The sequence below is a fragment of the Mya arenaria genome, chromosome 14 (genome assembly GCF_026914265.1).
Source record: "Mya arenaria isolate MELC-2E11 chromosome 14, ASM2691426v1".
Taxonomy (NCBI): domain Eukaryota; kingdom Metazoa; phylum Mollusca; class Bivalvia; order Myida; family Myidae; genus Mya; species Mya arenaria.
The window spans coordinates 7,417,971-7,490,059 of NC_069135.1; the positions used below are offsets into that span (position 1 = coordinate 7,417,971).

The 72,089-nt window shown below is 36.0% G+C and overlaps 1 protein-coding gene and 1 pseudogene across 1 annotated transcript; one reads left to right on the forward strand and one right to left on the reverse strand.

Moving 5' to 3' along the window:
* Positions 1-5,973: 5,973 nt before the first annotated feature.
* On the reverse strand, positions 5,974-21,393 carry LOC128217786 (adiponectin receptor protein-like). Its single transcript, XM_052925169.1, has 7 exons — positions 21,294-21,393; positions 16,534-16,764; positions 15,198-15,519; positions 14,795-14,975; positions 14,272-14,459; positions 12,820-13,013; positions 5,974-9,517 (listed from the first exon to the last, which is right to left on the reverse strand). The coding sequence occupies exons 2-7, from the start codon at positions 16,732-16,734 to the stop codon at positions 9,392-9,394; spliced, it is 1,212 nt and encodes a 403-aa protein (XP_052781129.1). The 5' UTR covers positions 16,735-16,764; positions 21,294-21,393; the 3' UTR covers positions 5,974-9,391.
* Positions 21,394-24,266: 2,873 nt separating this feature from the next.
* Positions 24,267-34,797, forward strand: LOC128217562 (uncharacterized; annotated as a pseudogene).
* Positions 34,798-72,089: the final 37,292 nt, after the last annotated feature.

The following is a 72,089-nucleotide window of genomic DNA, read 5'->3' on the forward strand; positions in this document are numbered from 1 at the left end:
CTTTGAAACAACAATAAGAATATTTGATATGTTCATTTAAAATATTATCTTCACCACACGCTTTATTGTTCTTTAATTGTTTAATCGCTTTTTCAATTTCATCATATGTAATTGGTATATTTAACTCATTTCCGTCAATATCAATATTTCCATATTATCGTCGTTCAGGTCAATATTATCAGAATTAGCGTTGGAGTTAATATTTTTGAAATGATTATACATATCTTCTAAAGATGCATTGACATTACTAGACTGTTTAGATTTTAAAACTTTCCAAACTTCTTTTGGCTTAGCCTTACTCATTTGCTTCAGTCTAATAACCTTGCCTATAAATGTTAAAATTGCTATTCAAAACTTTCTTATAATGTTTACCTTGTACATTCAAATTTTCTTTATTTGCATCATTTTTCTTCAATTTAAACATAAACCTAGCTGTATGAAAGTTTCGTCTTGCAGTTTTACATTCAGCATTAAACCAACAACGTGATTTATTATTTGTCTTTTTATCAGAGTTATTTAATCGTGATTCACATCCGTTTGTTTTTATTGCAGAATCTAGAAAAACTTGACCAATACTCGAAACAACATGGTTCAATGCATCTATACTTGTATCGTTTTCATTTTCAAGACTAGTTAACTCTCTAAGTATATCCTCAATCTTATTTGAATTGATATTATTAATAAAATCATCTTTATTGCTAGCATTCCACAGTTTTGCAGCAACTTTATCATCACAGGAATGTTTAAAACTAGATTTACACTGAAATTTTAACAACATATGTACAGGATTATGAACATCTGAAAAAATGTTAGAAAATTCATCTATGCTTAATTGGATAACATTAGCAAAAATATTAGGCGTACAAATAAAATAATGAACCGTGCTCTGTTATAGAAGTTTGACGCTTAAGTTTACACCATAAAGATAAAGCAGACAAATTATCCCGCTTCAAATCTAATGTGAACGCCAACATATGCCCTATTCAACCAATAAATAAGGCACATAAAACGTCGATCAATATGGAATTTAAAAGTCTAATATTTGGAACATTACTGCCTTTCCGTTCATTAAAACATAATACAATCATTATATTACTGATTAATGTTGTTTGTTTGTTTGTTTTTGTATTTCATTTTGAGAGATATGCTAGTAGTTGGAGATACATAGAACTTTTAAAAAAAACAGTGCTCTGTTCATCCCCAGCAAGCAAGGCTAAATGGGTCCCATATGGGCTGAATCTGGGCAAAAAGCCCATATGGGGCCCATATAGGACCCATATGGTTGAGAATGCCCAGATGGGACCCATATAGCTGCTCATCTATATTAATTGGATACACAAAGGGAAACGAAGATCATTGTTATATGAAAATATATAAACATCGATACTATGTGAAAAAAGTTCATTATTTCATGAATCGGCTTCACATCTTTTGCCATGATATGCATGCCCCAGATAGGTCCCATATGGGTCCCATATACTCGGCATTATCATTATATATAGTAGGGCAGTGTTAGATGGTAAGGCACGATGTTGTGGCGATGATACATAAATACACAAGGAACAGATATGTTTCCGTATTTTCATTTTTTAATTTCTTCTTAAATATAAACCTTTAGTCTGGTTCCCTGCTTACTGATATTTCATACCGATAACGATAGTGTTAGGGGAAGGTGCCAATTAACTTGAAACTGTTATTTCATTTCTGGTTTGAAACGCTGCTTTATGTCTAAGCAATATTGTTATACTTGAATGTGTAGATGCACTCCATGCTCTGTTTATTAGAATTGTGCGTCTTTCGATTAGTGTATTTTTTTTAAACACATTCTTTAAAGCATTCGAAGCTCCTCGGCCATTTTTATCGAAAACAACCTCAGATGTATGCTGGTACATCAGTTGAAGTAGTTTGTAAATTTCTTAATTATATCATTAATTAAATGTAGGGTTTTGGAGTTGTATTTATTGATCTAAGTTTTAATTGATTACCAGTTAAGTGTATTATTGCAAACATAATTAAGATTCCCAAGAGTTAAGTCACAAAGTTTAACTGCTAAAAAATTTACTAAACGATCTACTTGCAGCAGACTTAAACGTACCACTTTTTAAGTATGTAAACCGTCCAAATACATCCGAGGTTGTTTTTGATAAAATGGCCGAGGAGCTCCGTATGTCGTTAAAGCCTTTAAAAAGTGTGTGTTTTTACATGTAATTTTTGACACGCTTTTTTCAGTTTGACAGCTTTACTTGACAGATACAATCAATAAAACAGTTTTCACTTATTATTAAGTTATTAATCAAATTATCATATAAATGTACTTGATTACTAGATCTCTTTAGCTTGGTATTGTCAAACCAAACTGAATAAAATGTGTCATAATTTCAGTCACATTTTTCTTGTGTGCCACTTTTATATTGCCAGTATTACGCAAAATCTTAACATTGTCAGTATGTAATTTTTGTTGACTTTTTTAGTGTACATCTTGTTTTAAATTTCTAATGTTTTCATGTTAATAAACTTAATAAGATTATTGCTATCTTTGTTGTGTAATGAAATATTATGTTGACATTATGATTATGTCATTTGTACTTCTCAACATAGCTGTTTGTCTAGATAAACAATGAAAGGATAGTAATGCAATAGGTGAACACTCAAGATAAAATATTTTAGGTAATTGGAATCAATAAATCATAACATGTAATAACAAAAGTAACGGTTTACCCCAAATTAATTGCTTAGGTAGGGCATATAGAGCCCACAAATACCATGTGGGACCCATATGGGTCCCATATCAAGCCCTGTTCAAAAACCCATATGGGTCCTAAATAGAGCCCAGTTCCAAAACCCATGTGGGGCCCAGATGGGTAGCCCACATGGGACCCATATGGTAACCCATGTGGGACCCATATGGGTCCCATATGTTTTGCTGGCTGGGTCGGTAATTTAGCATGTGAACAATATTTACGATGATATGCATAATTTCCTTTTTTGGTTCCAAACCACTAGTACACATAATTTCATATACTTGTGAAATCATTAATGTTCGTGGGACATTAATGTTCGTGGTTTTCGTGGGTGGGGTGATCCACGAATTTAAGATCCCACGAAATATAGTCCTTTTATTCACCTTTCCAATTGCCTTGTTATTTATACTATGTAATGTACGCACATAATATATTCTTTACAGAGGTCGCAGTATATATCGTAAATACCGAACTCACTCTATATCTTACTATTATTGTTTTGGTAGTATATTATATTTGCCTTTAACAAATAACAAACTAAATCAATTCATTATTTCTTTAAAGAAATATTTAATCGATTACATTGATTGTTTACTCAAATATACGCACTTCTTCGGTGTTTTCACAGTTTACAAAATTCTTAATTGGTATTCAATGGCTTCGCTGATTAGGGTGCATCTTCTTTTATGACCTTAATTTCCAATAAAATGGGTATACGCACTAATTCATGTAATTGGCATGTTGTACCACTATTGCGAGTCATAAACCGTATGACGTAGAAAAGGGGAAATCATGTGCCCAGCGCGTGGAGATAATGCAGACGATTTAGGACGATCGCTGATTAGGATTTTTTTTGCAGAAATGGAAAACCATGAATTCAAGTATCCACGAAAATGTAAAATTTCGACAAACCACGAAATTTCATGCCAACGAATATAAATGACTTCACAGTACTTAAATTATTCTTGAGTCATCGCAGGTTCCAGTCAAAAAGAGAGAGATTTTAACTGTTTTATTGTCCATATCAAAGATCTGACAAATAAAATGAGTCTGTGGAAAGGAGTGCCATTTAAACATTAGACTTCCTTAAATAGCATACTTACTTCCATGAATGTAGCTTGTATATATACTTGAAGTTATGTCAGGAAGTGATATTTTCACTTTTTGTGTTGCCAAGTAACCAATTTCTATGCGACGAAAAAACGCGTGCATAATTGTTCTAAAAACTTTCTTTGGACATAATAAGTTTAATGAAATTAGCTTTAAGTAATTTGAGTCATACCATAATCCGGTCAAACACTGCATGGTATTTTCACGTTGACAAAGTACCTACTTCTTTGTCCAAAATAACAACTATGACATGACTTTTCTCCTTATGATCCTCTATCCACATACCAAGCTGTATTAAGATAGATTTTTTTTTTAATAATTGCAACGTCCGGCCTTTCCAGACGGACGTACAGACAAGCGGAGTGTAGACCTAGAGTCCCCTTCGGTAAAGCCGGTATTGGTCTCTTTATTTCACGCTTTCCAATCATGCTCATGTTTCTAAATATTTTCAAATATGTTTCTTTTAGTCCTTACTCAAATATGTGTACGTAATATGCCATCTCATGAACGTTTCTGCTGAAATGATTATACGAGATAAATCTCCTATCTTGAAGTTGGAACGAATCCTTAAGTGTTCAATCAAGCATTCGGTAAATGACTCTTTTATACTTTAGAATTTTTCCCACGACTGGTTTGATTACCTCAGGAACGCTATCAACTGAAAAAGAGTATGATCAACCGCCATAAGCACGTTTAATGACTTTGATTTATTACAAAATAGCATTTGTTATTATCTACTCATAATCAAGAAAACCATCAAACACTCGTCAAATAACCCGTGAATGTACCATTATATTTCATATTCTCCAGGTACCGTAGATATTTAACAACTGTTCAAACCTAATGGATCCTGAAATTCAGAGTTGTTTAAACTCTTTTTTGAGCATACAACACGAGCATAAGTTTTAATGCGTATAGTAACAGAGCTGTCGAAGGACAGCGCGCTCGACTTCACACCGCTTTGTCTTAGAAATGAATACAAAAATGATTTAATATTTCGTGTCAAAACCAATAAAAAAAAAACAAGAACGCCGCAATGCGACTAAACCAAAGATTATCAGAAGAACTCCAGCAATTGGCATGAGATTCAGTTTGAACTGGTTTTTTTTAACTATTTCTATTAATAGTGAACTTGACCCTTGGTGCTCCAAATGCAACCCCATGGAAGACATAAACACTTTTCCCATACCAAGTTAGGTAACAATACGCAAACACTAAGGTTCTTCAGTACCAAATGGTTATCTATTTAAGTAAGAATGACCTTGACATTGACTCTAGAGGCCCCAAACACAATCCCATGAAAGGTCTTTATAAAGGTTCCTATATACCAAGTTTTGTTGCATTATCTCAACCCTAACTTAAGAAACAGTGACCTTGACCCTAGGTGCCCAAAAAAACATTCCCATCAAAGGCCTCCATTAACTCTTTGTTTTCAATTTGGTTACCATTTGTCAAACGTAAAATTATTCTTTACCAATAATGGCATACATCATTTATCTAACCAGGTTTGACTTTGGTTAAAAATGTGCCTATCAGAAGCAATACAAAATATAAAGAAGGGCGATCAAGGACCATAATTTGTGTGTAGTGTCAATATGGGGTTGCAAGTATGTAACCTAATTGTGTGACGGCCGTTAACAAATGTGTTATGTAATAAATCACTTGAATGAAAGGTATAGAAGTAATTAGTGAAAGTCTCAACTTGACCGTCATACTATAACCAGACACAATATGCCCTGAAACTTAAACGGAAGTTCCCAAGTCAATTAGGGGTCATAATTTGTATTAAGGATGAAATGGTGTTGTGTAACCTTCTTGTGTGAAGTATTAAGTCAATTCAATAAAGGGTATAGAAGGTATTAGTAACAATCAGAACTTGCCCTTTAACTTTAACCTGACACAATGTACCCTAAAACTTTGTACTAAGGATTATATGGAGTTATGTTACCTCATTGCCAGATGTACACAACTGTGTGAAGTATTGAGTAAATTGAAAAAAGGGTATTGGAGAAAGAAGTGAAAATGCCAACTTGCCCTAAAACTTAAACCTAACGCAGACACTGGGGCTGTAGTAAAGCCTCCTTATTCTTCGAATAGTAGAGCTAAAACATAACAGTTCAAGGTGAGTTGTTGATTTATTTGTAACTGGAGTACAACAAGTTCAAAATCAATCCATAAATAACACACAAAATAGACTCTATAGTACAAACGCACTTCCTAACTGCATAATAAATTTCAATTACAGTCATAACCATTAATTAAAATAACAAAATTTGCTTTGAATGACAATCTTATTAGTTCGAAATTAAAACCTACTCAATTTATCCCTACGTAAAGAGTTTCTACAATTAAATAATTCTTTCCATAATACAACACATGTAGTCTTATGTCCAACAGTTTTATACTTTTGATTTTCTGAACAGCAGGACAGGTGCAGCATTCTGCCAACAAATCCTTTAAGAAGAACAAAAATAAACTTTCTGTGCATGCGGCAGCTTCTAAATATCTCACTTAATAAAACCTATTGATATAAAATTCGAGCTACTGAAATTTATGTGTCTGATCAATGACTCTTGTTTCCATAGTAATGGAAATTTGGCTTGGGAAAACCAGACTATCATAATTCTGGGCTTCAATTATTGTTATACATAGGTAAACACTACAAAATGAGAGGAAATACATTCAGTTTTGGACCACAATTACATTTTAAAGATGATGAACCTGTCACAATAAACAAATTTCATTAAATATACAAAAAAAATAATTACTGTATTTTCTAATGTAAATCTTCATATTGGTCTCTAAAAAAAAGCTGTATGTCAATAACAAATCTGCTTACCCAGCTACATATAAATTATACCCAGTAAAATACATAGTAAAATAACAAGTGATTTTTATGAGAAACCTTTTTGTGAAACAACTTTAATTCCAAAGAAGAGGGAAAGTGCTATAAATGATTCTTAACTATATGTGTTGTAATGTGACTTTCGACACAGCACATACCCACTAAAAAGTTGTAACTATTCAGTGAAAATACCGTGGAAATGTGCGAGTTTCAAGAAAATGTGTAACATGAAAATCTTCTTCTACAGTATCTGATGTACGATTATATTAACTGTAGATGCGTGGTGGCCCTTTATTTATTTTGGTAACATTTGGATTTTATGAAAGGAAAAAGAATAAAAAAATACACACAAAAAAAAATAAAAAACACATTTTTGGCCTGTAATAGTGCAAAAAAGGTCATTCCAAGTCCGATTTCAGTTCAAGTGGGATACAAATACATGAACTGTCATAACCTCATCTTTTATGTAATAAATAAGCTAAACCCATGATACGGGTACCTGGGCATGACAATTTAACATCTGGGCATGACAATTTAACATCTGGGCATGACAATTTAACATCTGGGCATGACAATTTAACATCGGGGCATGACAATTAAACATCACAAATGGCTCAATAAAATGACAAGCTTATTTGTCCATCGGACACCATATCTCAAAAAACCATGAGGTATGGATCCAATGAAAGTGAAAGACATAAATCATAGCCGTTATTCATAAAACGTCTGGAGTCGTTTCCTAACTTCAGAAATTTCCTCACTTGACATATAAAATGATTACTTTGTCTAAAATACTTTATGTTTATTAATTTAATGCAATAAACACAATTAAAGGTTAAATCTGCCTATGAAAATCTTCAGAAATCGACTAAAGCTAAGAATTGACTTGAGGTGTTTTATGAAGGCTGGGCAATATCTATAAATAACTCTTTCAAGAACATTTTCTTGAAAGGACATACATGCATGTATACAACATATCTGTACGTTCTTGTGTAGCTTCAAAATTCAAATTAGTTTGTTAATTCATAAAATTGATATAACACTACATGGGGGGTTGGGGGTTAATGATTAACATATATTCCATTTGAAAGGTTCACACATATGTATTAAAATGGTGACAAACAAACATTATCCACAATTAATGAGAATTGGTACAAACAACAAAGAATATAATACAGTTGGCAGATTGCAATGCTGTCACTTTTCTAGAATTGTTCTCATGTGTCAAGTTATTTATTTCTTACTTTTAAGAAAAATCTTAATGTAAACAAAACAAAAGGTCATTCCAGGGCTGAGTTCTTGAAGAATATGAAGCCTGAGATAAAAGCTGTCAGAACTAAATTATACTAAACTGAATTATCTCACTTTGAAGCAAAATTACAGAGAAGTAATTTGATACTTTTTATGTTCTGTGAACATGTTAAAGTCAGGGTTTAAGAACAATAATTTCAAAAGTTTAAGTTTTAACCTTATAAACTCTAGTTTTTTCCCGAACTATTAATATTCTAATTCATGTCACTCAGCATCAATATCAATGCAAATGTTTTTCATCAATTAATGTCAAACTTCTTCAATTTTTTTTGGAAACTAGCAGTTTTGCACAAACATAATTATATGCTCAATTCAAAACATTACACTATTTTACAAGATAAAAGTGTCACTTTTAAAATTTACATACATAATTATGAACAATTTCATCAATTATGATTTATGTAGTGCACAACAAATTTAAAATAACAACAATTTCGAATGAAAGAATATATACAACATGAACAAGTAATGCGCTGGTGTGTGAGTTGGGAGTTATCCACAACAGCTTTAATCACAATATTCTAACTATAATACGGTAATTCATAATTTGTCATTTGCAAGTTCTCCTTCATGCTTTTATCATCAAACATATACCATACATAATCATACATGTAGGCCTTTCCTGAAAGGATATTCTGAACTCTCCTTTATCTGACTATAGCCGTAAGACAGCTTACGAGATGGCTGTAAGACAGCTTACGGGTTGGCTGTAAGTCTGCTTACGGGTTGGCTGTAAGGCTGCTTACGGGTTGGCTGTAAGATGCTTACTGGTTGGCTGTAAGTCTGCTTACAGGTTGGCTGTAAGGCTGCTTACGGCTTGAACACTTTAAGGAGTTCTGTTTATATTCATTGTCTCCCTCCAAAACTGGAGGAAATGAGATAATACCAGTAGTATACCATATAACACCTGACTGCTGCTGGCATTAGTATAAAGATATATTGATTGTAATTATTGGATAATTGACCAATTAATCAAATGATTTGACGTACCAAAAGTTACCCAGTTCTACACAATTGATTGCAGATGGGTAACATACAACATTGGTCCTACACTTTTTGTATGATGCCTTTAATCAAAGAGAGATCATTTTTCAGATCTGTGCACCATGAAATAAGCTCTTTGTATCCATCTTGAGAGAAATATATAGCAAAATAAGAATGAAGCTTGCAACACTGTAAATAGTGTACATAGCTATAGAATATTTGTCAATAAAATGTGTCATGATTCCAAGGGATATGTGAATTATATATTTAGAATGAGTCGTGTGCAATAAATACTGTCTCAAAAACTGCAGTGTATTTATTTATTAATAGCGTGCATCATTTTATATATGTAATAATTAAATATGTCTATTTGTTCCACATAAACTCTATTCCATTTTCCCTAGAAATACTCATTAGTAAGACAATCCCCATTGCTGAGTCGGTAGTTGGCGATCTCTGTGATACCGTGGTAATGGACGAAGGCAGCGGCCAGCACAAACATGTGAAAGATCTGGTGACTCTGAAACTGAAATAAACACACAACATTCAGCTAGTTACAATTCAGTAATTAAATTTGAAAGGAAGGTGCACACATGGTATTTCTACATTACTAGATGATAGTTGATCACTGTAAATCTTTAAGGACCCACCAGTCCTTTAATATTTGTAAGTTTTCAGCTACAGTTTAAATACATGGTTACAATCTTGTTATCAGTAATTAATATTTTTCAGAAATGCATTATTTAGTATGTTGTTAAAGGTTTATCACTCAAAGTTTATGTTTGTTAAACATGTATTTTAAATAAGAGTGTCACTTAAGATGCTCTTGCATGTATCACAATATTATGTAGTGTATTGTAAGCATAAATAAACAAAATATAGTCTATATATCATTAGTTATTACTTGAATCAATTCAGGATTTTGATACCTTCAAAAAATACAATATGTGTTTAAATATATTTACAGTGTTTTTCTACAGCGCTACTTTAGCATTGACGCAGTTGCTTCATAGTTAGATAGCACAATAAAGTAGAGAATTATTCTGTTTTTGTATAATATGTACATGTCAAATGTTGTTATTTTTTGTATTTGTAACCTTTTCAATTGTGACATCTCATTCTATTGTTCATGGCCAATGGCTTATGTATTGCCGATATTTTCAATAAAACTTGAAACTTTTCATTAGTCTAACAGTTTCAGTGTGAGTTTTTTAACCAAATTGTATCCATTCAAATGTTTAAAACATATACCTCTTTCCCAGACGTAAAAATAAAATTCCCAGTTTTATGTTATAAAACAGGACAAAAATGGATCCCGAAACTGTTTTCGTATGCAAATAAATAAATTGATAATATACATACATGTGTGATTTTGTTATCTCATGGACATGACTAGCATACTCAATCCCATATCTTAGTACATTTATGTCCTGGCCACGATTTGGAGGTAGCTTAAAGGTGGGATTAAGAAAAAAAGTCATTGCCACAACATATATACTTAGTTGTGAAAAACAAATAAGTCAATCATGGCCGCAAGATAACAAAGTCTTGTCAACAAGACTTTAAGTCATGGTCACAACATACTGAGTCATAGGAACTACAACATACTAAGTCATACTGGGACAAGTCAGTAGGTCAATGCCATGAGATTACATGGTTTTCCCCACATGTCACCTCTATACTACCATAGACAAGGAGTGTTACTAGGGTATTACCCTTTGCCAGTATTCTTAATGGATCTTATCCTTTTCCTTAGACATGCCTCGGTGATTCCATTCAGCCTATTGGTCAGCTAAATATACAGGCCAATCAAATCACCTAGTTTCTAATCTTAAATTTAACTTCAATCTAAGTTGCTTATTGAATGTGGCCCCTGTTAAATGCCTTCAAACTAAACCTAATACATGTCGATCAAATTCAGAATTTGTATTTTGTTATATATATTCTTAAGTATCCTAAATGAAATAACAGAAACTAAATCAATATTTAGTTTCTTATTCATATAAGCTTATTTCACATTCAAATCATGCATTTTTGGGGTATTTTTTTATCAGCTTTAAATGAAATGTCTGGAGAGAAAATGCCCCATGGTGTGATCAAGGAAGCCTCGCAAATTAATAAGTAATTCACTTCACAGATTTCCAAGACACAAGTACACATTTTCTCTTCCAAAATACAGACAACAATTATGCAGTTATTCAACTAGATTTACAGACTAAATGGCCCCATCAGCTCAAGTTTGGAAAAAAGTACAAACTGTCTGGAGAAAAAGTTTTACATGTCTGAGAGAAAGATGTGATCAGGCAAAATTGCTATGTACAGTTTTGGCAGCCAGATTCATGGTTTTACTAACATAATTGGATTTGGATCGCCAGACATTGCACAGCAATGTGAAAAAACAGGAAAGTTGTTCTCTATTCCTGATATCAACCATATCTAGTGGTAGAAATGCTCGCTGAAACAGTTTTCCACACAGTGTCATGAAATGGGAAACATTAAGCTCAAATGTCCAACTTGTGTGATCAACTGCTCACAATTGCTCTAGTAAGAGAAAAACTTGTGAATTTGGTCAATAATTCACAATTCAAACAAATAAATATGACAAAACAGATACTTTAGGTTTTCAATTTTTTTTTCATAAACATTGATACTAATACAATTCCAGTTTCTGGCAGTGAAAGGGACACAACATAAGAATGGCTATTGCAATCTAGCTTGTGATTTGTCATGCCCCTATATTTCAATAGAAAGGAGTTTGTGAGTGGACAACTTCATGAATGAGGCCAGCGCAGCTGTCCAGCTGGGATGATTTCGTAACAAGTATCATCGAACGATATTGGATTCTATTACCGCCTACTTTAAAGGCAAACAGTCAGCTTATAAATATTCAATCATTAATTTTTGCCTATTTTAAAAGCCACAGTATGACTATATCATTAACTAGACCATGAACTCATGATCAAGTTGCTGGATGCAGTCTTGTTTGTCAATGAACATATAACCAACCATTTCTGAATACCATAAAAGCCTAATCCATAGCACTGACTGGGGTAGCCAGCCCATTTGAATCCTTTCTCAAATCAAGTCAGAAACTGGAATTGTATCGACAATGTACATCCCTTAATAATATGCTCTCCGCTGGTCTACACAACCAATTTTACTCTATCAATATGCATATATTCTATGCATCATTCCATATTGATTAATTTTTAAGTGTGACCTTGAACTTTCAAGTCGGAACACAAATTATTTTAAAATCCGTCTGTGCATAACAAAATTACAGCCTGAACACAACCACCTACACTTTATGTGCATATGTTTAGCATTCCATGACATTTAACCTCTAAACATGACCTTGAATTTTGAGGTAGGATGTGTGTCTTGTACCTGACACCACGTCTTGTACCAAACACATGTGCTATGACCCTCCCTGTATGACAAAGAAACAGCGCGGACACAGAAACCCAAATCATAATGATAAATCTGTATGTGTGACCTTGACCTTCGGGATAGGAACTTGGGTTTTGCATGCAAGGCGTCCTCTGTATGTACCAAACACATGTGGCAAGTTCTTTTAAAATCACTCCCTGCATGCCAAACTTACAACCACGATACGGAAAAGCAGACAGAAAAACAATGTTGTTTTAATATGCTGATCTTCAGGGACATAAAAATCAATTTCACCTTGTGAACACCAAAAGTAGACATTGCACTCATGGCCACATCACTCATTAATAAATCTTAAGGTGCTTACTTAGTGAAATGCATTGTGACCTTACTCTGAAACAATCCTCTATTTCATGACATTTTGTTGACAGAAATACCTACCCAAATATCAAATTTGCCAGGAAATAACCTCTCTGGAATTCTGATGGCATATATGAGAGCCCCAACAATGTAGAGTAAACCCATCAGGGAAAGCCAGCCGAGAGAATGCTTGTTAACGGCCTCCCAGAACCCGTCTGTTATCACAATATGGAGGGCTGGTATCACACCACTCAGGCCAAATGCGATAAAAACACCTGCAATACATATACAATGTTCATCAGAGTTGGAGCAGTTCATTTATACAAATGTATATTAACCAGGGCTGTCTCTCACCTCTAGCAAAATAGGGTCAGGTCCTCATGATGATTTTGATAGAAAAAGGGATTTTTAAAGATGCACTCTTATTCCCAAATTAGATAAACCATAATTAATGATATTATTTTGATATTTCAAAATGGATGACCAAATGTCAAATACAATGGTTCTTATGAAGGATACCGAGTTAAATTTGAAATAAATAAGAATAAAACATTGTATTTCTACCTTATGAGACTATAGTAAACCACAGTAAATCTTTTAGCATTCACCAATCATTTAATATTTTTGCGCTTTAAGCTATTTTATACACGGTTACAATATTGTTATCAATAATTAATATTTTCCATAAATGCATTATTTAGTAAGTAGTTAAAGTTTTATCACTCAAAATGCATGTGTGTTATTTATGTTTGCATTGATTTTGAATTAGATTGTCACTTTCAATTGACACAAATACATCTTATTATTATTATTAAAAAATAAAATTAAGTGTAAAAAAGCATTTTGTTTTATAGGCGATATCATTAACATTTAATAGAAATAACTGAATTCCAGTGACAGCATATTGCACACCAATAAAAAAGAATATATAATGGCCATTTTGTGTCTGGTGTATGATCCCCTTCTTTTCTTCAAAGTACAAACAATCACAAAATTGTAGAGAAATATTTATTTTAAAGGTGGGGTTTGGAATTGAATAATAGCCAGAGAATAAGAAAGACAGCCCTGTCAATTTGTTTTGATGAAATTTAGTAACAAATTGTAATCCAGTGATATTTTTCAAATTTTGCCTTTGTTAAGCATTTAATATTTTTTATGGTAACATCCATGCCTATACTAATTTTCTATAACAAATTGTGTTGTGAAACATACATGTAGCAATGCCAAATTCTGTATTGATTGATATTATAAAAGTCTCACAATTGATCATAACATAGGCTTCTAGCACCATTTTCTTTCCAGCTTTTGTGAATTTGCAGACTTAAAATGAACCTTCATGAACCGAACCATTCAGTTTTTAATTTACATTTTGTATCTCCAATTCTTATAATATCACGAACACAACTAAAATAATAAAAACTATTCTCACATGTACTTTCCAACATGAAGATATTTAATAGCAAAAAAAATGTTGGCGTCTGAGAGGTACCTATACATTAATACTATATTACAAAGGTACTGGATTATACATACCTGCCCGTAAAGGTCTGAACCTAGGCTCACTGAATTTACTCCAGAGAGACACAATGATACACAGAGTTCCGAGGCCGAAAGTGAGAGCCATGTAGATTATCTTCACCCCCAGCTTGCAGTAGAAACCATAATGAAGCCACGGGACAAAAGACCCCATTGTCAGTATTGCTATTCCACAGTAGTCTAACCTGGACAAAAAAAGGTGTCAGATTAAGTATGTGAACCTTGCTAGTTGCTTCTAATATTATACAGTATAATAAAAAAATAACTAATATTCATTAAACTTAGACCAATTTATCTTAAGCAAATAATTCCCATAAAACTATATGCAATGTGTAGCTAGGCAAATAACTCTGGTTTTAATAATTATCAAGAAAGCCATGAAGAAAAACTGACACTCTTTGGCTTCACATGTGCCGTAGGGGACATACAGGAAAATTAGTTTATATTGTTTTCAAAATATAAAAATGAAAAATGTGGCGAAGCTTATTAAAAGAATAATGTAATTGGGTTATAATCATACTTATTAAACAGTTTTCCAACTCCTTGCGAATGGTTGAAGACTGTATGGAACACCCATGAGAAGCCCAGACAGACAATTGCTCCCACAAAGAAGGCAGAAAACACAGCTTTCTCCTGCCACTGGATCTCAAACGAGGGTCGAGTAACAAAATAACTGGTAATGCCTATAAAGGCTATCATGCCTGAAAAAACAAAGGAACAGTAAGGGTGAAATTCTGCCACAAACTACATGTTCATCCTACAACCAAGTAAGCTTTAATGCCTGCATGACTGAACTGAATATCATATAATCTCTTTTTCAATCAATAGTTTTTATTTAAATTTATTAGCAAGTATTGTCAACATAAAAGCTCAAGAAACCTACAAGTTTGATTGTTTTCTGAATAGTTTAAGGGTAACCATACCCAACAGATGTGTCCAAATATTGCCTGTCTCCGTGTGCACTCTGAATATGGACTTGAAGCAGGCCAGAAATGAGTTTGTAGGTAAACGGTGTCCCTTGTGCAGGAAGTCATTATCTCGGAGCCAGTTGGGCAAGGAATTATGATGGACAACCCTCCAGCCAGCCTCCCAGACTTTTTTTACAAACTCCTCGGCCTGCTCAGCAGCCCTGCAGGGGGCCGTGAAAAAGTCCCCAACCCTTGAGTGAATCTCGGAGTCATCATCATCATCTCTTTCATTGTCTTCTTCCTCTACTTCTTCTATTACATTACTGTCATTTTGGCCCTGTACGAAAAAAGGCAGTTAAGATATCGTGAAATACAATCAAGTGAAAGTTTGAGATCTGGTGACTAGGGTTCCCACTGGCCATCACCATTGTCACCATGAATTTGTGACAAAATCATGAAAGTGGATGCAATTTTTAAAATATTGTGTTTTTTTATGGCCCAATATTATTTGTATCATATGTAGGAGTTTAATGTGTAGAGGAAGAACATAAAAAATATATATTCTACTGATAAAAATAATGCAAACACACTTTGACCTTAAAATAAATTGATAAATCAGTCCTTTCACTTCCGACATCAGATGAAATAAGAAAAAAACTGCCATAACTTTATCTATAACATATTTTGGGTCATAAATGTTACATATTAGTAATCAGTTAGTAACACACTTTAAAACGATGCCCAAGTTATATGGGGTGACCAGCCACGAAAAATTAACATTACTAGTTACGAATGGCACGATGAAACGACAAATATATTTCTAACAAACATATTTCTATATTGGATACCTCAAGAAATGATAACAGAGAAACTTTGAACAGATTGTTAATAACTTTGTAAATCAACAGCCTTGTAAATGGTGTCATAGTAAACTTTTAAAGGTGAAAAATAATATGACATGCTCATATATTTAAATAAGCAGTACTGCAGATCACAAGCTTCATTAAAGACTTGAAAGTTAACAATGACGACATAAAATTGTTAACTTTAACAATATTCTGAACAGTCGCCCCACTACAGGCTAAATTTAACTAGCACTTCAATGCCAAATGAAAGTTACAATAAATATACTTCCTTACAATCCCATAAACATGATTATGAGAATCAAAATTTAAAAGCATGGGAAATATGTAATCAAGTACAACGTATTAACTGTCTAGTAAGACTAGTATTATTCAACTTTTCCAAACAATTTTGAGCGTTTTGAAAATATATTAGCAATATGTTTATGTTGAAATCTTAAAATGCTCAAAGCCCACACACTGAAGCAATTATTGTAGTACATGCTGACCTTTCCAATTCTGCCATGACCGTAATGGCTCCTTCCTCGATCCTTTGTCCATCTACCTGCAGACCCTAGGCTGATAGCATCTTCGTCATACTCCAGGTCTTCATAGAGATCACGAATATCATCTGTTGAAACAGGAACCGGAGCCCATTGAGGTTGTATCATTATGGGTGCCTGATCGATGATTATTTCACGACCAGACATCACTGCAGTTTGACCTTTTTCAACCAGTACCTGAATTCAATGATCCTATTATAAAAATATATATCATATAAACGAGCCATTTAAAATGGCAAACAACAATTACAGTCAACAAAATTAAGACAAAGTGGAATACAGTATGTTCATAATATGTAAGAGATTGTACCCCACATGTCAGAATACAGACTTTTTATTTTATTTTATCAAAGCCAATTTTGACTGCAATTAAAATGACAAATATAAAAACAGATTTATTGGGTTGGTTATTTCAACACAACTACTACTAATACAAAGATACTTAAGTTTGGGAACCAATTCTGTCCCATTTCACTGTGCCTTGTCTCATAAGGCCTTAGAGCTGACTTTCTTTTAGGACCCTGGTTCTTAAATATTTAAAAAAAAAAAAAAGAACTAACCAATGCTGGGATTCGGTGCCAGAGGAGGGTTACCTCATTCTGGGTAGTGAAGTTTATTTAGGCATTGAAACTGTTATCTAAACACATCAAAATGTCGTAAATTTTCAGAATTTTAACTTTGTTTTTTAAGTGCACTTCAAATAAAGCCATAATAGGTCTTAATAAATTTCTCCACCCATGTCTCCGATAAACTTTCATCTTTGCTTACAATTACAGTTTTTAGTAGGGATGGAAACCGGATACCAAATCGGTATCAGGATATTCGTATCAAGTATTCGAATACTATTCGGATACTCGTATCAAATTGTTTTCATAATAAGTAAATTTCCTATTATATGTCACCTACCTTCTGATATTTGACATAATTGTTCACTTAATTTATAATACGTCATATGGCATTTTCACTTTTCATTCATTCTTTCTCAGTCTTAATAATTTATAATGTTATAATCAAAGCTAAACTACTCATTTTACGTCATAAAACTCATGATGAATACCTAATAAACAACTCGCGAATTTGATAGTCACTTCGGCCGAGGTGGTTGCCTGGTTACTGCCACGTGCCTTCGAGTTTGTTATTTATCAGCAGGTTTCCGATTGTAATTTTATTTCATTACATTGTTTGATTTAATGCAATACCTACAATTTCTGCGTGTTTTGTAATGAAGGATATAATTGGGGAAAAGATAAGAAGACAAAAAGACGCTCTGATTTTTCTTTATTTACATGCGTGTACTTTTTTATTTATCATTAAACTAATGTTTACACACAACAATTTACCATCCTCGGATTTTGAGAATACTTCCGAACACTTGAAGTCAATGTTGGAGGCATATATCCATAGTCGTGATACAGGAATAACAATTAATAATTCAAGACACAAGTACAAGATGCAAAATGATGGAAATTTGATTGAAACGTGAAAAGATAAACAAATTTGTTTTTGTATTTATTGTTCAGATAGCAATAATTTCTTCATGCATATTCATCAAAAATATGATGCATACGGTCATTAATAGCTTTGATTGCACGACCCTTAACTTGTGATGGACGATCAATTCCTACGGATTAATGATCAATCCGTTTAATATCAAATAGTGCCAATTAGTGTCAATTAAGCACATATGAGATCATAAAACAACACTTGTCATTGTAAATAAGGTCATAGAACTTCACAGGGTGCTGCAGAAGGGCACAATATCACGCCTTGTGCAAACACCCAATTAGCAGACGATTTGTGACACATACCCGCTTCGCGACAGACACTGTTGATCACCTGAAATATTTCATCTGAAAAGTTTTATACAATTGCTATGTCTCTGCTTAGCGATTTCATTGAAATTTTAATTTTTAACGAATATTCGAATACCCATTTTGGTATCCGAATACTTGCGTGATATCCGGATATCCGGATACTCGGATATTCGCTTCCATCCCTAGTTTTTAGCTCTATTGCACTTCTCCTAGTGGCCACCATGGTAATGTTATGTATGCCTGTCTAGGCAGCTTCAGCTCCCACCTCGATCTTTATTACTATTTGATCACTGAAAATATGCGCAGATCTACCTTGTAGCTGCTCCCCTGGTCTTATTTTAAATGGCCATGCTCTTGATATCTGCCCCATCATCAAAAGTTGTGTACCCTTCAACCTTCTCCCCAACATGATTGCCGTAAATTGTGCATTGTAACCATTGTTATGGTCTCCAAGAACTTTGCATCCAATGACTTTGATACTGTTCCTGTGCAGACAATTATACTAGTATGTTGGGGGTGTTACCGCCCCTGATTCTTAAAACTATGAGCCTGTCTGCATTGATCCATTTAGGTCTCCAAGGTTTGCCACTCTTCACACCTTTTTCCTCGGCTTAACCAAATAGAATTCATCAATGCTTAGTCCCATCAACAACAATACCCCCCCATGAGATTTGAATGCTGCCAATACTAACGATCATGTTGTCATAATATGTTCCGTCACTAGAACGTTTGTCTATGTTTTGTTAAATCATCATTAAAATCCAACTGTTTTTAATATAATTAAACCTAGTGCATGCTCATATTTTTGTCTGATATTAAAGAAATGCTCACATTGGTCGTCAACAGTCACAGACAATAAGAGATTAAATATAGTTCTGTTCGTGTTCAGCACATAAGAAGAATGACTTGCATACATTTGTGGCACAAGAAGCTCAACAGAGACTGTGAACGACCTTGACACCTTGACAAACACAGACGGCATTTGTGATACAGATATGTTGTTGATACCAGGTGAGATCGGGCCCTTTAGCAGCAGTCATAGCAATAAAGTCAAGGGTTATATGCCACATCAATGTGGCTGGGTTCAAACAGAGGATTTCATACTAAATTATTTGTGGCATACACAATTAAAGCATTATGATTAAATATTGTAACTGCAAAAGCCTTGGACATAATTTTAGATGCACTAAATTCTACTACTCCAGAATCTGTGCAGTGTGCACTATAACAGCCTGAGGATAGCATTGATATAGTCTGTTTCGAAACTTCTGAAATTTATTGAGTGATATAATACAGTATACTGATCAAGTTGGATTCACTTTCCTTGCTCAATAAGAGAGATAAAGCCGATGTTTGAGGGTTTCCCCCCCAAGGGTCAAATTTATTCCCTCCCTTAAATGAGTAAAATCCCTGCCCAGTTCCTCTGAGGTGCTCATTTACCACAGAGTGTAATATGAACATAAGCATCGGAAATCATCCAATATTGTTGATTTTGTGACCCGGAAGCGGAACTCTGAATCTGATGAAGTGCTACTGTTGAGAGCAAGAAAATATTCATTCTTTTCAGATGTTATTCTTCTTATAACTATTATTACATGATATTTATAATTGGTAGTTCAAAATAGCAAGTGACATTTTGGGGAGTTTTCCACAGAAAAAGAATTTCACCCTCAGGTTAAAAATTTCCTTGACTCTTCTATTACTTTTGCTCCTTTTCCCGAAGTTCCCTAACCAATATAAAAATTCGCTAAAAAACAGATTCATTTTTCCTCACTACGACAACCCTGATGTAAACCCCTTTGAGAAACGCCATGATCGTGATTCTTTGGTCAACTAATCAGATGCTGAGGGCTGAAAATCCATGATTCATTTTTTTGGTTACTTAAGTGAAATTTGGCTGAGGGAAAGTAGGTCTTGCTCAATCATCAATGAGAGTATTTTATGTTGAAATTGTGACTTGAACAAGTTTCTGAATGGGTCACGGACACTACGGACCATGGACATTACGGACCAGACATTACGGACCAGATTTAGGGACACTACGGACCAGATTTAGGGACATTACGGACCATCTTCGGAAACTTACGGACCATGATTTAAACATATTGTTTTTAAATTATTCACTCATTATTCACTCATTAGTTTTTAATTTGTTAATCACGAATAAACAGCACATGTCACCAAAGCCACCATTCTTATCTAAACAGGCCCATAAAGTCTCGCACATGCTTTGAGCAGACTGCTTGTAGACCACTCGTTGGCATTAATATTCACATTTACAATTATAAGATAAACACATATTTCGTTCATTATTATTCACATTATTATATTTTATTAAAAATACATTGATGTTTAACAATGGAATTTCATTGGATTTTTCAGTTACATTAAAGATAATTGTCATACTGAGCACTCATATTGAAGTATTTATTAACAAATTTAAGACCGATGAGTGAATAAATTAAAAAAAAATGCTTAAAAACATTATAAATCATGGTCCGTAAGTTTCTGAAGATGGTCCGTAATGTCCCTAAATCTGGTCCGTAGTGTCCCTAAATCTGGTCCGTAATGTCTGGTCCGTAATGTCCATGGTCCGTAGTGTCCGTAATTCTTCTGAATATATAGCTGATTATAGCCTATATCGGAACCAAGTAACACAACCTAAAAGATTAGGGGAATGACAAGGCGTCCAGGGCTTAAATATTTCCCCACCTCACAAAGGTATCACATAGGTAGGTCTTCCATTTATGTAATATACTTGTCAAGACAAATGAACAAGTGACCTAAGTCCTAAAGCACCTCGTCATGGATTGGTGGAGATAACATTAGTTGCATTCAATGATGGCTGGACGAAAATATGATAAGTAAATTTATGGAGATTGTTTAAAATACCTTTAAAAATTGTCCGTTACGGGAACATGATCAACTGTTCTGTGTAAAACAATTATTTACAAAATATTTTCTGAACTTCCGGTTACGGCCAACTAAGGACGTCAAAACAATTTTAAAAAAAACAACGAGATAACCCGGATACTTCAAATCATTTACAGATACAGTAATTACCGGATTTTAAGGACAAGTGAATAAATTGTGGATGGATTTTAAAAAAAAACAAACATTAAGTAATTCAAAACAAAGGTAAAACTAGTTTGGGGGGTTTCATACATGTTTACAAAACCTGGAAAATACATTTGCCCATTTACACTGCAATATAGCCTTAACTTACATGGACAGAAAGAATATATTTAAGAATCCCTGATGTGTAGTGTCAGCCGTATAATATGTTAGAATTGCTGTTGTTTGGTGATCCATTCATATAAAATGTTACCATGATTACTCAGAACTGCTAATGAATATTAGGTTCCGCCTACTCTCTAATGTTAATCTGATTACTGCTGCAGGCTTTTGTACATAGGAGAGTTGTGTTTACTATCATGAGATGTAATCGATCGTTATTAAAGTATAAAACATTGAATTGTGTTTATATACACTGACCACCCAATTACATAACAGCTGTTGCACTAGATCACAGGTTCAGACGTACATTAAATGTATTATTAAAATATGTTACGAGATTTTTTATTTGGCCAGATTATCCATCTTGATGAAAAACAAACAGAGTTGAATATCTTTTCCACTTCGTATGTTAATGCTAGCATACAGCTAGTTATTTTTCTAAAAATAGTTCATTTGAATTTCTGCAAAAACAGCTTTTACGGATTAAAATTCAAACCCAAAATAATTTCAGTTATGATGAGTGTGGTCATCTATTTTGTCTAGAAGAAACATAAATGTAAATATGTAAAATATATTTACTGTCATATGTTGTTATTTAGAAAAAAGGGCCAAAGTGTAACTGTAAGTCATGGGCAACGGTTATGTGTACTCTTTTACAGTCTTTTGGTTTTCATTATGCTTGGTTAAATTGAGGTGTTTGTGATGAAATCAATGCTACATGATACATTTATACAAAACTGGATGTCAGAGTTAAATATCTCATCGCGAGCAAGAACTAAATTAGAACTAGATTAGAAGCTAAAGTAGTAAGATTGCATGAACCTGAACCAATTTTTTTTAAGATAGAAAGTGGAAATAATGCAATGAATTGGAAGATGAATTTCGTTTTATTATTAAATTTCCTCTTTGTATAAATACTTGAAAAACAGATCAATATTATTGGAAAAAGACCAAATGCAGTCAAATAATGTAAAATTTAATATAACTTTAGCGAAGTTTTATTCATAGTCCTTCCAAATTCAGAAATGTGTTCTATTAATATTATGAAAATACTAAATATGTACATCCACAAAAACACTTTCAAACACACTGTCCTCTCGCTATCGCATACTTAATTATTATTATGGATTACACAATATGTATATTCATCAATATTTACAAATATTTTCATTTTGTAATCTGTCCAATGATTCTTCTTTTACTTATATATAATAATTTTTGTTTTTATTTTCGTCCACTTAATTGTGAATATATAAATATTGTATACTCAAAGTCATTGACCTAATTAATGTCTTAATGTCTATATATATTGTTAATAAATTGTCTACCAAATAGAAGTGCTGATCGAACGACTTCGTTAGTTAGTACGCCAATCACATTGCCTCTGTTTTTGCATGATATAAGATTACCAGTCATTGATATGACCATTTATGGATAGCCTTTAAAGTTTTAGTCACGAGTTAGTGTGTGTTCTATCATTTTAAAATCATGGGGGGAAATAGCTAAATAATTGTCGTCTTTAAAGAGATGGGTTATAGTTAAAAAAATTTTGCTATATCATTGACGTAAATAAGGAAAAAGGAGAGGACCTAGCACGGATCCTTGAGGGACACCATTTCCAAGAACCTCGAGACAGGTTATATCTAAAAGTGATTATGATATATCATTGACGTAAATAAGAAAACGCAGAAGACTTCCGGTCCTAGCTTGAGGGTCACCACCTCCAAGAGCCTCGGTGTTTACTTGTTACATGTATACATGCTTTTCCAGTCTTGGCTGTTTGAAATTGTAGGACTTATCATACTCCCAAATTGTCCTGCAATCTGGACTGTTCGGTACGAAAATAATGATCTCAACTGACATGTTTCTTATATAAACTATTTTTGTTCAATTTGTTAAAGTTCTTTAGATAGATATATATAGTTTTAAATGATTGAAATTACTTTAACGATCATATACTTTTGGTGTAATTCTTGAAATTATGGATGCACATGGCTTTATAAGGATTATGCAGATCATATCAGTTTGAGTTTTTGGCAATAACATCAGCAAAACCATGCAAAATTAACATCAAGTTTGACAAATATAGCCAAAAAGAAGGAAAAAGCGTTAAATGGTAGAGCGGCGCTACTGGGGTTCCGATTTTGGCGGCGTTTAAACACATGTATCGTTGAGTACGCCTGTAATCTGGGAATAGATTAATCCTACCGTTCCAGCTGTAACAAAACACATGATACTCTGTTAACGTTCTCGATGTTATTATTTTTATTTTGAACTTTTAATACATATTTTAATACTCCACTGTAGTCGTCCATTTGTCAGTGTCCCATTGATTCCTGGTCAATTATTGATTAGTTTAACGTGTAAATATCGGTATGCTTTTATATATATCTTAAACCAGGCAGCGTTTGCCATTGGGTCGAATTGAACAGGCCGAGATGGTAATTGGTCCGAAATGACAGGGATATCCAAAAAAAATCTGTTCGATTTAGCGAGGTTATCCGTATGATCCGGGTTTCATACCACCCAAAACAAAGACATTCGGAACCCATCGGCCATCTTCAATCGTTGTTTTCGATGGGAAATAGACTAGTACTCTTCGTTACTTTTTGATAAAAATCTAATTTTTGTAGAAAAGAGAATAAGGGTACCAGTCTAATGATAAATGTTGAGCTGTTCCGAATGTTACATAGAATCACGTGACAAAGAATTTCGTAACAAATCCAGACAACCTAGAGGAAAATCCCCTTTTTGACATATTTTTAAACTTATCCTAGACAGCCGATATATAATGAAAGGTGCTGTTATCGGTGATCAGTACCACTGATATGCAAACCTTACCTAAAGTGGATGTTTACTTAACTAGCACTAACAGGTGAATTGTGTTTCGTTATCAGTCTCGTTCGTACCCGGAAGTGATTGTTTGTAGCAAGAGAAAGATACGTTTTAACTTTTACGTATGTAAGTAAATGAACTTTATTTTTACACATGGTTATTAGAATAAATGTTAATAGATATCGATGCCAACAACCGCATGAAGTATCACACTGTATAATCTCACATTTTGGCCATCATCATCATATTTATCCTTGTTTCAACTCGACTCAGGTGATATATGACCGATTTAGGGTCTTTTTGTTGATGCTTTTCTAGTTCTGAGTTTATGTGTCAGTGTATAGAAAAAAAGTCTAAAGTTTTTTCAGATAAAAAGATAATTGACCTTGATCTCTCACCTATCCCCAAAACTGTTATTTCCTGTGATGCACCCATCAAGTCAATATTTTTTCACTTTTCACAAACAAGCAGACGCCCAATGTGCATGTCAGTAATACTGGGAAAGGGAGTTGGCATCATTCAGAGATAGATAATTGACCTCCACTTAAAACTGTTTTGAGTGGGAAATTCCTGGAGGCAAAGAATTTTAAGAGCACAGAGAAAACAGCATAGAGACTTTAACTGAATTATGGTCATTGCGTAACCTTACCATATCGTAACCGCTCATTCTTGGTTATTTTGTAACCATTGTATTAGTCATATAGTAACCGTTGACAAATCGATTGGTCATTTCGTAACCATCAGTCAAACATTTAAATGATGGATAATACATACTTCAATATAAATAATTTTATTTTCCAAATACAAGTTAGTAAAAACTATAAATGTTGAAGTGCATTCTATGATTATTACTATCAAGGTGTGAACAAACAATGAAATTAAGTAAGACAACATTAATTGCAATCAATTTAATTAGCACGACTAACCAACATTTAATTCAATTAATAAAATGATTTATCGGAATGTTATATGTGCTTTTTATATGCTTATTATAAATATGCTTATGTTAAAATAACTTATTATAATATAAAAATATAGAATTTAAGGCTGTTTTTGTAGTTTGTATGCAGAATGGAATGTGTCATGGAACATGACGCTCAATTAAGTAATTGTAATTGTTAGCTTGTTATTAGCAGGAATTTGTGGGATATTTCCCTATTGTTATCTTGGTTGCTGTGCAATATGTATTAGGTATTGAGCAATAAACTTAACGAGGTTATAAGTGTGCCATTTAACACCTCGTTAACTGATGGTTACCAAATGACCAATCAATTTGTCAACGGTTACGAAATGACTAACACAATCGTTACGAAATAGCCAAGAATGAGCGGTTACAAAATAGTAAGGTTACGAAATGACCAGATCCCCTTTAACTCAGATTCTAGACAGCTCATCATGACCATAGGACACCAATTCCATTACTACAGTATTATTATCAACTAGTTTTTTTTTTTATCAGGATCAATTTTACTTTTCTCAAAAAGGAGTAACAGTAATACTTTTATCTTTCCAGCCATACAGGATAATATTTGAAGCTAAGATAGTCTGAGATACAAAACAATCATCCTACAAGAACAGGATGACTAAATTAAAGAAAGCGGCACACAAGCTGCATTTTGATGTGAACCTGGAGACACAGTCATCATATCACATTCAGTTTCTGAGAACAATTGAAGCTAATCCAAATCTTAAAAGTACTGCGTTTCTTCGCTACGCATTATACAGATATGAGACATTCTGGCTACCTCTGGCAGCAGAGCACCCAAAAGAGAAACTCTCAGCTCCCTTAGACATTGAATGGATCTGGCACTGTCATATGCTGTCCCCCAAGGCGTATGCACATGACTGTCAAAATATGTCTGGAATGGTCATTGACCATACTCTGAAAAGTTCTTCTGACTTCAAAAAAGATCAAACAAAAGCTCATACCTACTGGTCTGCAAAATATTCACCAGAGCCTTTCTTGCCAGACCCAGATGCTGTAAATAAGCCTGAGGTACAAAACTTTGCCTCAAAGTTATCTTATGATGTTGTCAGTGCCGCCTCGAGACAAGCGGTCTTCTACTACCAAGTGTCATTGCCTCACTATCAGGACAAACTGTTTTTAAAGAACAGTTTAGAGAGGTACAAACAATTTCTTTTCCTAAAAACAAAACTGCCCAAAGAATTTATTGTTCCTTGCTACGACATAGACCTGATATGGCACTCTCACCAGCTGAATCCACGTGTGTATGCTGCTGATACAAACAGAATCATTGGACATCTTTTTAACCATGATGACACTGTAAATGACAGAAGTGAAGGATCAAAATTGGCAAATTCAGACTTGAAGACAAGAGAACAATGGAAGCTACATTACAATGAGAATTTTGCTATGTTTGGGGCAATGTATCGTGGGCTACCACCAGGTGGCATCCTGTACAAATTGACAGGTGAAGACATCCTCACATTCTGCACTAAGACAACTCGTCTGAAACTTGACAAAGTCACATTGCAGTATGAGAAGCTCGGGCAAGCGAAATTCAAATACTTGCAAGTAGAAATTTCATCTGCAGCAAATGATAAAATATTGAAGACAAATTTCAAATTGAAATTACCCTATGATGCAGGCATGCAGCCTTTCTCTTGGAATGACATAGACATTGATTTTAAGACAATCGAATCCAATGTCCTGAAATTTGTTGTTAAGAAAAAGACTGGATGGAGTATATTTGGTTCAAAAGAAGTTGTAGGGTCTGGAAATATCAATATTCTCATGAAGATTGATGGTTATCCTTCATCAAGCCGTGGTGGGGACTTAAAGGAACAATTGAGCATTGGTCCAACTGTATTGAGTGTCACAGGGAACTACAGTCCTCCACATGCTGAACAAGCCCTGTTGTTTCTAGATGCTGGGAAGTATGAGAATGCGATTATCCCGGAGAACATCAAGTCTCTCTGGGGGCCGGTTGCGTTAGAGAAGCTGCCTGCAGGAGTTAGCAATCAGTGCCAAGTGGCATCTCATAGGTGGGTTCCATAACACATGCCTGTAATTTTAACTGATGGGTATTACTTCATTAGGCAAACTTTATTCATAAGTCTTATTGCTTTACATAATTAAATTTATTTTGCAAAGAGGAGATATTTCTGTGATAAAAACTGACTTTAACAATTCTTGAAATCTAGTAACATCAATCATTTTTGATTATGGATCTTACATATTATGTAAAAATACATTATTTACTCTTTAACTACATGTATGATGATTTTCTGGCATATTTCAGTTTGAAGAACCACATTGGTGTGAAGCATTTCACAGTGCGAACAATTCACAGTGCCCCATTGATGATGTCAGTGGTCCAGGTGTTCTACCATGACAAGATGGCGCCATCGCTCACCTGGTTGCGTCTGACCAACTACCCCTACCAACTGAGGTAAAGGAGATATAATTAACATCATTGTTTCCTGAGCCTCTCTCTAGCACAGTCATGAAGTTGTTTTGATTTATTTGTGGAATAAACATGTCTAGAATACACTATGATGCATAATTTAAACTAATATGGCAAAAGAATTAATTGTGCCACCGGTATCACAAGTAGAGCTTGTAAAAATAAAGTTTAGAGGAGGTGCATGTTCACTTTGGGGGTGACTTACACAATTGTCTAACAATTGTAAATAAAATATATGAATTTAAATTCAGGTGCATGACAGGAATGGGTTGACATTAAACCCGAAACTTGGAGAGCGAGCAGTGCTCATTAAAAACCACACTGGGGACTGGGGCATACTGGTGGGCAGATGGGCCGGGCTCAAGAAAGGCGTGGCAGGCACCAGACGTAAGTATCTACAATGAAAACTGGTTTATTTGGTTTATACTAATTTCTTTTAGCTTGATTGTGACGTAAGCTGACAGCTTCTAGAAACACTCAAAAGTCTGTTTCCTGGGTTGAAACTATTTTGAAAGGCCTCTAGAATGATCCCCTGGTGGGGAACCCACAACCTCTTGAATGAGAGGCAGACACCTATTCCAATACACTAATTTTAGTTTTGATCGCTCACTTTATTTTTATTCATCAATTTGAAAATATGAAACTCCAAAGTCCTCAATGTAGATGATAGTTTAACATGTATTTTAAACGGTTCCATTATGATTCTTGTAACATGTAATAATTTGAATTCTTGTCAAGTGTTGTGTCCATGTAAAATAAACAAATGAAATATACTTTACTGAAATAACAAATTTAATTATACCTCGTTTATACTTTCAGAAAAACATGGTGTAAAGGGATCCCCTGGTACTTTGATGCTGAAGTTCTACAAAGTGAGTACTGGCAAGATTGTTTCCATAACTCTTGGCTACCTGCAGAACCGCTATGCCTTTAAGTTTGAGTCGTCAGAAGTTGATTTGATGAAAGGGATTCTGAAGATTGATACTGAATTAGGTGAAGTAGCAGAAAACCTCGCACTTGCCTTCTCTGTGTCTCTTTTGCATGTGTGCTTTGTGTCCCAAGACCGACTGGCTGGAAAGAGGGTGCCCAGGTGAAGCCAAAGTCAACAACTCGAGGTAAAAAGGCCGTCCAGTCTATACCCTCTGATGACATGACCTTCATTGTGGCTGCAGGCCTGCTGTATACCACGCCCTCCAACTATTACATCCAACAGCACTATGGAAGCCACATGTGTGCCATGTGTGGTGGTGGGGTTGTGGATTACAGCGATGGGTGGGATGGGCTACCTGATGGCGGTGAGGGTGGAGCGTGTGGAGGGGACGGGGCAGATGGGGCAGCCTGTGGAGGGGGTGGTGATGGTGATGGGGGTGGTTGTGGGGGTTGCGGAGGTTGTGGTGGAGGTGGAGGTTGTGGCGGAGGTGGAGGTTGTGGAGGGGGAGGGGGTTGTGGCGGGGGTGGATGTGGGGGTGGTTGCGGCGGTGGATGTGGGGGCTAAGTTAGGGAAGGTAAAAACTTGTACTCAAACAATGGTTTTCTTAGCGTCATTATTGTAGATTAAATACTTGTATTTGTATGTAACAGGTACATTGTGCCTATTAAGAAGGAAGGACAACACCATTTAATTTGTTTCTTCCCATTGCATCTGAGTATGATGTGATATATATGCTACATGTATTACAGTTGTTTTTATTCATATTTTAAGCATGAATCTGTTAAAAGTAGAGAAATATATTTTACATGTGTTCAGGAAATAAGTGCTGTATCAGTCCTTATGTAGTTTGGAATGGCAGTTAACGAGTTGGTAGAATATATATCATACCTTGAATCATATAGTTCTCATTGCAAAGATATGTTTACTTGATTTGCTTAGATGTGCAGTACATGAAATACCTGTGTTAATTCTGGGAATTATCAAAATATGTTAAATTGTTTTGCTTCTGTGCACAGGCATGTAGGAAGGTATTAAACATTGGGGCTGCAGATGGGTTGGATTGGGAAGGGGTGACCCACTGAGAAAAAAAATGAAAATTTCTACTAGGAAAGACCAAAATATAAACACTTGATAAAAATGTTAAGAAATATTTGCATAATTTTGGTAATACATAAATCAGGTTAAGGTAACAAAAGCCTAAAATTATAGGAAAATATATGTCTTCTTTCAAAATGATGTGAAGAGAAATTCATTTACATCTATGCAATCTTGACTAAAGCAAGTTTGGATCTTTAACTTTAAAAAGAAACATGCAAAAAGAAATGTGTGTCGACTACAATAATCACCCCAATTCTGGCAAAATCTAGATACCAGGAAACCTGTGATTGGCCCTGTCTGGCAATAGTATTACGCTTTGCCTTTTGTATCACTCAAAGGTGTGGAATGCATAGCAACTTTTCAAATACAAAGCAACATTGATAGATTCATGGGGCCTAGCTACAAGCCTGTTGCATGTACATGTTGTTTTCAGGGCCTGGAGTGGACTGAATGCATTATTTTTCTAACATCACTATACAATGTAATTATCTGTTACTTCTCAGTACAATATGATTTATAAGATGTAATCTGTTTTGGTGCACAATCTTATATTTTCATCCTCATGTGTTTTATTCTAATACAATAATGCAGGTAATTGCAGGGTGTTCAACAAAATGTTACTTTAACGGTAGTGCCAGTTCTCATTCTGCTCAAAGTAATATGGATAATATGGGTATTTATCGACGATAGCTTTCAACATGGGTAATCATAGATGTGCGAGGGTGCATGCAATACAGCACACAAAATGGAGTACCGGTAATGCAACTTTCTATTTGTAGAATTATTTTTTAGAGTTTTTTGGCTTAAAAGTGTTAGTAAGCTTTTTTGATTATATTGCAAGTTATATTTCATCAGCCAGTTCAGCCATCTTTCATAATAGTATCACGGTCATTTATGATGGTTGCACTTGATATTTTCACAAAACCTTATACCGGGAATACTTGCAGATCATTTCTTGTATATGTGTGTACCTACATTTTCATGACAAAGCCTGTTAAAAATGGCTGATAAGTGAATCGTTGTTTAAAGTGTTTTTCTGTTGTGATTTAAAATATATTTACTATGTGTTGTGGTTATTGAAATTAAAGTGGACCATATTGGTCTGTACACATTATTATATTCAATATGCAAATATGAACATTTCAAAGCCTTAGAATGGAAAGGTATTATTCAACTCATGATGTTGTGTTCAAAGTTAATACAAAAAACCAGAAAGAAAACCTGAAAATTCAATTTGGTTGAAATTGTTTCTCATTTTCAACTACTACCTCTATTTTCAATATAAAAAGTTTGAAATAGAACTATGGTTTTTAGGGCTTATTACATTTTCTTTATCTTTAAATGTTATAGTTATGACAGTTTATTAAATTGTTCAAATGTTTGAATTTGGTCAGTTAACAGATATGTTTTTACATTACTTATAATGATGATATCATGGCATAATTTTGCTTGGTCTTGTGTTCAGTTGTATTAAAAAAAATATATATATATGAATAACATGTATTTCTATTCTTAAAAACAGCCTGGGGCTTTTTTTTAAGATTACATGTATTTCGACAAAATCTAGTGAGGAAAAATTCCAGAGTACAATTATAGGGTACAAGCTATTTCTGATATCCCAGGGTCTGTATGTTAATTGATAGTTGATTTATATATAGATATATTAATTATAAAGGGTAATTGTTTGTTTCAGATAAAGATGTGCAAATTTTTCACTGAGTGAGCACTAAAAGTAATATTTCTTGAATGGCTTTGCCACGAGTGAATAATTTACTTTTGGTGTTCATGAGGTGATATATATTGCAATCGTACAATCTCCACCGTTATATTTCAATAAATTGACAGAAAGTATGAAGTTGAGAATTATAAAACTGCATGTTGACAACTTTCTTTATAATTATACTACTGTTTGCAAGTGAACATTTGGTTTTGTAGCATTCAGTGATCAATTGTGGCCTTTGCATCTCCTAAAACCAACAAGTGAGCAACATCTTTGTCCTGTCAATTGTGTTTAAGCATTAAAGAAATACTTACTGCCAACTTCAGCGATTTGACATATTCTTATCACATTGAACTTACTTAGTGAAGCGTTGGCTCTAAATTTCTCATTTGGCTCTGATTATCATAGGATGGGATGATTGTCTTAGCTGGGGTTCTAATATTCTAAGCCTCACTTGGGAGTTGATTTATTGAACCTGAAGGCTCAGGTCAGCTCCCATTTAACTGGACTGACCCCTCTTTCTTCTCTCGGTTGTGAAGCATGTAGATGTCATACAGACTGCCTGCAGCCACCATTGAGCTGGTACATATTGACTGTCTTTTTGGTGCATAATTGAATTTGTCAGATTGATAAGCACATTTGCAAACAATAGTACTAAGTTATATAGATGAAAACGGTTTGAGTTTGTGCATTTAGGTTATAAATCTAATATTTTTTGTGGCTCGCTGAATTCCTGTTCATGAGTTATTGTGTTTTGTTATAGTTTTATAAATGAATGTTGTTTATTTTTACGATGTTTATATCATTTATATTTTATTTCTGGTTGTTATTGATGAGGGAATATATATTTGTATATATTTTCTATAGAAAATTAGGATCTGTCTTAAGATTGAGGTAATACTTTTTGCCATTGAAAGTTAACAGCCATTACCAGATTATTCTAAGATGTTTGTTTTATAACTACTAGCAGTTAGATAATGAAGTGAAAGTTTTGGAAATTGAATAATTTATATGAAGCCTACCGGGTTCTTAAATGTGTAAAATATGTCTGGCTAGTTTTATAATAATTATGTTGTTGTTGTTGTTGTTTTTCTATAAAAATAGCCAGTCATATCTCTTTCAATTCCATGCAGAACAATATGCTCCCTGTACCATTAAACAAGATATGTGGCCTGTCCTTGTGGCTTGTAGTTTCCAATGCATTACTGAATGAATCTCATTGACTTTACCTTGAACATTTAACCACAAATAATAGTATCTATAATTTACCACAAAAGCTCGGTTCAACAAAGGGCTGTTTGATTTGTTATTTAAAATGTTAACTGCTTTGGGTATGGTATGTTGATAAACATATTTTTATTGAATTGCTTTTTAGCTCGACTATTCGAAGAATAAGGAGAGCTATACTACTCACTCTGGCGGTGGCGGTGGCGGTGGCGGCGGCGGCGTTGGTGTCACACCTTGGTTAAGGTTTTGCATGTAAGCACCTTTAAGTCATTATCTAAGTAAATACATCAGTTATTGCATTGAAACTTTGGATATGTATTCCCAACTATCTAACATACTAAATTAATGAAGTTAGATAACAATTATTTGAATATAATGCAAATAATAGGCCTTTATTATTCGACTTAGAAATTCTGGTTAAGGTTTTGCGTGTAAGCACACATAGGTTAATATCTCAGCAACTACTTGAGGTATTGCATTGATACTTGATACAATGGTACTCAATCATCCAACCTACTAAATTAAACAAGTTAGATAACTCTAGTTTGCATTTAATGCAAATAATTGCCCTTTATTATTTGACTTAGAAATTCTGGTTAAGGCTTTGCGTGTAAGCACACATAGGTTAATATCTCAGCAACTACTTGAGGTATTGCATTGAGACTTTATACAATGTTAGTCAACCATCCAACCTACTTAATTAACCAAGTTAGATAATTCTAGTTTGCATTTAATGCAAAATAATTGCCCTTTATTATTCGACTTAGAAATTCTGGTTAAGGTTTTGCATGTAACCACATTTAAGTCAATATCTCAGCAAATATATCATGTATTGCATTGAAACATTAGATATGTATTCCCAACACTTTTTTGAATATAATGCAAATTATGGGCCTTTATTATTTGACTTAGACATTCTGGTTAAGGTTTTGCATGTAAGCACACATAGGTTAATATCTCAGCAATTACTTGATGGATTGCATTGAGACTTTATACAATTGTACTCGACCATCCAATCTACTTAAATAACCAAGTAAGATAACTCCAGTTTGCATTAAATTAAAATAATGGCCCCTTTTTTTTATTCGACATAAAAATTCTGGTTAAGGTTTTGCATGTAACCACTTTTTAGTCAATACTTCAGTGAATACATCATGTTTTGCATTGAAACTTTACACACAGGCTCCCATCTATTAAACCTTCTTATTTAATCAAGTAAGATAACTCTATCTTTTATAATATATAATTTTTGCCCCTTAATTATGCGACTTAGAAATTCTGGTTAAGGTCTTGCATGTTGCATAGGATAATATCTCAGCAACTATTTGATGTATTGCTTTGAGACTTTATACAATGGTATTCAACCACCCAACTTAATTGAATAACCAAGTTAGATTTATACTGTATTCTGCAAATAATGGCCCTTTATTATTAGACTTAGAAATTCTCGTTAAAATTTCGCATGGAACCACATTTATGTTAATATCTCAGCACACCATGTACCGGTATTGCATTAAAATCTAATCTAACAGTGATCCTTGCATGTTTTGCCAAAACGTTTCAATCCTTATATTGAAAAGCGACGGAATAGTCGAGTGCGCTGTCTCTGTGACAGCTCTTGTTTTCTATACTCTGGCATTCTTTTATTGCTTTTGTTATTGAAATAATTGTATAAACCATTTATTGTGCTAGATTTGTTAGACTCCTGTGATAGTGGATTGTTATTTAGAGATTTATCTGTCTGTTAAGCATAGTGTTTAGAAAATGACGCAATTTTCGCTTTTGCAACTTTCTTTTTTGGAAAGTATTGAAAATGTGATTTCTGTTATATTTTCGCATTTTAAATACTTCGCAATATACAGCTTTTATCTGTGTTGTGTTTTATTTCTGTACCTTATACAATAAATGTGTTGTACTCGATGTTATTTTGTGATTCTTAATGGCAGAAAATTATGAGACTTTTTATTCTCCTAATAAAGTTTGAGGGTTAGAGCTGTGGGTTGTCAGTTAGTCCCTTCAATTTTGCTTGTCCTTAAGGTAACATGAAAACTATTGGATGGAATTTAATTTAACAATAATAAAACATAATGAGAGGAAGTGCAGTGTATGGGAACCATAACTTTATTTAAGTTAATTATGGAGTTTTTTCCCTTTGTAACATTTTCTTTTGTGGGCATATCTATAAACTCACAAAAGGAATTAAATAAAAAATATACAACGGTAAAGCACAATGAAAGGAAGTGCCGTATACAGGAACCATATCTCTTTTGTAGCAAATACCAGGGTACTGCCCTTTGTTGTGTGGGTTTTTTGTCCTGACAAGAACTTGAAAACTTTTGGTATTTATGAAAACTTCATGCAACGATATAGCAGAAAAAGAGAAAGTGCAGTGAACACGAATTATGACATAAGTTAAGCCAATTACAGAGTTGCCCTTTGTTACATTTTCCTGTCCAGAGCATTACTTGAACTATAACGGATTTAATCTAATAGCACTTGATACATTGTATAGCACAATGGGATGATGTAAAGTGTACATCGAGGGGTGAGAGCGAAAATGTTCTATCTGCTTCTTTATTTAATGTCACTTAGAACATTTTCGCATTCACCCCTCGAGTTACTGTCATGAACCATATCTCTTTTTTAGAAAATTACAGTTACATTATATTGCCTTTTAATGTCAAACTTGAAAACTTCTGGATGGACTTTATTGAAACTTCATACAATGGTAAAGAACAAAGAGAGAACAATGAACATTTACATTAACTATAGGTAGCCAATTACAGAGTTATTGCCCTTCGTTACTTTTTTCTTGTCCGGAGCATAACTTGAAAGTTCTGGATGTAATTGAACTAAACTTCATACAATGGTTAACCGTTTAGCACAACGAGAGGAAGAGTAGTGTGCACGAACCATAACTCTATCCACAGCATTGTCATTTTAAGGCGGAACTAAATATGTTTCTGCCATTTCCGATTAGAGCGGCGTTCGGGTGTATTAATGACATTAAGCGATATCTCGAGTTTTACCCCTGGAGACGGATTTATAAAGCATGTTAGTGATTTTTAACTAATCCGAAAATACTATTTTTTAACGTTTATTTGATCTACCTTTCATCAAATTTGTTCATATGAATTTGTAATTATTTAGAATATGTTCTTGCATATTTAAGAAATATTACACACCACTGATGGTCATATGACATTATAAGGACCGGCCAGTCAGCCCCCGAATGTGTATATGGACCGAGGCGTTGGCATTCACCTCCGGGGGCCGACTGGCCGTTCCTTATAATGCCATATGGCCCGAAGTGGTGTGTAAATATTTCTTATATTATACCGAACATTTGATATTACCATTCAATAATTTTAAAGAACTTTAGATGTGTTTTATTGAACATAGCTTAAATGTTTACTTGCGACATTTGTTGCCGTTGTGTAAAAAACAAGCCACACAGTTGTATGACGTCAGCGGTCCATATTACATTTTTGCGAGGGCCGGACCAGCCAAAGATATGATATGGACCGCTGACGTCATAAAACTGGATTTTTATCAAAATACAGTGATATACGGACCGATCGACATTATATATACAAAGAAGGGACACCGTTTTATGTAAGGTATAATATATGTTTATATTTGTGTTGTACAAATATCAGTTTTAAAAATAGTTTATTGGGCAGGTGCGTTACCAGTCAACTTGTTATTCTCATTACGAACAACAAACCTTAAACTATACCCTGCCATTTAATAATTGGGAATTAACCTAGTAGAATTTTAATAATTTAGCACCGGCGAAATATACGCAGACTGGAAACATAATATTTTAGCAGAACGTTTGATGAATTGACATTTAGTGAATATAAAAATGAAAATAATACTCTGACATATATCTATAAGATTGATGTACATAATTCATCTCTAAGTAGATTGTGCCAAACACGTGTCACGTTCGCAAGACTCGCATCATTCGGCATGAATAAATTGACATTGCTGACCCACTTAACATCGGAGCCTCATCGCACGACTTGTGGCCTTTTTATACTTTTTTTACACAGATTTGGGGTATTTTAATTAAATGACGTTTTTGGAAGCACTACTGAAAAGTTTACGATGCTATAGATGATAGTAGTTTGTTTTAAGTGTAAGACTGTAAGATTTTTCATCGATTGAGCACATATAAAAGATATATTTTACGAGTGACGTAGCCACGCGTGAATAATTCACTTTTGGTGTTCATGAGGTGAAATATGTATTACAATCTTACACTGAAAGAAACAATTTTGTTTTATTGTATGCCTAAAATTGGAGCGAAATTCATTTTATTTCATTATTGTAGAAAAATTCCCCAATTTTCTGCGCACGTTACGTCATTTTTCGAAAATGCAGTCGTTAAAATTTAAACTTAGCCGTGTGCACGTTGACGTCTGATTTGGAACTGAGAGCGGATAAAAATTTCAAAACTGTTTCAAACATCACCTGAACCAGTTTTTTCAGCATTCTACCTCATGCATCTATTAATTAAAAGCAAAACGTATTGCCACATCCACTATAGAGCAGAACATGTTTTAGAATAACATTGTCATATCAAACGTAGTACTCAACAAATAGCAGCCAATTGTATAAACAATAACATTTACTTTATGATACCCTGCTTTAGGGAATTGTTTAATAATGTGAGTCATAAGGTGTTATTGACAAAATCATATCAATGAGTGTGTAGGTAATATGATTCCCAAACCATCTTGGTATAAAAATGCTCATTCTACATATAACACCTACCACTTTGAATCAGGTATGAACAATGTCAAATTTCCCAGGATATGTTAACCATAACCAAACATACGGTGACAGTGTATTTAGGATAAAGATGGGCTCTTTTTAAAAGGGGACTTGGTGGAATGGAACAAAAATAAACCAATCATGTTTTTAAAAAATAAAAATGAATTCTAAACTTTGCTTCAACTACTTTTTTCTACACCATTTTCGATTGAAATCCGCGGGTTATTTTCTTGGGAAATGGGATTCTCTTTAAAACTGCTTTTAACCAGCAGATTCCGCCTCATTTTATGAAAGACTGAGTTAGATTCATTTGGATATCTTGAAAAATTCGACAGAATATATATATTAATGTTTTAGTATATTTTTCGTTTTGTTGCTCCTCCTGGTTTGTGCATTGATGCATTTATTCTTGGATTTTATGAACACATGATTGTGTGTTTTTTTTGTACGTTTGTGTATCTCGTTCAGTGTCATTCTGGCCCTAACCTCGTGCCTCTCAGAGTGGTTTAAATTTGCGATTTGGACTAAATTACTTGACCTGGTAAATGTATTTATGAATATTTGACAGTATATTATTGACATTTTACTAGTTTTATTTAATGGGACTATAGGGCCAAGCCCATAAGGCAAGAAATAACCACAACCTTGTTTGAAGGGACCTAGATAAGGCCTAACAGACACTAAAAAGACACACAACGTACACAAATTACATTCGGACAACACAGGCATACAACACGAAACTGACTTATAAACGGTTGGAATGCGACGATTGGAATGCGATCTCGTCTAGTGTGTGTTGCGTTGCGCGGGGAGGCTGCGTTGCGCGGTGTAGGGTATAACGGCGATCTCATCTAGGGTATGCTGCGTTGCGCGGGGATGCTGCGTTGCGCGGGGAGGCTGCGTTGCGCGGTGTAGGGTATAACGGCGATCTCATCTAGGGTATGCTGCGTTGCGCAATAATAGGGTTTGACAGTGATCCTTTCTAGGAATTGCTGCGTAGCGTAGGGTTAGCCAAATTCTCCTGTAAATGCGTTGCTAAACAAGCTGCGGTTAATAATGGATCTCTTCCGTAGCGTATAAAAGGTTTTTAGTCGTGACACTAATATCGCAAAGAGAAACAACTCGACTGCATCCTTTCCTGCAGTTCAAACAATATAGATACTTAATATTCAGCTGAAAGCGGATAATTGTTCAAATATACTTCAAAGTTTGGTACAAATGATAGTGCTTAATTATGGCACAATAGGGGAACTGAATTTAGCACATTAACTGTTGTTAATTACTATGAATCTATTAAACAAATCGAAAACATAAAAATGTACTTCAATGAAAACATCTTTCGTATTATGAACATATAAGATCTTGTTATTAAAAATATAATTTCACTGGGGATCACAAAGATAATAATAACGGCAAAATAATTAAGAGGTCGTTTAGAATAAAAGCGATATATGTTATATAACATCATTGGTTTTAATTTTTTGCTGTTTTCTATCATTTTGTTTCTGAATATAAATGAATTCTCAAAAAACCCACCTCATGACGTTTAAAGGAATGGAACAAATTTGAAGAAATGCTTAAAAAAATATATGGTAATTGCCATTTGCCGCCCCAAAATTGCTGCTGAGAAGACTTTCAAAGCCAAATGTCAGAGTCAATATTTCAATTGTTCTTCCACGGGGATTAGTTTTTTGGGGTTATGGTTTGTTCGATCAAGCATAAATGAAAGCATTTCATGCATTAGGAACACCACATGATCATCCTACCACTTTCTAGTTTAAATGAACAAATACGCACGATGAACACCACATGCTCATTCTACCACCTTCTAGTTTGAATTAACAAAGGCGCATAATGAACACCACATGTTCACTCTTCCGCCTTCTATTTCGAATAAAAAAGCACATGACGAACATTCTTGTTTGAATGAACAAATGCGCATCATCAACACCAAGTGTTCAATCTACAACCTACTAGTTTAAATGAAGACATATGATGCATTATGAACACCACATGTTAACTCTTCCATCTCACCTTCATGAACAAATGCGCATGATGAATACCACATGTTCACTCTACCGCCTTTTTGTCTCTCTTCATGGACAAGAAATAATACCGATATGTATAATTCGTTTTTGATTTTAGGTTATGGGCTTGTTAGCCTGTAGGTTTTCAGTATAAAAGCTCGTTTAAAAATGATGGCATGTACTGCATGTCTCCAGTAAATTCATGATCAAATAAACTTTAAGGTATAACCAACCGGTAAGGCATACTCCCTCACCATTTCTAATATACTTATTTTGTTGGTTTTTCCATAAGGTGTAATGCACTAATTTATTTTCCCCCAAAAGGCCAACGGCAAACGTAAAAATGTTTTAATCAATATTTATATGAAGAATTACAGTAACAAGTCAAATAGTCAAACGTCTTAATACCTATGTGAAAAACTACATTAACAAGCTCAGTTGCATAAGACATTTAAAACAATCATAAACCAGAAACATGGTACAACAACACAGAACTATACAAACAACACACTACATATATAAAACTAGGGTGTTTATCAATGATCAACTATGGACTCAGCCAGGGAGGCTTCAACAATACCAACGTATTTAAATACTGAATTGATTCAAGATGTCTGGGATGACCGAATTCCGAGGAAAAGTAACAAAATTACAAAACAAAACTAAATCTTACATTAGCAAAAAAGAATATGTTGAACTAAATATATTTGAAATGTCAATCTATTGTATTCAATGAATTGCTCTCGACTGTATGCACTTTTTGGCACATCACTTTAGAAATCTTAATGGAAGTGCTAATGCTTCATTTAAGTTTTATTGAACTTTCCATTAGTGGATATAATAACTGCCTACGTAACTGTTACATAAAACCTTTCCGCTCTGTTGTCACTCATTCATGATGTATGTTGAATTGAATTAAATTGATTTGTATGTGAATTTCTTCTCGCCTACGATCTTAGCCCTCAATGGATTCTATTAGACATACAAAACATTCATTCATTCTTTCTTTGTTTGCATAAAGGAAATGTTTTTTACAAGTTCATGCAAAACCTGTTTCATATACTGCAACATTGAATTCCACCATTAGTCTAAATTGAAAATTTGAAAGGAAGGTATTCGAATTTTAAATCGGAAGGCCTGCAGGCCGTTAATAACCTTAGCATTTAAACAGTTTGATAAACAAAATAATATTTGTATTGTGTATCACACACTTCTGGTATTTAACATCCAGCAAACTGAAGATAATTTACATCAAATAACACCTCGATTTCCGAACGAAACGTGGCCGCGAGATCGTGTTTCTATGACTCCACCTAAGCCCTTCCTTTGCAAAAGTTTGTGTCAGTACTTGTCGTTTCAAAGCCTGTATTCCTTATGGCCATTTGGGTGATGTCTATTTCACTAATAAACACATTTGATCTATTTCGGGATGCGGATTCAAACAAAAGACTGACATTTGTTTGTTTTGTTCGTGCAGGAGAGCCTGCGCGGACAGCGTGCACATGAAATACTGACCTATATGATCAGGTTTTTCAAATCGAGACAATGCAAATGGATATGTACACTTGATTTCATTCTCCTATTCGTTTATTCATCAATAAAAAGCTCTTGAATATATATGTTGAATATTAAATCATCTTTTTTAACTTGAAAGACCAACAAAAGGCTTTTAATTAGCTATGATATCTTGATTATAATTTCTTACGGAATTTAAATGAATACTTAATTAAAAACGTTTCTTCTTAGATTTAAACGAACGGAAATCTTTAAGGTATATTATTATAAAAGATGACTTCAAATAATTTCGGCCGCGCACTACAATCAAGGATTCTGAACACGAGGTGAATGCTCAAGCGTTCGGTTATTCGTCTGTTACTATTAAAATCCAAGGCATCAAGATGTATATGTGTCAGGATTGATAGAAAAATAGATGTACGTGAAGTTAGCGGCCTAGCGGCCTAGCGGCCTAGCGGCGTGAAGTTAGCGGCCTAGCGGCGTGAAGTTAGCGGCCTAGCGGCGTGAAGTTAGCGGCCTAGCGGCGTGAAGTTAGCGGCCTAGCGGCGTGAGGTTAGCGGCCTGGCGGCCTAGCGGCCTAGCGGCGTGAAGTTGGCGGCCTAGCGGCCTGGCGTCCTAATTATTTTTTCTATTTCCAAACAATTGTTAATGCGTTTTTTTTTAAAACAATGATAAATCAAGTTTTTTTTATTCATATAGTTACATAGCGGCCTTACATTGTTATCTATTCAGAATATTTTTCTTTACCTTTTAGGCCACACCAAATTGATATTTCGTTCCGCGGATTTACCGCTCCTATTTTTTTTTAAAATGTAAAAAAAATATATATATATTTTTTTTTTGTGCGCCCGCACCTCCATTTTGATCGCCAAGCAGATTTTTTTCAGGTAATAATTTATTAAAAGGCTAAAATATTCAAGTATAATTTTTCTACGCTAGTTTTCGTGTTTTTGTAAAGGGAAGTTACCGATGCGTAGTGTTTTTATACTGTATATCGACCGGTTTAGCATGAGTTTCAATAAATTCAATCAAAATGGCGGCTTCCGGTATAAACAATATGGCTCGAAGTTTGGAAAATAAATCTTATTTTTTTACAATAAATGTGTTTTGAGCATGCTTGAAGTCATTGTTAATCGTCTCATGCACTAAAGGATCATTATTTAAAGCAATCATTATGCAATAAAGCATGTGTACTGGTATCTAAGACTGGTAGCGATTATATTGCGTAATTAGTGACTCGTTTTGAATGGAAATCGGACAGGTCAACTTAACTGGAACATGAGTCATTGTTTGGTCCAAATTGATTATCAAGCTCATTTTTGATCGAATTCTGACAAAACAACAGTTTTGAACAAATATCTTTTCACAAATAGTGATATAAACACTGGTCTGGATATACCTCAACATAAGTAAGCCAGAGAGTTTATCACCTTATATTTTGTTTTTATTTGCAGCATAACCCGGGATTGTAATGCACTTGTCAATTGTAACCACTGCCCCGCCCACACATCGCCCTTGTTCCAGGGGTATACCGGGGACAGCAGAGGCAATGGGCTGTGTTTTTACCTTTCAGATGGCCCCGCAGTGCCTAGTGAATGCGGTTTTGTCTTCATATTGAAAATAGTCAGGAATGGGCCTCACATAGGTATTCGGGGTTGCGAGGCCATTTGGCAGGGATTTTACCAGCAGTGTGTCCCCGCAGGTCGGGTATTTTACCCGGGTTTTGAGAGACCTGAAGTCAAAGTCCCTGCTATTACGGACTTGGGGGGATATACAATTGGCTGGTGCATAAAAACATCTAAATAACCAAAAAAAGTACTCTGAAAAATACCCTTTTGTCACTCGTAAAAAAATCTTTAATGTTCTTTTTGCTTTAATAAGCACATGTCATTGCCGCCAGGCCGCTAACTTCACGCCGCTAGGCCGCTAGGCCGCTGAAGTGCTCGATCGACTTTTTTGAAATTTAAAAAAAAAAAAAAAACGCTTTAGAGTGATAATATGTGCATAAAACAGTAAATATATCATTGTTTTAGAAGAACAGGCATGTTTAATGCTTTGAATTAGCTGACTGCTTTATCGACTTTTTCGGAAAAAAACTGTTGATAATCGCTTCAATGTGTTAATTTGTGCATAAAAACAGTTAAAATGTCATTATTTTAGAAGAAAATGCATGTTTACATGCTTTGAAATAGGATTCAATTTAGGCCGCTAGGCCGCTAATTTCACGCCGCTATGCCGCTAGGTCGCTGAAGTGCTTGATCGACTTTTTTTAAAAAAAGTTGAAAAACGCTTCAGAGTGATAATTTGTGCATAAAACAGTTAATTTAAAATTGTTTTAGAATAAAAGGTAAAGAAAAATATTCTGAATAGATAACCATTTAAGACCGCTATGTAACTATATGAATAAAACACCTTGATTTATCATTGTTTTAAAAAAAACGCATTAACAATTGCTTGGAAATAGAAAAAATAATTAGGCCGCCAGGCCCCTAGGCCGCTAGGCCGCTAGGCCGCCAACTTCACGCCGCTAGGCCGCTAGGCCGCCAGGCCGCTAACTTCACGCAGCTAGGCCGCTACCTTCACGCCGCTAGGCCGCTAACTTCACGCCGCTAGGCCGCTAGGCCGCTAGACCCCTAACTTCACGTACATGAAAAATAGAATGTACAACCATTACACGTTGACATACTCAATGTCTGCTTACATTTGCGTCTATTGCCTTCGCTCTGCTTCAAAACCCTGTAATTCAAACTACTTTGTTCCGTGTCTAAATTCAATTCGTAAAAATGCTTAATAGACAGATTCAATACAAACATTTTACTGAATAGGTAATAATTTGTATTAATTTTACAAATGACCTCACTAAAACGTATTAAGTGTAAACAAAAACCTGTTAAATTAACTACTAGACTGAAGGGTACGAAATTCCAATAGATAAGTGAATATGATATGTAAATTGTTTCATTTTTGTTCATGATTAAAAATATCAAAACCAATTTGAAATGGCTGATCTGTTGAAGGAAACAAATGGTTACATTAGTGGAAGAAAATGTAATAAATCGGTGCTAAATTTTCCATCCAAATGCCGAAGACTGATGGCATGAAAGAATAATTTATGTATACAGTAACATTCTTGTTTTGAGAATTTTTTTTTTTAGAAATACATTCAATCTTTCATTATATAATTGATTATTATTCAACTATTACGTATTTGACGAGATACAGACACAACTGCGGTATCAATACCAGACAATTGAAGACAAAATATGCCAGAATTCGCTCAATATCGACCAAACTCGGCCAATATCAACAAAACTCGCCTAATATGAGTTTCCTCCGTTCTGATTGGCTACAAAACTCGCCTAATATAGGATTTGAGAAATGGGTCATTTTCAATGGCTGTCGAAACTCGCCTTATATGAGAAATATGCTGGAAATTGCGTTTTCAAGGAAGCAATTTTGTTTTCCGTTTACCCACTTTTTAAAAAAAATGTGCTTCGTATAAGTTTATTTGGAATACTTGAACCTATTGAATGATTGAACCACTTTGTACGGTTTGATATAACAGTTGTATTTCACCCGTTGGTGGATTTTACGACTATTATGATTTTGTACGCCGACAAAATGGACGACGAAGGTAAAACATTTGACGTTTTGGCAAACGATTTACAAAATAAGACGAAAAGACATGCTTCCTTACAATGTACAGTGCTTTATTCATAAGTATGTGCAATGTCACTATAAGGATGCATGTCAAAATCAGCAAAGTCAAGTCTAGAAAAGCAGACACCATGAATGAATAAGGGATAAATACGGCTTCAATGTGAACTAAAGGTAAGTTGAATGTTTGTATCCCTTTCGGGCTCAGGCAAATACAGCTAACCTCTGACAAATAACTAGGCCAATATGAAATCACCTAATTAATAACATTGTTTTGAGTAAACTGCCGGAAAAAGCTGGAACTTGCTTATGAACTTGTTAATGAAGTACAAATTTGAACCTCTACTAAGTTAAAGACTGCACTCCATTCATATCAGATCACTAAGGTGTAAAAGTAAACTGACTATTTCAATGCAGTTCTGTGGTACAAAAAGAACCTTGGTGTATCTCCATCAGGTGATATTCATAGTACCACTGTGGTTTTGCTCTTTGTTAGGCAAACCTAGGTCATACAGGATAAACATTAAAATAATCAACCGTCTTTCATAAAAACGAGAGACTGTTAAACGAGCTGAGGAGTCGTAAGAATTTGTTTCAAATCAAATTAAGCAACTGGTTTGGCTGAATGTTCTTCTTCTCTTTCAATCACCCTCCCTGTGTTCTCTAATCGCTTTTTTTTTTCACACGAATTCCTTCAATTTCAAGACTTGCTAGAAAACAGTTTTGGTGGTATAATTTTAATATACTGCATTGTGGAAAATTGCTCTACAGATATGTGTTGGTCTCTCGGGTGTGTTACAATTGCCGGTCATTGATCCCTGCATTTCCCGTCTGCGAATGCAGACAAAGTCGAAATACTTGTAGGTAATATTTCCTCGCCCTGCCAGAAGGAGATCCTCTTCCTTGATGTATCGACATATTCGTCTCCGACAGCGTCTGTTTACTTTTCGCCGGGTTCGCCCAGTACAGTCTCTTTTCGCAGGTACGCCTTGGTGAGTGGGCTTGAGTCTCATGTAATCAATATTTTGCGTGTCTGTGGGTTTTCTGGTTGTAAAATTCCCAGGTTGGTGCTCCAGTTTGAATGTTGCTGCCACTCGTTTATGAGATACGAAATTCGAACTGATCTCTTAAATACATATTTCTTTTAGTATTGCTATTCCTACTTACGACTGGGGTATTTTCTTTCTTTTAATTGAGTTTAACGGATAAGTCAACCCACTCACATTGTCCCAACGTCTCTTATCATCTGTTTTTCGCGGAAGTCGCGTAAGTTGTTGATATAACCCTAACATGTAGGTATAAATATCCCATGCAGCTGGCTATATCTATCTCTTAAATGGTCGATAACATTTCTTTCTTTTTTGTGTTCGTCAATTTAAACCCATTAATACAGGTTTGTTTATCTGTTAACTTGTTTATTTACATCCACTGTACATGCTTTAATATACCAGAAGTGAGAGTGTTGTACTAAAGTCTTAGTTGATTAATTGTTGTCCAACAAAGAACCATTCTACTCATGGCCTCTCAAAGTACACACCACAATTACTATTACATTTTAAATTTATGAGCGATTCCCTTTGGCATTCACCTGTCGTCGTAATCAAAGTAAAATAAATTGGCATACAATAAAGTTTCTATTTTATTTTATAGAAGAACATATAAGACTCATACAATTTTGATTAAAAGAAACAGATTGTATTAAATCAATGAGGTCAAGGAACAAATTCATACCCTGTTGTAACCTAGAGAGGCTGACTAGTTCAACAGGTTGTTCGCTTGCCCCTGTAAATAAAACATACTTTAAAATAACGTTATATTCCCAAATTGACATTTTTATGCTACGGCTCACTGAACTGCATCAGTGATCCTGATAGAGGGCATTTCACTCCAACATACCGATTGTGTGAAAGAGTCAGCTTATTTCATTTTGGAGATTTTGCGATATAGCGAGCGAAGCCGACCTTTTTTGACGATATTGTGTGATTTGGTATAGAGCCGACCCATGCAATGAGATGTTCTGCAGTTTGGGGTTTAATATGCGTGGTATGACCCCAACCGCCCCTGGGTTGCTGCGTAGAAAGAGAGGAAGTGGGTATATGGCGATCTAATCTAGTGTATGCTACGTTGCGCGGGGATGCTGCGTTGCGCGGTTTAGGTTTTAACGGCAATCTCATCTAGGATATGATGCATTGCGCGATACTAGGGGTTGAAGGCGATCCGTTCTAGGAATTGCTGCGTAGCGTGGGGTGGAACCAAACTCTCCTGTAAATGCGTTGCTAAACAAGCTGCGCTAAATAATTAATCTCTTACTAAGTGTATAGAAGGTATAAGTCGTGGCACTTTTATCGCAAAGAGAAAACGACTTAACTGTAACATTTCTTGCAGTTCAAACAATATCAACACTTGGATAGTATTGTTTAATACCAGCTAGCGTTAGCCAAAGACGTTCTGTCCCATACCCCGGGCCTTGACCTGTCCTTGACGCAACTCACCTCGCGCGGACAATGCTCCCACTCGTCCGGGGTCGTTCCTTTACTCGCCCTTACCTCGGGTCCAAGTTCTCCCCCCGTTTCTAACAACGATTCGTGCCCCGTCCGTCGTCTTAAGTACCCCGGCTACAGTCCCACAAACACATCAAATTTAGACGCATTTTAACAGCGATATCCCGATAAGGTCCATGCAACATTGTTAAAGAATGGTTTCCGATTTGGTTTTAGATTAGGATTTGAAGGGTCGCGCGAGCCCATCGATGCAAAAAAATTGCGATCGGCTAAACTTCGACCAAGCATAGTTTTCGATAAATTGGAAAAAGAAATATTGGAGGGCCGAATGGCCGGGCCGTTATTTAGTCCACCGTTTAAAAATCTTCGAATTTCTCCCATAGGCTTGGTACCGAAGTCTGATGGCGGTTGGCGCCTTATCACTCATTTAAGCTATCCACGGGCTGGCGGTAGTGTTAATGACGGCATAGTTAGTCAATTAAAATCAGTATCGTACACAAATTTTGACACAGTGGCAGACAGTATTTAAATTGGGAAGATCAACGTTAATGGCAAAGCGTGATATAAAATCTGGATTCCGACTACTTCCAATTTCACCTAAAGACTTCGAATCATTAGGCATTAAATTTGATGGCAAAATTTATATAAACTTAAATTTACCTTTTGGCGCCAGTTGCGCACCATATTATTTCGAGGCATTTTCGACCTTTATCCATTGGCTTGTAAAAGACATTTCAAAAATTCCACCACTTGATCATTATCTGGACGATTTCATATTTTGCGGGGCACATGGAACTAGCAACTGCCAACATTTACTTTCCATTTTCCATCAAGTATGTGTACAGTGTACCAATTAACGATGGAATAAGCACGGACCCTTCCACTGTAAAAGTTTTTCTGGGTTTGGAAATTGATTCTTCACAAATGCTTATTAGAATACCCCAGCACAAAATCGCAGAGTTGAAGTCCCTAATTTTGCTCTATATAACTAGGAAGAAAATAACATTGCGAGACCTTCAGTCACTCGCTGGTAAATTTTGCTTTTTCGGCCAGGCAATTCGTTCTAGAAGAGCTTTTTTGCGGCGATTTTATGATGTAATGTCCGGTATAAAACATGAATTTCATAAAATAAGGATAACAGAAGGAATGCGCGAGGACTTTCGCATGTGGCTGTTTTTCTTAACAAATTTCAATAGTGTTTGTTACATTCCCGAAAATGCTTGGTAGGAAAACGAACATTTACAACATTTTACCGACAGCGCGGGTAGAGCCGACCTTGGCGGCGGCTGTTACTTAAACGGCAATTGGGATTAGTTTCTAGAATATCATTTCCGATCCTGAACACAAAGTAACTGCGCTGACTTCTGCCCTTCCGGAAGTGCATGCACTTTGATTTGCTGGCATTGATTACCACGCGCCATCGCTTACACCAGTCATGCACTTGATTCAGCATGGTTTGAAGATCCTCCTCCGATTTCGCCATTAGGACTATATCATCAGCGTATAGAAGCATGGAGAGTTTCCGGTCGCCTATCTGGAACCCAAGGTCAAGGTCATTGACCTCGCGGATAAGGTCGTTTGCGAATATTGCAAATAATGTCGGGTACAAATTGCAGCCCTGTTTGACGCCAGTAAAACAGCTGAACCAATCTGTCAGTTTGTTATTTATACGGACCGTTGAAACCGAACATGTATAAATGTTCTTTATTGAATTATACAGTTTGCCATCTATTCCGTTAATAAGTTACTTGTATAAGAGCATGTCCCTGTTAATATAGTCAAAACAGCGTTTCAAATAGATGAATGCAGCATATACTTGAGTGTTGTTTTTAATAATGTTGTTTAAAGTAAACACATGGTCCTCGCACGACCTATCGGTTCGAAACCCATTTTGCTCGTCGGCTAAAATGTCATTATTTTCAAGGTATCCAGTCAACCGCTTATTCAGAAATGAGGTGTACAGTTTACTAATGCAAGCTTAGAAACTAATCCCTCTATAGTTCATGGGCACTCTTTTGTCCGACTTGGGATCCTTTAAGATTGGACAGATAATAGATCTACGCCATATTGATGGTATTGTACTGGTGTCAAAAATCCGCTGAAATAATTGCTGCAGGGTACCTATAACGGCCGGATTCTTCACCACGTCATACGATAATTCATCAATGCCGCAAGCTGACCCACTTTTCGATCTCTGCACTATTAAAGCCACTTCCTCGATAGTCACATTTGAATTTAGCTCAGCGTTAGGTTCGTACAATGGGTCTGACATATTGTTTTCTAATAACACCTTATGTAATTTCGCTCTGTCAAAATGCACATCGTCAAAATCATTGTGCTCATTGCAATTATACAAGTTGTAAAAGTTATTCTTCCATTTCTCGAAAACAATGTTCTCTTCGTGCGAGATATTTCCCCTTTCGTCAACGATTTCGATTTGGATGGAATTGTCTTTTCTGGGTCCTAGATTTTTCTTTTTCCAGAATTCGTTCGGATTTTTGGTTGTCATTTCCTCAATGTTAATTGCAGTGATTCGTTTATAGTATCGTTCCGTCCTGCGTAGCAGTTTATCAAATTAATTTCTAGACAGAACATACTCGTGTCGAAGCTTAAGGCGTCTCTGTCTACTATCTTTACATTGAAGGAAAACTACTTCTTTATTTCTCATAATATCCCAAAGACTTTGTAAATCATCGTTCCAGAATGGTTTGCGCAATTTCAGGCGTCTGTTTGTTAACTTTGTGGTACCTAGTACCGGTACTGTGTTTCGTAACTCTGTTTTAATGATGTCACAGAGATTTCCATAAATGTCATCCATTTCTGCTTGCGTTTCTCGTGCAATCTCTATTCTTGAAATCAAATTTGCAATGGCTAAGCGCGAAGTTTCACTAGTCATAAAATCATGAGGGAGTCTCTTTAAATTGTATCGCACGCTGCTGGGGATATCCTCGTGATCATCACAATAGCGGTTATAGTCCAATTCAAACGTCGCTATCAAAACAGAGTGGTCAGGTATGCGTGATCTTTCACCTAGTAATCCATGAAGCGAATGTTTGTCAACAATGGATTGAGATGATAATACTTTAAAGGTTTTGCACTTACTAAACATGTCATGGGGAATACATATGTAATCAACAACAGCTCTGCCTTTTCGTGATAAAGACGTAAAATTATCATTTTCAATCCTTAAACGGCCATTTAAACAAAACAATTTTGCATCATTAAGATCATGACCATGTTGATTGATACTTTTGTCTATTGAAGTTCGCACAGGAATGCTATCACATTGATCAAGAGTATCAGACAATGTCCCAATTCTAGAATTAAAATCCCCTACAATGTACATATTATCACATTCACCATATAAATAATTAGTGACAATAACTGAGCAAAGAAAGACTGTGCATCTCTTCCCCGCACAGAGTTTTCTGGCGGCAAATAACAGCTAAATATCACAAACTCAGTTTCAGTTTCTTTATCTACGAGTTTCACAGCTAATATCCCATCATAAATGCTATCAACAACTTCAGCGTTGTAGTTTTCAAGTAGAGAACAACGAACTAAAAGTCCAACGCCTCCGGAACCTTTAGGAGCATTTCTGTCCGGCCTGTTAAAGCCAAACGACGTATAAGCGTTAACGTTAATGACATCATTTCCTGTAAGATGAGTTTCACAAATAGAAATAACATCAGCATTAATACTGCTTATCAACTCTTCACGTAAAGTACGATTGTCTTTCGTCCAACCACACACATTAATATGCGCGACTGTGAGTGACCCACTGGGACGGGACTCTTCCTATTGCGTTTCCTGTGGGGTCGTCGGTTGTTGCGGCCCATCTCCTTGGCGCGGCCGGATCCGTCCATTGGCGTCTACACGGAAGTTTTTACCATGCGGTAGTTGACTAAGGAGTGTTCTGGCATTCAGTTCTATGAGACGCTCGGCATGTGACTAATATAATAATAATAATAATAATGAAGATGGACTACCTCATGTAATGATTATTCACATTGGTGGAAATGACATTGGTCAATATCCTACTAAAGTGTTAATGGCAACTTTTGCTAAAGTAATAAGAGCGCTTAAAGAGCGCTTAAAGAATTATTTCCATCAACCACTCTCGCAGTATCGCAGATAACGCCTCGAACAAAATGGCGCTATTCAAGTAATAAGTGTGCAATGGGAAATGTAAGACGCCGATTAAATGGCTTTATAAAACAAACATATTAGGTGTTGGGGGTTCTTTCATTTCTCAAAGTATAACGCCTGAACATTTGAAGTCCGACGGTGTCCACTTGAACGAGCAGGGCAATGCGCTTTTGATTCGCGACATTAAGTCCTGCGTGTGCAGTTTGGTAAATCATTGAAAATAAATATCAGTTTTGTCAAGCGACGCTTTATGATAATACGCTAATACACGTTTACGGTATGCTTTACCGTTCATGGCAAGTTTGCTGCTGAGTGATGCGAGGCTCCTTCCTTGTTGCTTTTTTTGCTGCCAAGCCAAAATTTCCTTACAGTATGAAGCAATTATTTAAGTGTTTCATAAGATAAAAAACCAAGTTCTGTTTTGGGTTGTGACGCTTGTTATCTATTTATGCTTATATTTTGGCGAGTTCGCTTCTAGTACCTAGAATCTCACATTGGCGTTCGGCAGCACTTAAATTATGATGTTTTATTAACCTATTTGAATTATATAAATACAGACAGTAGACTTAAAGTTAAAATGCTAACTTGTGAGTTCTGGCCATAGTACACCTTGACGGAATTCACGTTCAAATACTTAAGTTTATTTCATAATCAAACTAGTAAAGCCATTGGGGGCTATTCAAAACTGCTGCTTTGCCCAGTAATACGCCAAGTTGGCAGGTGACCAGATTGCTTCGTTCGCTGATCATGCTTGTGAATTCGTGCTTGTGTAACTAACTTGGAGCCTCGCCATTAAATCCAAACTTTAAATATAAATAAAACAAAATAAAATTTTGACAAGTTATTTGTTCTGTTGTTTTATATCGCAAAGAAAGTTATGGTTATGGTTGAACTTCGAGTAAGAGAAGCTAAGCGCTCCATTCGTTCTTGTAAGTTGAGGATTTATCGATAACGTGACGTTAACTGCGAAATACGTGACATTGGTCGGGCTCGGTCTGATATCCAGGTACGTTTTACACAATTACTTTAACTGAACTAAAACAGCAGCTTAACTGCAAACTTGTACTCACACACCTAATCCCTAATGATTATAGTATTAGCACTGAATTAACATTTTGAAAGCTAATATACGTATTAATTAGATATAACTTTGAAGTGATTCATGGAACCTTGGAGCGATAAATAAGCTGTTTCGTAGCCCTTTACAAGAGAACGTGACACGACTTAAACTGTTCATCGGCTCCCGCCTGACTACTGAAATTTGGCGGAATTATCAGCTGCAAGAGAATAATTATTCAAATATGTTTCATGTGTTACAAAGTTTGGTACAAATTAAAGTGCTTAATTATGGTACAATAGGGAAGCTTTATTTAACCTATTAACTGATGTTAATTATTATGAATCTATTAAACAAATTGAAAACAGAAAAGAATACTTCAATGAAAACATTTTTGATGTTATGAAAATATAAGATCTTGCCAAAATTTCAAATACAATTTCAATGCGGATTACAAAGGTAATAATAACAGCAGAATGATTTTGAAGTGGTTTAGAATAAAAGCGATATACGTCATATAACATCATCGTATTTACTGTGTTGTTGTTGTTGTTTTTTATTTCTGAATATAATAAAGACAACCTCATGACGTTTTATTGAACCGAATACATTTGAAAAAATGTAATAATTTTTTTATGATAATTGCCATTTTCCGCTACAAAATCGCTGCTGATGTCAATAAGTCAATTGTTCTTCCACGGGGATTAGTTCCACGTGGTATGGTTTACTCGAACATTGGTGAAATATAACTTAAATCTTCATGAATTAAAACGCTGTCATTTTAAGTACATGTACCAGTTTGGGGAATACGTTTTGTCATGTGATACACATGGGCATGGAAACTGTAATCAAGTACTAGAGTGCATGACTATTATTATGTTAAAGATTTGATTGGATTTAGGTGGAACATAATATATACTCATTTTCGGTCGATTCTTACATATCCGACTGTTTTTATCACACCCGCTTCTGGTTTAATACCACATATTAACTATACCACACTCTAGTTTGTATAAACAAATGCGCTTAATGCACACCACATATTCGCTCTATCACCTTCTAGTTTAAATCACCATTTGTGCACGATGAATAGGACTTGTTTAAAATACCACTTTCTAGTTAAAATGAGCAAATGCACATAAAGAACACAAAATCTTCATTCTACCACTTTCTTGTTTGAATGACGAAATGCGTATGAAGAACAGTACACGTTTACTCGACCACATTCTAGTTTAATTATCAAATGTGCACAATAAACACCAGATTTTCTCATTCGTATGAAAATGCCTAAGGATACTGCATCAAAATGGCAGAGTCTCACACAACGTCGAATAAAAAGTATTATAAACACAACTCAAGGAGTCAAAGGGAGAGTTAAAATAACATTTGTGAAAAAAGTGAACATCCTTTTTTCATTTTTTAATCATTTTCTTCGTTTGGATGGGTTATCCGTTAAACTATATCAATTATTTTCTAATTCGTCACAATAAATTAAATTGGCAAATGTGTTTAAACAGCGCCAAACGCGTGCATAATCCATTATGCTGAGCACCTGAAGATAAAAATAAAAACATATTAAGTTCATATTTGTTGATTTCAGAGTAAGCTTTTATTTCGCGAGTGTCATAGAAGTCTAGGACCACGAAATCTTTAAAAAACAAACAACAATATTATTTTCATTGCCAAAGATAAACAAATAAGACAAATTACTTTTTATGGCATTTAGTCAGATCAAATTTGATCACGGTTGTAAATTTGTACTTAAATAATGCTTTCCGTCAGAATAATTTCCTTAAAATTAATTTCTGTTTGTTTACTGTCTTGTTTGGCTTGTCCCTGTGTTTTCATTGTATTTTTGTAAGTCCAGTCTGGTGCTATTTAATCATTTTACAGTCTTTCCTTCCACTTTGGACCGTACTACTATTTCATTGAAGACAAATGATCATTATTTGATTGTGTGGATATCTAAACAAACATAAACAAGGTTATCAAACCTTTCTCGGCAAAACATAGTTTTTTATAAATCAACATAACTTAACATTGGCCATTTTCGTAACAGAGTTCGTATTGGGAAACATTTCTGATGTTGCTATATTTAGCACGAACACTATTCGTTGCCTGTGACGCTGAATATGATAAGTGAGCTCGCAGAACGTTTGATGAATTGACATTTAGTCAATATAAAATTGAAAATAATACTTGACATATATCCGTAAGACTGATGTACATAGTTCATCTCTAAGTAGCTTGTGCCAAATACGTGTCACGTTCGCAAGACTCGCAGCATTCGGCATGAATAAATTGACATTGCTGACCCACTTATCATCGGAGCCCCATCGCACGACTTTAGGCCTTTGTTGTTTTTTTTACTTTTACAGTTTTGGGATATTTTAAATAAATTAAGTGTAAGACTGTAAGATATTTTCATCGACTGAGCACACATAAAAAATATATATTTTACTCGTGGCTATGCTACTTGTGAATAATTCACTTTTGGTGTTCATGAGGTGAAATAAATTGCTATCTAACACCGAAACAAACATTTGTTTAATTGTATTTATTATATTCCTAAATTTAGAATAAAAGCCATTTTTTAACATTTTTATAGAATTAATGCTTCAATTGGTGCGCACGTAACACCATTTTGAAAAATGACGTCATTAAAATTTAAAACCATTCACGTGCTTGTTGACGTTTGACTTGAAACAGAGAGTGAGCTTGAGTTTCAAAACAGCAAAATACCAATTTGATATTCTCACTGTTCTGTTTCAATCATCACCTTAACCTGTTTTCGAGGTCAACCTCTAGCATCTATAAATTAAAAGCAAAACTAATTGGCACTTCCACTGTAGAGTTAAACATGTTTAAAACCACCATTGTCATATCAAACGTAGTACTCAATTAGCAATTAGCAGCCAATTGTATAAACATTAACATTTACATTATGACACCCTGCTTGTGGGATTTGTAAAATAATGTGAGTCATAAGCAGTTATTGATAATAGCATATAAATGAGTGTGTATGTTAGGGGCGTTTTTGTTGATACCAAACCAGTTTCAGTTTTGGTTTCAATGGTTTCAGCAGTTACGAAACCGGTTTTGATAGTTTTGCTTAAAGTAACAAGTGCATGGTTTTGTGTACATTATCAATAACATGGCGGAGCTGCTGAGCCAAACAATTACTAATATAATCCTTTGCATTCAGCTCATTTGCCCATTGTAAGGCATTGTTATCTAAAAGATTCAACAAACGTGGTTGATCACTTTCCGCCATGTTGTTTTCGAAGTAAACTAGGTTTCGGATGGAACGAACCGATGAAACCGCCTCCGGTAGGGGTTTCGATAGTTTCAAAAACCGGTTTCGGTTTTCGTTAAGAAACGATTAAAACTGGTTTTGGTTTTATTTGAAACTGTTACAACAAATACACAGTTCGTGAAACCGAAATAAAACCGAAACCAGTTAACTACCAACAAAAACGCCCTAAATGTTTCCAAAACCAGTTTCATATAAGAAAGTTCATTCTACATATATCACCTACCACTTTGAATCAGGTATGAACAATGTCACATTTTCCAGGATATGTTAACCATTGGACCATAACCAAACATACGGTGACAGAATATTTAGTTTAATAATGGGTTCTATTGTAAAGGTGACTTGGTAGATTAAAACGAAAAATAAACGAAACGTGTTTTCCGAATAAAGATGAATACCAAACGTTTGCTTCAACTACTTTTTTCATCACCATTTTTGACTGATATCAAAACCATTTGGCACTAACCTAGTGCCTCTTAAAGTGGTCTATATTTGCGAATAAGACAAATTTGCTTGACCTGGTAAATGTATTATTGAATACTTGACAGTAATTTAATGACCTTCAACTAGTTTAATTTAATGGGACTATAGGGCCAAGAAATAACCACAACCCTGTTTGAAGGAACATGGATAAGACCTAACAGACACTGAAAAATACACACAACGTACAAACAATACATACAGCAAACACAAGCATTAAACTTGAAATTGACTTATGCGATGGTCGGAGTTATGTCTGAGTATGACAACATCGTACCTATGACGAGTTAGTACTGTTGCACGCACCGCAATTAATCGGTTGCGGGTGATGTATGTATCTGGTTGTTGTTGTTGTCCCCTAAATTATATTTTTGCTTGCACCAATTTTACCCCCTTCACATACACTTACGGATCGCAGACACGTTGGTAACCGAAAGCATCCGTAAATAACTCGCTGGTAGCCGTAAATAACTCGCTACAACTCCTAATATACCGTAAAAAAGTCGTAATATACCCGTAAGTTGATCCGTGACAACTCGTAAAAAATCATGGAATTTTGTTTTTAATAACTCGTAATGATCAGTAATTACACAGCTCTTTAATCGGTCGTAAAAGTGGCCAGATAATAAGGATTCGTCTGTAAGGACTCGTAAGAAAACCCGTGTTTAAAGGGGGCATAAATCGTATAATTTATTTTGCTTTTATTGTTTGTAAGTTATGTGTCACTACGGCCATGTTACTGATTGTTTTATTTTGTTCAAAATAATAAAAGAAAACAAAAACTAAAATGCAGTTGAAATTCAAGAAGTAAAATACAGGCTTAATCAATCGCGGATAAAATCTTTCACCTGGGCCTTTTCAGGAAGTGGTAAAATAAAGGTGACCAAACAAGAACAGTGCTATTGCGGTGAAGCATAATTAACGAACGATATATGTGCATCAAATATACTTTTCTGTAACCACCTCTTCATCTTTTGGTTAAACTATTATTTAATAACCTGAAATAGATTCTGTACATTAAACATTCACCATCGTTTTTAAATGCTTTATTTATAACATTTCCTAGATCATTGCGAACAAATGATACTTAAAACTTCTTTTGTAATTAATTGTTTATGCCAATGTCTCTAAGAGCAGGAATGGTAAATCTTAGGATTATGAGGATGTTATTTGATTTTTATGAAACAAATTTCGTCTGGAGAAGATCTCAGAAACTTTAGGAGGTATGTAAAATAATCAGAATAATGCAGAACAGCTCTGAGGCCCCGTTTTTAATTGTGATATCTCTATTGCATTGCTGCAATATGTTCTTATTGAATAGGAACCATAAGTTTTTGATGCGATGCAGCACTAAAAAAAGATTTGCCAAACAAAAAGCCTTGTATTCAATCGTTCAAATGTATGCTTTATGGTAAATCACTTGAAGTTATCAATTTACAACGTTTATTGGTACAACAGTGGAAATAACAGGGACAACCCAAGTTGTCACAGGAGAAGACTACTTTGAGAGGCGCATAGTTAAGGCCTAATAAAGACTTCACGCGAAACACACAGCATAAGGCCGCTGTTGGAAATTGCATGCTTTGAATAGATCAATCTAACTTAGGCTGTCTTTAAGGGACTGTACACCAGATTGGTACAAAAGAGTTTTTATCTGTAACGAATCTCAGGACAATAATTTAATAACATGTTTTACTCTTTGATATCATAATTGATTTTTTTTTTTACCAAAATGTAAAAAAAAATGTGCCGTAGGAGACCGGCGTTGTTTCCTCTGGGCCACGAATACTTCGCCTACAGTTGGAATATTTTATCTATATACCTAACTTGGAAATATCACGTGATAACATCGACTAACCAATCACGCATAAGGAATGAATTCTACTAGGTAGACATACCTAGTAATCTTTTTAAATGGAAAAATACGAAAAAAACTGCGAAAAACATATCAATATTAAACTATGTGGTACTTCATTTAGTAAGTTTGAATGCATTGTACAAATCGATATCAAGTTTATGTCAGTTTTCGGCATTTTTTTTTTGGCAATTTCATCATACGGAGTAAAGTCTCTTTAAATGGCTTAGAGAAAATACAACGGGCAATGAGAATCATTGTCGGTACAACATGGGGCGGTGAGAATCATTGTTGGTACCACATGGGGCGGTGAGAATCATTGTCGGTACATCACGGGGCGGTGAGAATCATTGTCGGTACCTCATGGGGTGGTGAGAATCATTGTCGGTACCTCATGGGGCGGTGAGAATCATTGTCGGTACATCATGGGGCGGTGAGAATCATTGTCGGTACCTCAAGGGGCGACGAGAATCATTGTCGGTACCTCATGGGGTGGTGAGAATCATTGTCGGTACATCATGGGGCGGTAAGAATCATTGTCGGTACATCACGGGGCGGTGAGAATCATTGTCGGTACCTCATGGGGCGGCGAGAATCATTGTCGGTACCTCATGGGGTGGTGAGAATCATTGTCGGTACATCATGGGGCGGTAAGAATCATTGTCGGTACATCACGGGGCGGTGAGAATCATTGTCGGTACCTCATGGGGCGGTGAGAATCATTGTCGGTACCTCAAGGGGCGACGAGAATCATTGTCGGTACCTCATGGGGTGGTGAGAATCATTGTCGGTACATCATGGGGCGGTAAGAATCATTGTCGGTACATCACGGGGCGGTGAGAATCATTGTCGGTACCTCATGGGGCGGTGAGAATCATTGTCGGTACCTCATGGGGTGGTGAGAATCATTGTCGGTACCTCATGGGGCGGTGAGAATCATTGTCGGTACATCACGGGGCGGCGAGAATCATTGTCGGACATCATGGGGCGGTGAGAATCATTGTCGGTACATCACGGGGCGGTGAGAATCATTGTCGGTACCTCAAGGGGCGACGAGAATCATTGTCGGTACCTCATGGGGTGGTGAGAATCATTGTCGGTACATCATGGGGCGGTAAGAATCATTGTCGGTACATCACGGGGCGGTGAGAATCATTGTCGGTACCTCATGGGGCGGTGAGAATCATTGTCGGTACCTCATGGGGTGGTGAGAATCATTGTCGGTACCTCATGGGGCGGTGAGAATCATTGTCGGTACATCACGGGGCGGCGAGAATCATTGTCGGACATCATGGGGCGGTGAGAATCATTGTCGGTACATCACGGGGCGGCGAGAATCATTGTCGGTACCTCATGGGGCGGCGAGAATCATTGTCGGTACCTCATGGGGCGGTGAGAATCATTGTCGGTACATCACGGGGCGGCGAGAATCATTGTCGGTACCTCACGGGGCGGTGAGAATCATTGTCGGTACCTCACGGGGCGGTGAGAATCATTGTCGGTACCTCACGGGGCGGTGAGAATCATTGTCGGTACCTCACGGGGCGGTGAGAATCATTGTCGGTACCTCACGGGGCGGTGAGAATCATTGTCGGTACCTCATGGGGTGGTGAGAATCATTGTCGGTACAATACGGGGCGGCGAGAATCATTGTCGGTACCTCACGGGGCGGTGAAAATCATTGTCGGTACATCATGGGGCGGTGAAAATCATTGTCGGTTCATCACGGGGCGGCGAGAATCATTGTTGGAACAACATGGGGCGGCGAGAATCATTGTCGGTACCTCATGGGGCGTTGAGAATCATTGTCGGTACATTACCGAGCGGCGAGGATTATTGTTGGAACAACATGGGAAGGCGAGAATCATTGTCGGTACATCATGGGGCGGCGAGAATTATTGTCGGTACCTCACGGGGCGACGAGAATCATTGTCGGTTAATCATGGGGCGGTGAGAATCATTGTCGGTACAACATGTGGCGGTGATAATCATTGTTGGTACAACATGGGGCGATGGGAATCATTGTTGGTACAGTATGGGGCGGTGAGAATCATTGTCGGTACAACATGGGGCGGTGAGAATCATTGTCGGTACAACATGGGGCGGTGAGAATCATTGTCGGTGCATCACGGGGCGGCGAGAATCATTGTCGGTACCTCACGGGGCGGTGAGAATCATTGTCGGTACCTCACGGGGCAGTGAGAATCATTGTCGGTACCTCACGGGGCGGTGAGAATCATTGTCGGTACCTCACGGGGCGGTGAGAATCATTGTCGGTACCTCACGGGGCGGTGAGAATCATTGTCGGTACCTCATGGGGTGGTGAGAATCATTGTCGGTACATCACGGGGCGGCGAGAATCATTGTCGGTACCTCATGGGGCGGTGAAAATCATTGTCGGTACATCATGGGGCGGTGAAAATCATTGTCGGTACATCACGGGGCGGCGAGAATTATTGTTGGAACAACATGGGGCGGCGAGAATCATTGTCGGTACATCATGGGGCGGCGAAATTCATTGTCGGTACTTCATTGGGCGGCGAGAATCATTGTCGGTACATCATGGGGCGGCGAAATTCATTGTCGGTACTTCATTGGGCGGCGAGAATCATTGTCGGTACCTCACGGGGCGGCGAGAATCATTGTCGGTACCTCATGGGGCGTTGAGAATCATTGTCGGTACATTACCGAGCGGCGAGAATTATTGTTGGAACAACATGGGGCGACGAGAATCATTGTCGGTACATCATGGGGCGGCGAGAATTATTGTCGGTACCTCACGGGGCGACGAGAATCATTGTCGGTTAATCATGGGGCGGCGAGAATCATTGTCGGTACAACATGGGGCGGTGAGAATCATTGTCGGTACCTCATGGGGCGGTGAGAATCATTGTCGGTGCATCACGGGGCGGCGAGAATCATTGTCGGTACATCACGGGGCGGCGAGAATCATTGTCGGTACCTCATGGGGCGGTGAAAATCATTGTCGGTACATCATGGGGCGGTGAGAATCATTGTCGGTACATCACGGGGCGGCGAGAATTATTGTTGGAACAACATGGGGCGGCGAGAATAATTGTCGGTACATCATGGGGCGGCAAAAATCATTGTCGGTACCTCATTGGGCGGCGAGAATCATTGTCGGTACCTCTAGGGGCGGCGAGAATCATTGTCGGTACCTTATGGGGCGGTGAGAATCATTGTCGGTACATTACCGAGCGGCGAGAATTATTGTTGGAACAACATGGGGCGGCGAGAATCATTGTCGGTACATCATGGGGCGGCGAGAATCATTGTCGGTACCTCACGGGGCGACGAGAATCATTGTCGGTTAATCATGGGGTGGCGAGAATCATTGTCGGTACAACATGTGGCGGTGATAATCATTGTTGGTACAACATGGGGCGATGGGAATCATTGTTGGTACAGTATGGGGCGGTGAGAATCATTGTCGGTACAACATGGGATGGTGAGAATCATTGCCGGTACAACATGAGGCGTTGAGAATCATTGCCGGTACAACATAGGGCGGCGATTATTATTGTTGGGACATCATGGGGCAGGGAGATTCATTGCCGGTACAACATTGGGCGGCGATAATCATTGCCGTTACAACATGTGGCGGTGAGAATCAGTGTCGGTACCTCATGGGATGGTGAGAATCATTGACGGTACATCATGGGGCGGCGAGAATCATTGCCGGTACAACATGGGGCGGTGAGAATCAATGCCGGTAAAACACGGGGCGTCGAAAATAATTGTCGGTACAACATGTGGTGGTGAGAATCATTGTCGGTACAACATGTGGTCATGAGAATAATTGCCGGTACAACATGGGGCGGTGAGAATCATTGTTGGTTCAACATGTGGCGATGAGAATAATTGCCGGTACAACATGGGGCGGCGAGAATCATTGTTGGTACAACATGGGGCGGTGAGAATCATCGTTGGTACAACATGGGGCGGCGAGAATCATTGTTGGCACAACATGGGGCGGTGAGAAATATTGTTGGTATAACATGGGGCAGTGGGAATCATTGCCGATACAACATGGGGCGGCGAGAATCATTGTTGGTACATCATGGGGCGGTGAGAATCATTGTCGGTACAACATGGGGCGGCGAGAATCATTGTTGGTACATCATGGGGCGGTGAGAATCATTGTCGGTACAACATGGGGCGGCGATAATCATTGCCGGTAAAACATGGGGCGTTGAGAATTATTGTCGGTACATCATGTGGCGGCGAGAAACACTGACGGTACAACATGGGGCTGTTTAAATAATTGCCAGTTCGACATGGGTCGGCGAGAATCATTGACGGTTCATCATGTGGCGGCGAGAAATATTATCCTTACATAATGGGGCGGTGAGAATTATCGCCGGTACGACATGGGGGGGGGGGGGCGAGAATCATTGCCGGTACAACATGGGGCGGTGAGAATCATTGTTGGTACAACACGGGGCGGCAAGAATCATTGCCGGTACAACATGGGGCGGTGAGAATCATTGTTGGTACAACATGGGGCGGCAAGAATCATTGCCGGTACAACATGGGACGGTAAGAATCATTGCTGGTACAACATGGGGCGGTAAGAATCATTGCCGGTACAACATGGGGCGGTGAGAATCATTGCCAGTACAACATGGGGCGGTAAGAATCATTGCTTGTACAACATGGGGCGGTAAGAATCATTGCCGGTACAACATGGGGCGGTGAGAATCATTGTTGGTACAACATGGGGAGGCAAGAATCATTGCCGGTACAACATGGGGCGGTGAGAATCATTGTTGGTATAACATGGGGCGGTGAGAATCATTGCCGGTACAACATGGGGCGGTGAGAATCATTGTTGGTACAAATGGGGTGGCAAGAATCATTGCCGGTACAACATGGGGCGGTGAGAATCATTGTTGGTACAACATGGGGTGGCAAGAATCATTGCCGGTACAACATGGGGCGGTTAGAATCATTGTTGGTACAACATGGGGCGATGGGAATCATTGTAGGTACAGCATGGGGCGGTGAGAATCATTGTTGGTACAACATAGGGAGGCGTGAATCTTTGCCGGTACAACCTGGGGCGGTGTGTACCATTGCCGGTACAACATGGGGCGGTGTGTACCATTGCCGGTACAACATGGGGCGGGTTGTATCATTGTTGGTACAACATGGGGCGGCGAGAATCATTGTTGGTTCATAACCGGGCTGTGAGAATCATTGTTGGTACAACATGGGGCGGCGAGAATCATTGTTGGTACAACATGGGGCTGTGAGAATCATTGTTGGTACATCATGGGGCGGTGAGAATTATTGTTGGTACAACATCGGGCAGTGAGAATCATTGCCGATACAACATGGGGCGGTGAGAATCATTGCCGGTACAACATGGGGCGGCGAGAATCACTGCCTGTACAAAGTCGAACATACCTTACTGAAATGCACCACCAGAAGGAATATGTTTTTTCCATTGATGCATCCTTACATAAATTTGAAAATAAATGCTACTCAAGCTGCAAGGAGAAATTATGTTTACCTAGTGCCTACCACTTTTAATTCCACTGTCCGCTCTAAAATGTTCAAAAGTTTTCTTACACCAGATATCTGCATTTAGGCTTCAACTATTTCTTTTAACGGACCACACCGACAAATCGATCTTGAACTACGTCCAACATTATATTTGTCAAACCAAACGTTTATGAGCGCATCTACCTGTGTTTAAACTAGTCTGATTCTACCTTGGACATGACCAGGCGACCATCCCCTATCCCATGTATGTCACTCTCACTTCTCTTCTTCCCACTCTTATTACCAACTAGATATGATATACTTGTTTGAAATCGTTAAAATTAATAACCTCATCATGATCAAATATAAATGTTACAAATAAAAAAAGCGAGACCTAGTATAAGAATCAAAGCTTTAACCTTTATTCTTTCATCAGTTATTTTCGTTCTGCTTGTTGTTGTTGTTGTTGTTGTTGTTGTTGTTGTTTTGATCATAAACCACTTGAACTGTTCATGTTTTATTGTCACAAGCTATCCTTTAATTGCGTCAAAAACATTTTACTTCTTGAAATAAACTTGAATGTGACCTATTGTTTAAACCTAATTAAGAAGCAAAGCTGTAATTTAAAGGCGCATAATATAGGTTCATGCAACTTCTTTATAAACATTTAAATTCATTATCATATTTAACTCATTTAACTATGATCAAAACAAAACAATAACACATAATTGAGGTAAACATACAAAAAGCATTAGCGATAATTTGGCCTTTTTTATATTAGGAATTTGTGCCTATGTGCCTATGTAGCTATTAATTAAAAAATCCATATAAAATAGTTTTGGGTTTTAATCAATTAAGTCAAATGAGTAAAGCATGAACATGCATTTAAATTAAAAACAAAGGATATAAAATTGCAACAACCTATAGTGTGCGCCTTGATACAGTTTTTTTCAATACTAACGCTCGTAATCCTACCATAAAACACACTTTTATTTCATCGTTGTCTTCGGGCAGATTTTATTTAATCGTTTTCAGATACGTCGGAATGAATATCGAACGACATATGCCTCATTGATTTACCCCAATCATCTAAACGTCCAATGGCAACGGTAGTTTATTCGCACATTAAACACTCAAGTTCAAAAAGTATCTCCTTGATAGAGCCTTAAAGGTTTGTTTTCATACGAGCGACCATACATGATTGTGGAATGGAATTTAATCTCAGTTTTCTATTAAATAAGTCCTGTTTTTCCAAAGAAATCACATGTAGGTCATGTTTTAAGAATACCAATTTGATGCTTGATTAAACGTGGAAGTCGACGGAATAAGCTGTATGATACCCATTATTAACTGATTAACTCGATTAGATTCAATATACTGAACACACTTTCGAAACTTTTCTGGTATTTTAGCAATTATATTGCAAAATACACATGTGACTAGATTATTTCCTCGAAAATAGAGTAGTCCCTCAAAGAATATTTTCCTGGAGTTTAGAATAAATCGTTGACTAAACTGTTACATGGAATTTTACCTGTAGTCTAATGAGTTGATCATTTAAGGAAATGAGAATGAACCGTTCTGATTTAAAAAGGCATGGGGCACAGTCGGACATGTTGCTACCAAATATAGCGATACAAAATATAGCATTACAAATTTACAAATATTCCCATTTAAATGACTCGTAAACTGACTATGGCCTCATTTGAACAACTCATTCACAAAGTGGTATCCTCACATTTATTAATGGCTGTATAGTTACTATTTGCACAGCTTATATTATTTTGTCTTATGACGTAAAGTGTACAGAGTGGTTCATAATATATCTCCCCATATGTCATACTGATATATTTTATACAGACAAACATAACACAAATTAGTTTCCATATTATTCTGATCACAGACTGAATACCTTTATAACATGTCTTACAATATAATTTGTCAATAAGTCAGTTTTACAAGATATGTTTCACCCGACGTCCTTTTTCTGCAATAACTAAAATCGAGTGTACGTGTTTACATGTAGGTATTTATGACCCCAGTACATTTTTCTTTACTAATGGACTTTGTTTTTTAAGAAATTCAAAAGATGAAAAAATAAGGGGACAAATGTTGCATACTATATGTTTAACCATGCACATTCAAAACTGTTTGAAGATAGTTAGTTGGCTGCTAAGCTCTTATCTGTAATTTCTAATGATATTTTTTGTAATATTCTAAATAACATGTACCTGTACATGTCAGATGAAAACGAGAAGCGGTCACAACTTATGCTCTAAAATGCATAAAGCTTCCGCTTTCGCGATCAATATGGTCGTGGACCAAATATATTGTGCCCGGTTTAATTATCCCAGAGCAACCTTATTTTTCCATTAACCGGGAAGTAAAGAATAATTAAACGAAATCTGGCTTCGAGAAACATCCTTGGCCCTCGCATGCATTATTCTGTCTTCAACTACTAAATGCTTGTCTTTGGTTTTGACAGACGAGGACGCAATTGGCAAATGACCAGTCACATTCATTCTCGCCGCTTTATTCCAGTCAAAGACTATCTTATGTTTCATGTACTGCTTTGTCGGCATGTAGAAGGTCATATTGCGGTAAACTTTGTTTAAGATGTACATCGAAAAGTATACAATATAACAACATAACATTTATTCAGCATAAAATGATATAACATTCATAGCCAAAATGCAAAACATATGAAATAAATCATATGAAACAACTCATCGTGAAGAGCAAAGACATGGTCAATAGAGAAGTATACTATATATCATAGTATCAAATTCTTAACATAATTAGGTTCTCGATCGTAACAAAGATGCATGATGTAAATATTTACTAACATTGGGCAGAATTTTTCCGCTGTCTGAGGACAAAAGGGTAATCGATTTTTGTTTTGTTGGCCACATATATATATATATATATAATATTTGAGAATAAATTTTCGAAAAAATATTAATGAGAGTTACTCCGCTATAATTATTTTGCTCGTCTACATTGCCCCCTTTAAAAACATGTACATTATTCCAGCTGTACGTGATTCGAAATATGTATCAAAATTATGTTAACATATGACGTGGATCCACGTGGACCCTTCTTCGGAACTTTGCAATATGTTTATCCTTATATTTTGAATGGATTTCATCCTGTATAAAACTATTCTGAAAATAATCCTATTGAAACGCACCAAGACAAGTTGCCCCTCCCCCATAAAAAATAAATAAAAACAACAACAGAAAAACAAAAATAAGTAAATAAATAAAAAATAAATAGTAAAATAAATAAAACAACAACAACAACAATAAAGGACACAACAAACAAACTTAAAAACCAAACAATAACACTAACATTGGAGTGCTTTAGTGAGCGGATGTTCATTCAATAAGAGCTCAAACGAAACGCTATACATTCATCAGTATTTCGATTTTAGTAGGCAGACAATTTTAATTTTATTGCCTTATTGTAATAGCTTGGGAAATTTTAAACACAATTGTTTAAATAAGAGTGCACACACAATATCAAAGTTCAACTCCAAACGATCTTTATCGCCGAAAGATCATGCATATTTTACCAATGGAATGTATTTTTCGTTTCTAACCTATAATTAAAATAATTCAGCATCGAGTGATACCGATTTTCTGGAAATTATAAGCGTTTTGAAATTCCATTTATCAAATTGTCGTTTATTGCACTTGAAACAGGTTTTTGAATGAATTATTGATCCGAAACTTGACATCCTAATTCGTTTGGTTTGTTTTCAATTATTCGCAGTGTTTTATCCTTAAAAGCCTAAGATTATGTTCACTTGTCTGGAACGCCAATTCTTAGTTTCCGCCGGGAAACGCTATAATCTCCACACGGCGTGGAATCTCTTCTTTTTTGAGAGATTTTCCCTAGGAAATAGAAAGATTTGTTTGGAGCGAGTGGTGAATTTCCAATATCCATGCTGATGCGAATGATGTTGGACAAAGCGCAAGGCTCTCGTGGACATAAAAGCTATTTCATTCATAGGAATTCCAAAGACAGGGTCCGTTTTGAAAATAAAATAGCAGTTATTTATCACTGGTGCTTTGAAGGGACATTACAGGGGTAATGAGATACCGCGAATATCAGTGGATCTTCTAATGAGCGTTTTCCCTCCGGATGAAATTCATATAGTAGAAATTGATTAATAAATAAAAGAAAGCGCGATAAAGTCGCCGCGATTATGCTTGCTGGGACAGGGTGTGCAGAGCTTTCTCAGGAAGGATCGCCGGGAAATTCTGAATGAAGCGGCAAATGATCTATCACTCTAGTACCTCTGGCTGATGGTATTGGACGCTTTTTAATTGAACGTAAACGCCTGTTATTCTTGGTAATTTGCGATAATAATGTTATTGTTTAATGACCGAAAATTTAATAATTTTCAAAAAATATACAAACGGACTTGAATGATTCACACGTAGCGAAGTAAATAATACACTATATTAATTTTGGTGAGAGGAATACTAATATGCATATAAACCATGATTTTAGTGCACACATGGAAATTAATTTCCCACTATATATTTAAAGAGCGTGTTAATTAGTGAAAACATCGTATTTAAGATAATACCTAAAACACGCAGAAATTATCATATTCATTTAATTTAATTATTTATTGCATGGACATGTATCGTCCTATTTGAATGATATATGAAAAATACTTTACAAACGTTTTGTTGGAATGTAAAATATGTGTCAAAATGTCAAGAAAGAACTCCGTCGAACTGGATAATACTACCTTGGATACATTCTCCAGTTCGTTTGACTGGACTTTAGTGTTCGGTAACGATAGTTCTAATTCGAGTGAGGATCAATTTGTGGGTGACGGGAAGGAGTTATGGCGGGAAATTCCGTTAGGGATTGTGCTTACGTTCCTGTGTCTCCTCACAACGGTTGGCAACGCCATGGTGCTGCACGCAGTCCGCACGGAACGCCGTTTACAGTCGGTATGAATCATGCTTGTTAATGTGTCTTTATTCCTAAACAAGTGGAATATTATGAGGTTTTTTTTTTAAGAAAAACGCAGTTTACGCTTATTTTTTAAGTAAAGATGAGTTTGATTGATTTAACGCAAAAGATAAGACTGTATCCAGTTGTTTGGCTATTGTTAGCAAAATTGATATTTCATTGCTTCATTTTTGTCCAATAGCTACTATTAACCAAATATTTAATTTAACGGTGCAAACTAGCCCCAACATAACCAGTAGATAACCCATGAAAAATTGGTTGAGATGTAATCAAACACGTTTATAGAGAAACTGCTCCCAGAATTTTGTACAAACCAACTTTATAAGCTCAAATCTGTATAAAATGTAAAATTATAATATAAAATCGAACACAAAAACAAGACCATGCATCAAGGATTTATTTACCAGCGCACACATTTCGTGTACCTCGCCATATTTGCATATTGTCTTGTCGTTGTTTGAGTACCCGTATCAAATGCTTGGGGTTTTCGTCGTTCTTTGAGTAGACAAGACAAGACAAGTCATGCAAAAACCAATAACTTGAACTACTACAGCCAACGACAGTTATGGCATTACATACTTTTACGTGAATATGTTTAACAGTCACTAGTAAAAATTCCTTTTAAAGCCCGACCAAATCTCTTACTTGCCAACAATAAAGCTTGCACCCTTGTCAGTAAAATCATCACTGGGTTTTAAAACGATATTGTCAATATGCTCTTCCGAAATGGAAATCAAAACTTAAATCCCACACAAGCAAATGTTTTGGCGAAGTTTTCAACAGGGAAATGATAATAAATCACGGACGTAATGTTTTACATGCATGATGGTCCTTTACGAGTGGAGTATTAAATCAATTTATGTAAAAAAAACAACCTTCATACAATTAAAATTGATTGTGAATATACACTTCAAAACTACTATTCTGGGAACACTACGTGGTAGTGTTGTGCCGATTATCGACTATAATCGACAATTGATCGGAAAAGCCTGCGTCGGCGACAATCGATAGTGATATTTGAACAATCGATTATAGAAACAAGGGACAAAACCGCTACCGACTAATTTTCATTTTCAGGTTAATGCTAGTTGATGTTGAAATGTTAAAATGTAACTATGTTAAGTTGTCTAGTAATATTCTTTTTAAAAGTCAGTAAGTCTTTACAGTACCTTATTACAAATTTTCTTGGAAATTTAACTGCTAAAGGATTGGTTCTCAACTTCTTTGTGGTTTGAAAGTGATTTTTAAAACATGCTAACATTTACTTCTTACCATGTAAGAATTTAGTTTTCTAAAAGGATATGTTCTTGTAAAACATATAGAATATTCTACTGCTTGTTGTTCTTGTTACTGACTATGTATTAAAAAGAAATGGATATCTTTATTTGTGTTTATTAAACACATGTATACCAAATGGAAGACAAAACTAGAACCTGTGGTCTCATGTTCTTTAATAGAAACTTGTAAACACTTGCAACGGATCGATACGTTCTGAATAAAAAATGTAATTTATACAAAGAAATGTACAAACAAAATTATCAGGGAATTTTAAAACTGGTGCATGTACTATATATTTATACCTAAAATATCATATATAAAGTTGTTCCCCTCTATAAAAAGAACGACAAATTGTCTGTTGGTAATTACCGGCCTGTGTCCATTTTAAATGTTGTATCTAAACTGCTTGAAAAGGTGGTTTATGACCAGGTTGAAGCTTATTTTAAGGATAAAGATCTGTTAGATAAATTACAATCAGGTTTCAGGAGTGGTTTCTCTACTGATACTTGTCTAGTTCACCTTACAGACTTTATCAGGTATGAAAACGATAAAGGTAATGTTGTTGGTATGGTGCTGCTGGATTTGCAGAAAGCGTTTGACACAGTCGACCATTCCATTCTTTTAATGAAACTACAAGCATCAGGTCTTAGTATTGACGTCCTAAATTGGTTCAAATCATATTTATCAGATAGACAGCAGCTTGTAGATGTCTCTGGTACTTATTCTTCCAATTCCAAAATAACATGTGGGGTTCCTCAGGGCTCAATCCTTGGACCCCTTCTCTTTTTAATTTATGTAAATGATATGTCAGCTGTGGTCAAAAATAAATTGCTTTTATATGCTGATGATTCTGGTATCCTGGTATCTGGTAAAAGTTTATCTGTTGTTGAAAAGGCGCTGACAGATGATATGGATTTGGTCAGCCAATGGTTAGTGGACAATAAGTTGTCACTGCACTTGGGTAAAACCGAGTCAATTTTATTTGGGTCCAAGCAAAAGCTTAGGTCACAATCTAACCTGCATATAACCTGTTCTGGTACATCCATTGAATCAACTTCATCTATCAAGTATCTTGGGATTACTATAGACCAAAATCTGTCATTTTGCTCCATGGCCGAGTCTGTTCTTAAGAAGGCCAACTCTCGGTTAAAATTTCTTTACCGCAAGAAAGAGTTTCTTACTCAGCATACCAAGAAACTTCTGGTTATGTCTCTAATTCAGTGTCACTATGACTACGCATGCTCTGTTTGGTATAATAGCTTGACACAGTCTTTAAAAAATAAGTTACAAACTTGTCAAAATAAAATAATGAGATTTGTACTTGACTTAGATTCCAGAGCCCATATTGACCCATCCCACTTTAAGTCCCTTAGCTGGTTACCGGTCCACAGAAGAGTTGAACAGATAATGTTGTGTCATGTTTTTAAGATAAAAAATGGCCTGTCTCCGGATTACATGGGTGAACACTTTATTTCGCAAGATTCCGTACATAATTATAGTACAAGACTTAGTCAAAAGGGTGGGTATTGTCTACCTAAAGTCAAAAGTCATGGTTCTAAGTCCTTTGCTTTCTCTGGAATTAAACTATGGAATGATTTACCTGTAGAGTTAACGGAGATCAACAGGTTACAAAGTTTTAAGGTTGCCATCAAAAGGCATCTTATGAACAGTATTTAAAATTGTTTTTACCTATTTCGGCTCAGGATTTTAAATTGTTTGCTAATATCTTTTTACAATTTTAGAAATGTGTTTTAAATCCTAGCTGCAAACAGTGTCACTAAATCAAGATTTGACTGTGATATACATTTTTATGACTCAATAGTACTTTTACACATGATTATATTTAGGTCCGCCTCTCTGTGTCATGCCGCCAATACAAAGGACCACAATGGAAATAAGGGCTTGCCCTTTTTTGTGTTATCCTTGGTGTTGGTGTGTATGTCATAGTTTTCTCGTATGTGATATAGTATTTAATAATGCTCATTATTTTATCCTATGTTATGTTGTTAACTATGTATATGCTTCCTATGCCGAAATAAATCTATCTATCTATCTACCAAACATAATTAAATAATGATAAAATCGATTAAAT

Excerpts from the sequence above, each read along its gene's own strand:
- LOC128217786 (XM_052925169.1), bottom strand. The coding sequence starts at position 16,734 with ATGTCTGGTCGTGAAATAATCATCGATCAGGCACCCATAATGATACAA. Across the intron at positions 15,520-16,533 it reads GTCATGGCAGAATTGGAAAG|GGCCAAAATGACAGTAATGT; the intron begins GTCAGCATGTAC and ends TTTTTCGTACAG. Across the intron at positions 9,518-12,819 it reads CTGGCAAATTTGATATTTGG|TTTCAGAGTCACCAGATCTT; the intron begins GTAGGTATTTCT and ends TGTTTATTTCAG.